Consider the following 72,089-nt stretch of genomic DNA (forward strand, 5'->3'; position numbering starts at 1 on the left):
CCTGCAGTCACGCTGTTCACCTGTGTCCTCGGAGGATTAGATTGATAGAGCGTCTGCCATATAAGCAGGAGATCCCGAGTTCGAGTCGCGGTCGGGGCACACATTTTCAGCTGTCCCCATCGAGGTAAATCAACAACACCTGTCAGCAGCTGAAGGTTTCAATTAATTATCATTTATTGATTGATAGAGTTATTGCATGTCCTCCTGAGGGATATCGTGCCAAATACTGTCCAATTAGTGGGTTAGATCTTCAAACTCCATGGCTGGTTGGAGGCCTTTGCCAACATTGCTGCAAAACTTGTGAATTGGGGAGAGATCTGGGGAAGTTACTGGCCAAAATAGGATTTTGCGAACATCAAGTCAAGCAGTGGGAACTCTCGCTCCGTGTGTGCAGGGATTATCTTGCTAAAATATAAGCCCAGAATGTCTTGCATGAAGGGCAACGAAACGGACGCAGAAAATGGTCGACGTACAGCTCTGATGTAGTGATGCCGCGGACGACAGCCAAAGGGATCCTGCTGTGAAATGCAATGGCACCCCAGAACGTTACTGCTGGTTGTCGGGCAGTATAGCGTGCAACAGTCAGGTTCGTATCCCACCTCCATCTTGGGCGTCTCCAGATAGAAATTCAGCCTGGAATCTCATTGCCTGGAGTAGAATTGACTTCAGTAATGAGTCGCGCTTCGAACTGAACTCCGATGACTAGCGAAGGCGCGTCTGGAGATGCCCTGGACTGTGATGGGATACCAACTTGGCAAACTGGACTACATTTCAGCAAGAGAATGCCCGCTTCGACATGGCGAGAGTTTTTACTGCTTGTCTTCGTGCATGCCAAACCCTGCTTTGGCCAGAGAGGTCACCGGATCTCTCCCCAATTGAAAACGTTTGGAGCATTATAAGCAGGGCCCTCCAACCACCCACGGGATTTTCGACGATCTAACGCGCCAATTGGACAGTAGCTGGCACGATAGCTCTCAGGAGGACATCCAACAACTCTATCCATCAATACCAAGCCGAATATCTGCTTTCGTAAGGGCCAGAGGAGGACCAAGGCGTTTTTGACGTGCTCAATTTGTGGAGCTACATCTCTTGAATAAATCATCCAATTTTTCTGAAATTTTTTTGTCTGTCCATCTGTACACAAACATCTACCGATTTCCTTCCCATTCGGATAATTCCTTCGTGGTTCGCCCGCCCTCTCCTGTAAGAGCTGTTTCTTCGCACTTATGTAAAATATGTTACATTTGTCATGTTGACAGTCAGCTCCACATCTACATACGTATTTCGCAAGCCACTGTATAGTATAGTGGACGGCAGGGGGTACCTTGCACCGCTGATAGTCACTTTCTCTCCTGTTCCAATCACGAATGGGGTGATGGAGAAACGATTCTCTATAAGCCTCTACATGAGCCCTAATTTTGAAAAATTGTTACAGTATCAGAATTGGCAGTTTCGAAAGCGATATTGGCCACAAATAACGCTCTTCCTGAATAAATCTATGTAGTAAGTTCCCTCGATTCCAAAGTTTATTTTCTTGTCAAGAGTCTGCCCGCGGGAGAGACACACACACACACACACACACACACACACACACACACAGAGAGAGAGAGAGAGAGAGAGAGAGAGAGAGATTAGGTTGTCGAGCGTTGTAGGAAACAGACATGTGTACTGATTCGGAGGCCTAACTTCGGAATGCCATCTCGGAAATTTGCAGTTTATGAGTCGCGTGCGTTAACTATGCAGAAAGTGGGATGTCATGTATAGGCAACATCTTCAGTTTTCCTTTGTAAATTTTTGTAGCTCGCACTTTTTTGCTTTCGTTATCACATAAATGCATGAACTCAGGGAATAACTGCATCGCTCTTCACCCCTTTTCATTTTTAAATGCTGAATATAACTTTAGTTTAAGGAAATAAATTTCATAAAGTTTCTGTCGAAGAGCTAATTTTGTAAATTTTTTGTACGGTTTCTGCTAAACGATACAAATTTGAAGCGAAATTAGTTTTGAAATTATTCGACAAAGAGCCTCCACGACCCAGCTGCTATTTAAAAATTGTAAAATAGACTACATCGGGCTCGCACTGCAGTTCGCGATATCCGCCAGTTAAATGCGTATCAAGCTGGTGAGAAGAAAACTTTTGCACTGCACTTGGCAAAAGTTGTTTAAAATTTTTTTCAGGTTGTAGCGATGGAATGCAATGACAGGGCAAAATTTAGTAATCCGGTATCGCAGAGGTAAGCAAATGGAATTATTAGGACCAAAGTTGAACACTGTTTACGCTCTTAGGGAACAGACATTGTGTTTTCAGTTTACATTCAAATTCTGAGATTTAGTTCAGTGGTTGTGTAATTGTTTTTCATTGCGAATATAAGCACTGAGATTGAGTAAAAAGTTTACGCAACAACGTAGTTATCACATACATACATACGTACATACATACATATGTTAATACATACTCGTTGCTCGAAATGTGTGCCATTACTGTGCCATTACTTTGTCAAACGGACTGCCTCTGACGTAAGAACTACCATCATCCTTCCATAATCTTCATGGCTATCACATCAAGCAGATATATTAATAAAATTAATCATTAACTGTACGGAAACGAAGTTCACAAACAATGCTACTTTATGTAGGAAAGTCACAACGCTATAAAACTGTAGGGAAATGCTGAAAGACCCGCAGAGAATCGACATTTGTTGCAGAACCTGATTATAGGAAGATGTTTAAGCAGCCAGAGTCATGTTGGCAAATTTGTTACCCACAGGTTCGATCAATGCGCATGTACCACGGAGATACTTCGTTAACTCAAATAGGAGACTCTTTTCGCGAAATTCTACTGGGAAAATTTAGAGAACCGGCATTTGCAGCTAGCTTTAGAACAATTCTACTGCTACCAGCGTACATTTCGCGCACGGACCATTAAGGCAAGATTAGAGATATTGTAAGCTACATGCTGGGACGAATACTCAGTCTAATCGTCTAAGAGTAATTTTTTTAAAGCAGAGCTTTTAGTTTTTCATCTCCTAAAACCGTTAGACATTAATCTGACTGTTTGCGTGGTGTAACTTAATTGTAACAAGTGGCTGTATGAAACCATTTCTTGTGGTACATACGAAACTTCTGTGTTTGAAGTACCTAAGTGCGCTACTATATACACTGTACGCAGCCTCACGAAAAATATGCTTTAAAAACATGGTGAAAATAATACATCACCTACATTTTGCCTCAGCACATGTCAGACATTAAAATCCTCCGACGTATATACATTTCATCTTTTTTTTTTCCTTCAATGTTATTTCATGCCCCCCTCACATATGGCCTGTGTGGGGCTGTCAGCGGATACAGTTTGCCGCTCTGCCGCTACATGAGAGTAAAATTTTATAAACACAATATAAAAGCTTGACATTCCGGTTGACAAAAACAAATTTTTTTACAAAACAAAGACAGATCAGTAGTTTCATAAATTAAAATTTAAAAGGTTCATTTAGTGATTAATTAAAACATAGAATGAATGGATAATGAGTGTTACACACGGACATACAAAAATTACTTTATTGCATAAGGTAAAATGGAAATGCCGATGTGTTAGACGAGCGAAGAGGTGTGAGTTGATGTGGACTGCCAGGGATAAGAGTGTCATGGGAACTTATCATGTGGAGGTAGTGTGCAGGAGAGGGTTTGTGTGGGTGCGTATCTGGATAGAGGGATAGTGAGAGAGTGTAATAGAATGGGGTTCTCAGCCAAGACTTAGGAAGTCAGTGGAGAGTGGTGGAGTGGAATTGAGCCTAGGTGGTCTCCTAGAGCTGGTATGATGGGTACGCAACAGGGTAGATTTCATGGTTAGGTAACAGAAGGTAATTAAAGTTCCTGTGGGAGAGGATGTAGAGAGTGTGGAAGTGTAAGTTGGGGGAATTTGATGGTAGAGGCACGACAGAGTGAGCAGGGGGTGGGGGGTGGGGGGTGGGAGGGGACTAAGGGATGCGGAGTGTCCAGTTTACGAGTAACTTAGGATATTCAGTGGTGTTCAAGATGGAAGAGTAAGCCGGGGAATTTTATAAGCTGGTGGAGGTTGCGGGTGGTGGAGAGTAAAGGGATTCGAAAGAATAGGCGCAGTACATGGCGTTCGAGGATCTGTTCGCCATCCGCAAGCTAGAGTGAGATGTGTTGAAGAGAGAACATACGTATTTTTAAGCTACTTTCTTATGAAGATATTTTCCTATCTTGTACCCTTGCACGTTGCCACTGTACCATCACCAACAAAGCTCTATGTCGTCGATAAAAAAAAGATGATGTGATATGGAGTTTACACTGTTATTGCTTGAATGTACTGTCTCTCACGAGTGAAAAGACAGCCTGAGTTGTGAATGTATTTTCGCTCCCGATGCCTTAGTTCACATACAAACAGTGTGTCACGATATCGAGTAGTGCCGCTTATGTGAAGGACGTTAACACTGGTAACATTTCAGGTAATGTGCATCATTTCAGGCTGTACAGAGCTTCACACTCGTTTAACGTTACTGTATTTCTGCAGAGAAAGGGCTTTTTCTGACGATGACATGCATACATGTCGGAGGGTTCCAGAAACTGACGTCTGCTGAAGCAAAAAGTTGGTCGATTGGTTGATTTGTTGGAGGGGGCCAAACAGAGAGGTCGTCAGTCCCATTGGATTGGAGAAGGATGTGGGAGGAAGTCGGCCGTTCCCTTTCAAAGGAACGATCCAGGAATTTGCCTGGAGCGGTTTGGGGAAATCACAGAAAACCTAAATCACGAAGGCCGGACGCGAGTTTGAATCATCCTCCTCTCGAATGCTGGTCCAGTGTTAACCACTGCGCCAGCTTGAGCGGTAAAGCAAAAACTAAGTGATTTATTGTTTTCACCATTTTTGTAATGTGCTACTCTCTACATGAGATGTTTGTATAGTTTTATGTACACTCTGTGCTTGACTTTCGAATTCTTTCAGATGTTCAGTAGGACCTCTTTAAAATCGTCCAAACACCGAAATTATTTCACCTGTGAAGTAAATAATTAAAAAATGGTTCAAATGGCTCTAAGCACTATGGGACTTACCAACTGAGGTCATCAGTCCCCTAGACTTAGAACTGTTTAAGCCTTACTAACCTATCTGCGGAAGGCGAAACGTCAAGGGACAGTCTTATGTATGGACCACGGCACCTCAGCCCGGAAATGTTAAGTGATGATAACCTAAGGACATCACACACATCCATGCCTGAGACAGGTTTCGAACCTGCGACCGTAGGAACAGAGCGGTTCCGGACTGTAGCGCTTAGAATCGCTCGGCCGCAAGGCCGGCGTAAATAATTCCTACAGTCAGCGTCGAAAATAATGTTTTTTAATAAAGCTCTAAGAATATTAGTGCGGCATGCTTGATTTTAAAAATGAACACGTAAAATAAACTTAGAGAACACTATCCGTGGAGTCCTGTGATCTGTTGGTACACTTTGGTTAATCGCAATAACATTTGTTTATTGTGACCGGCTGCGGCTTATGCTAAAGCCATCCTCACATTTTTTGTGCATATAGTTACTGTAGTTTATTCATTTACCGACATAACATTAATAAGAACCACGTGTTTGTCATTCACACTAGTGTTGCTAGATCACACCGCTTCTTCTCTCGTTCTGTAAGTTTGTTTATTTTATTTCAACATAAACGACTACTTGCCTGATGGTTTATAATGTTTTAACTTCTCATGTACTCATACTTGGACTATAGGAACTTACTTTACAAATTTCATACAGCAACGACATTACAATTGTTGTGAAGCGTTTGTCATTGGCTGTTGCTGACGTAATCCATCCACTAACCGGTGGTTCCACAGCCATCAGTCACAGTGAACGATCGTGGTATCACGTGAAAAACTAAGTAGCCGCTAGCACCAACCGTAGGGGTAAACGCTACAGAATTTCGCTATTTTCCTTTAAAGCCATGCGTAGTAGTACTGTTTGTAACTTTGCTATTCTTAGCCTTCCAGGGCCCAAACAATCTGAGGATGACTTCAACATAAGCCGAAATCGGTCATAATAAACAAATACCATTGCGATATCGATTGTTGTTTTAACCGAAACGAACACGTAAAACATGAGGAGGTGTGTAACAGTGGAACTGCGAAATTCGCACCGTGGTGTCTCCACCTGCCGCAGTGCGGCTCCTTGTAGCGAGACGGCGGTTTATTCGCACCTCTGGGTGGCGCTGAGCCGGCAGTATCTCATTTGTTTTACTACCTGCAGCCGGCGCCGGCAGCACGGATCCTGCGGGCACCTGTTGCGTGTGGAACAATGTTGCCGGCTGCGGCTCGCCCACCAAACACCTGCGTGGCTGGGGCTTCTATACCCGTGCGAACAACAGTAGTACTGTTCTGCTACAACTAACAGCACAGTTTCTACTGGAAGGATGCGGCGTAATTTCTAGCATGCTATGTCACACAACGCAGCGTGAACACTCCGGTATATATATAAAAAAAAATCTCAGTTTCGTACCTACACTGTAGTCATTGGAGACAGAACACTAACGCAAGTGGTCAAGCGGGGGGCTACTGACGATGGAAACGGTACCCATCAATTTCGCGAAATTATCTAGGCGTTGAAATGAAACGTTTCTGGTAACCATGCAGAATCTAGCTCTTGGTCACAGTAGATGTTCTTAATTCCACATCACCCAGAGTAATTTATAGATGAAGAACTTTCTCTGAAACTGGACGTTGTCTCTTGGAGCTCGAGACATACTTCATTACAATATGTATTAATAAAATTTGTTTGTTCACACTAAGTGTAATGAGATACTGGTTTCGACAGAATGCAGAAATAACAATATCTGGTAACTATTAATAAATATTAAATTTGTAACTGCGTAAATAAAACGACAGAAAGAATCGTAGTATCAAAACACAATTAATGTCGAGTAACGATATTTCGGGAATACCATATCTAGGTAACATATTTATGTGATTAACATTTCAATATCACTGGTTAATGAAAACACGACTTAAACCATTCCTAATTTGAAATGCTGGTACATTAATAGCCGGTATAACCGCCAGAACGTTGAATCCAAGCATGCGAATTTGCTTGCATTGTACTGTGCAGGTGCCGGATATCAGTTTGTGTAATGTAGTTCAGTGCCTTTTGAACTTGGTCAGTGAATACAGGAACCATTAATGCTGGTTGCGGATGACGCTAGAGTTGTTGTCCGAAGACGTCCCATATGTGCTCGATTGAAGATAGATGTAGTGATCAAGCAGACTAAGGTAACATGTCGACACTCTGCAGAACATGTTGGGTTGCAACAGCGGTACGTGGGGGAGCGTTATCCAGTTGGAAAACACATCCTGGGATGCTGTTTCTGAATTGCAGAACAACAGGACGAATCACCAGATTGACGTACAAATTTGCAGTTAAGGTGCCTGGGATAACCATGAGAGAGCTCCTGCTGTCTTATGAAATCGCACCCCAGACCATAACTTCAGGTGTAGGTCCAGTGAGTCTAGCACGCAGAGGGGTGGTCCCAGACCCTCAGGTGACCTCCTTCTAATCAACACCGGTCATACTGGCACCGAAGCAGAAGCACCTTTCATCGGGGAAAGCCCTTCAATCCAGTGAGCTCTTGCTTGACACCACTGAAGTCGCAAATGGTGGTGGTTTGGTCTAGTAGAACGTACGCTAAAGGGCGTCTGGTTAGGAGCTGTTCTTCAAGTAACCGATTTGTAACACTTCGTTCTGACGCTGTGGTGTCAAATACTCCTAAAATTTCAGTTGCAGATGGAATACAATGCGCTGAACACGATGGTCTGCCCTCTCAGTAATGCTGATGGTCCAGCGGCTGGTCATCTTGCGACCGTAAATTTTCGTGACCACTGCTGCCAGCAATTATGTACAGTAGCTACATTCCTGTCAAGTCTTTCTGCAGTATTGCAGAAGGAACATCAAGTTTCTCGTAGCCCTATTACACGACTTAGTTCAAACTCAGTGAGGTACTGATAATGGCGTCTTTGTCGCCATAAAGCATTCTTGACTAACATCAACTCACCACGTCCAATGTCAAAGGTAAACTAGCGCTCAAGTCCGTTACAGTGTGTATTTAATTAAAAGTTGATTTGCATCCTCATAGTGGTCCTGATAGCGCCGTTCTTATGCGACTGGCACGAAATTCGAATAGACATCGTGAGTCAGATGTAGGAACACGCCTACCAACTTTTTTTATGTCGCACAGCTCCTTCTCGGTGTTTCGATTTTTTTCCCGTCAAAGGGAGTATTATTAGAAGTCTCTTGCTTGCACTAAGTGTAATGAGAAACTCGTTTCGACAGAAAGCATGAAAGACAAGTATTTGGTAACTACACTGAAGCGTCAAAGAAACTGGTAAATAAATAAAATGTAAATGTCGTGTGACTAGGGCCTCCCGTCTGGTAGACCGTTCGCCGGGTGCAAGTCTTTCGATTTGATTCCACTTCGGCGACTTGCGAGTCCATGGGGATGAAATGATGATGATTAGGACAACACAACACCCAGTCCCTGCGCGCAGAAAATCTCTGACACAGCCAGGAATCAAACCCGTGCACTTAGGATTGATACTCCGTCGCGCTGACCATTCAGCTACCAGTGGCGGACAAAGGAACTGCTATAGGCACGCGTATTCCAATACAGAGACATGAAACAGGCAGAAAATGGTGCTCCAGTTCGCAACGGCTATGTAGGACAACAAGTGTCTGGCGCAGTTGTAAGATCGGTTATTGCTGCTAAAGTGCTGGGTTATCAAGATTTAAGTGAGGTGAAGAGGGGCAGTAGCCTTTTCAGGGGCAACAACCTGGATGATGTACTGAACTATCCTTGTAACATCAAGCAAAACAACATTTCTGTGCTGGTGCTGCGAACGGCTGAAAGCAAGGGGAAACTACAGTCCTAATGTTTCTCGAGGGCGTGCAGTTTTACTGTACCGATACATGATGATAGGCGTACTCTTGGGTAAAATATTCCGAAGGTAAAATTGTGCCCATTGTCTCCAACGGGGACTTTTCAGGACGATGTCGTTATCAGGAGAAACAAAACTGGCGTTCTACGGATCGGAGCGTGGAATGTCAGATCCCTTAATCGGGCAAGTAGGTTAGAAAATTTAAAAATCGAAATGCATAGGTTAAAGTTAGATATAGAGAGAATTAGTGAAGTTCGGTGGCAGGAGGAACAGTACTTCTGGTCAGGTGTATACAGGGTTATAAATACAAAATCAAAGAGAAGTACTGCAGGAGTAGGTTTAATAATAAATAAAAAAAACGGGAACGCGGATAAGCTACTACGAACCGCATAGCAAACGCATTATTGTTCTATAGTCTAACCTAGAAGTACCATCATTTTTGTGCAACAAGTCTCAGGCATGACAAACAGAAAAGCACAGTCATTTAAGAGAAAAAGTCACACTAGTGACACAGGGGGAAGTGTGGCATAATCAAAATATCATCTTGTATATAATTATATTATGGATACAAGGGGATCATGCATATACTAACATGCTAATATAGGATGTCTGCCCATATTCAAATTTTTTTTAACATGGCACTTGACAGTCAGAAATATATAATAAAATCATAATAGGGGTATCACCATACCTTATTCTGGTACCAATGTTAATTATTTATTATACTGAAATACTAATAAAGACTCATTTTAACATGGCACCAGTAAGGACTGGTTTCTTGTTAAAATGAGACCCATCCAGATAGATTGTCATGAGCTGAGGAACAACAGGGACAGGTAAAAATCATGTTGTTTTACAGAAGGAAAGGAAGCAGAATGGCTCAGATGCACATAAAATAACATGGTAAATTAACATAAACAAATGCACTATAAAGCCATAGATCACATGTGGAAGTATCTGTGAGAACCTTAGATAAAGCAAGTATAAAATTGTTCTTTTCCATGAGAGAGTTTCAACCCATACACAATTTCTATGGATAGGTGCAAATAACACTCTGCTATGAAAGATTATGCATACATAGGTGTGACCCTAGGTTGTTCTGTGCTTTTCCTACAACATCAAACGTGGAGCACATGTTACTGATGTCAAGTAGTCAGTAACAGGGATGCTTTGTTTAAGATTAGCCTATACGTTGCCAAAATATTTTTAAGAATAAAGTTCTCAGCAAAATGACAACTTCCGATGCAAAATATTTTTGCATAAGGTAGTCGCAGGAACACAAATAAAAGATAGCTAACTACAGGTATGCAGCTAAATGTAACAATATAGAACTCTCCTCATTAATGGGCAGAAAATCTTGGCACATTACAACAAAAATTGTTTACTTATTTAGGTTAAGAAGTCTCAACAGACCATTACACTGGGGGAAATGCAGGTTATTGGTAACAGAATAATACATACAACAATTTATGGATCACAGTAGGGTGGTGCATAATATAATTTGATGACATAGCTCATCTGAACTAATTTTTTTAACATACCATGACATACCATAACATACTAAGATGATAACAAAGATAAGAGCATACAGTACAATGGTAATCTAAGTTAAGTAGTTATTGTAATGAAGTACAAAGGAGGGATGGACTTCACGTTCAGCTGAAAATAACACTGACAGATTACTGTGAAGTATATGGACACAAATACAAACAGGGTGATAATGTGAAATGGAAAGAAAAAAGGGACACAGCATGCATAGAATGAAATAAGACATATTGTTGTTACATAAACCAATGCACTTAAGCCAACAAGTCACTTTTGGAAATATTTGTGACAACTTACCGTAACAAAAAGATTGCAGAGTACAGAATGGCATAGAAAAAATATACAATGTTTTCATTATGCTAATCATATGAGAGTTTGTCACATGAAATACATTAGCAAAAGCTACCAAGACAATGTGCGTATCATATTCCGTTTCACAAATTTTTTTTTTTGTAATATAACCCCAAAAATGGGCTGTATACACTTAATACAGAAAACACCTAGGATTCCACAAGCAGTTACAAATGTACTTGTGACAAAGTTTTAGAGATCTGTGTAGTGCAGATGTGAAACAACAGAGATACAGGTTGATAAATGCGTAGATGCAACTAGTAAACAGGGTAAAACTGCTTAGATATGTTTTGCTTCTTGCTGGTTCAAATAGCAGTAAGGTTTTACAGCATTTGTGAATTAGTTATGTGGACAACATCAAGAAATAACCTTTAGGTAAACTGGGCTCATATCAAACTCTTACGAAACAGTTACTGAAAATAAAGACACATTTTGTGGTAGTTGGTGGACAATGGAAACTCGATCAACCATTAAAGGTAAATATTAGCAAGTGGGTATGTGCAACATATTTTATAGCTGCAAGAAGTATTTAATATGATATACCTACATTACCTATTTTAAGTAATGTGCAAAATGTGTTAACCATGGATGTATTATATTGAAGTTCTAAAGCCTATATTTACGCTATAGCTTGTGTTTATGTACCATGTGACATAAATAAATTAAAAGACAAGGTTCTTCCTAGCATAAGGAAGAGGGTAGTGTAATCAATATGAAATGAGCAGAGGAAATATTATACAACACGAAATTCTGTGTTACAGTTAGCGTGCATAAAGATACACTCCTAGAAGATGGGTCGAATAGTTACAAAACATTATAAATGAAAATATAGAAACGTATACATCGCATTTTGTTGCTTTCTGAACTTGTTATAGAAATGTATAAATCTAGCACAAATATTATGATTTAGTAGACAACCAAAGCAACAAACTTCAGCATACAAGAAAATAAAATACTAATGTCTGATGCAGGAAAACATGTGACCTGCTGGTGCTAATGGGAAGTATTAGAGTCTATCGTCAGAGATGGGACAAATTTTTGTTCACAAATTCCAGCTGCTCTTTAAGAACGAGATGTTCTTGGCTTTCTTTTGCAACCTTTAGGGGCATGGTGTAAAATTTTCATATTATGCTGTATATTATCAGTTGTTGTTGTTGTTGTTGTGGTCTTCAGTCCTGAGACTGGTTTGATGCAGCTCTCCATGCTACTCTATCCTGTGCAAGCTTCTTCATCTCCCAGTACCCACTGCAACCTACATCCTTCTGAATCTGCTTAGTGTATTCATCTCTTGGTCTCCCTCTACGATTTTTACAATGTCATCGGCGAACCACAAAGTTTTTACTTCTTCTCCATGGATTTTAATACCTACTCCGAATTTTTCTTTTGTTTCCTTTACTGCTTGCTCAATATACAGATTGAATAACATCGGGGAGAGGCTACAACCCTGTCTCACTCCTTTCCCAACCACTGCTTCCCTTTCATGCCCCTCGACTCTAATAACTGCCATCTGGTTTCTGTACAAATTGTAAATAGCCTTTCGCTCCCTGTATTTTACCCCTGCCACTTTCAGAATTTGAAAGAGAGTATTCCAGTCAACGTTGTCAAAAGCTTTCTCTAAGTCTACAAATGCTAGAAACGTAGGTTTGCCTATTCTTAATCTTTTTTCTAAGATAAGTCGTAAGGTTAGTATTGCCTCACGTGTTCCAACATTTCTATGGAATCCAAACTGATCTACCCCGAGATCCGCTTCTACCAATTTTTCCATTCGTTTGTAAAGAATTCGCGTTAGTATTTTGCAGCTGTGACTTATTAAACTGATAGTTCGGTAACTTTCACATCTGTCAACACCTGCTTTCTTTGGGATTGGAATTATTATATTCTTCTTGAAGTCTGTGGGTATTTCGCCTGTCTCATACATCTTGCTCACCAGATGGTAGAGTTTTGTCAGGACTGGCTCTCCCGAGGCCATCAGTAGTTCTAATGGAATGATGTCTACTCCCGGGGTCTTGTTTCGACTCAGGTCTTTCAGTGCTCTGTCAAACTCTTCACGCAGTATCTTATCTGCATTTCATCTTTATCTACAGCCTCTTCCATTTCCATAATATTGTCCTCAAGTACATCACCCTTCTATAAACCCTCTATATACTCCTTCCACCTTTCTGCCTTCCCTTCTTTGCTTAGAACTGGGTTGCCATTTGAGCTCTTGATATTCATACAAGTGGTTCTCTTCTCTCCAAAGGTCTCTTTAATTTTCCTGTAGGCAGTATCTATCTTACCCCTAGTGAGACAAGCCTCTACATCCTTACATTTGTCCTCTAGCCATCCCTGCTTAGCCATTTTGCACTTCCTGTCAATCTCATTTTTGAGACGTTTGTATTCCTTTTTGCCTGCTTCATTTACTGCATTTTTATATTTTCTCCTTTCATCAATTCAAATCAATATTTCTTCTGTTACCCAAGGATTTCTATTAGCCCTCGTCTTTTTACCTACTTGATCCTCTGCTGCCTTCACTACTTCATCCCTCAGAGCTACCCATTCTTCTTCTACTGTATTTCTTTCCCCCATTCCTGTCAATTGTTCCCTTATGCTCTCCCTGAAACTCTCTACAACCTCTGGTTCTTTCAGTTTATCCAGTTCCCATCTCCTGCAATTCCAACCTTTTTGCAGTTTCTTCAGTTTCAATCTGCAGTTCATAACCAGTAGATTGTGGTCATAGTCCACATCTGCCCCTGGAAGTGTCTTACAATTTAAAACCTGGTTCCTAAATCTCTGTCTTACCATTATATAATCTATCTGATACCTTTTAGTATCTCCAGGATTCTTCCAGGTATACAACCTTCTTTTATGATTCTTGAACCAAGTGTTAGCTATGATTAAGTTATGCTCTGTGCAAAATTCTACAAGGCGGCTTCTTCTTTCATTTCTTCCCCCCAATCCATATTCACCTACTATGTTTCCTTCTCTCCCTTTTCCTACTGATGAATTCCAGTCACCCATGACTATTAAATTCTCGTCTCCCTTCACTACCTGAAAAATTTCTTTTATCTCGTCATACATTTCATCAATTTCTTCATCATCTGCAGATCTAGTTGGCATATAAACTTGCACTACTGTAGCAGGCATGGGCTTTGTGTCTATCTTGGCCACAATAATTCGTTCACTATGCTGTTTGTAGTAGCTTACCCGCACTCCTATTTTTTTATTCATTATTAAACCTACTCCTGCATTACCCCTATTTGATTTTGTATTTACAACCCTGTAATCACCTGACCAAAAGTCTTGTTCCTCCTGCCACCGAACTTCACTAATTCCCACTATATCTAACTTTAACCTATCCATTTCCCTTTTTAAATTTTCTAACCTACCTGCACGATTAAGGGATCTGACATTCCACGCTCCGATCCGTAGAATGCCAGTTTTTTTATTATCTGTACTGAATTTAAATTCTCTGAAGCATCCACCTGAGGTGTGGGCATTATGGTTTCTGGTATGCTCCCTAAGCCAGGTAAGAAATGAATAGCCTGTCTGACGAGTGTAAAGCCCTTTGCATTTACTGAATCCTAATGTATAAATAGCTGTGCAGTTATATTTATTCTCATTGTTTTCTACTTTATGCCTCAGTTTGAATCCTAATTAGCTAGAGACATTGAATGCAAATCAGATATTTCAGTTTCGAAAGTGTCTCAAAATGCTATCTGACACTCTTCCGTGGCATGTCATGGAGATAAACTTATTATTATTTTTGTCCTTTTGTTTGTGCCTTGGTTGCTTTGTTATGTACTCTCTTTTTTATTATCTGGTATAAGTTATCTACTAGTTTAGTTCAGTAACCATTTCTACGGCTATGTGCTTATGGTTAGTAGTTCTTTTTCCACACTACCTGCATCTAGTGGGAGTTTGGGAAATTTGGAAATTTGTGGTAAGGTCTTATGGGACCAAACTGCTGAGATCATCGGTCCATAAGCTTACACACTACTTTATCTAACTTAAACTGACTTATGTTAAGGATAAAACGCACACCCAACCCCAAGGGAGGATTCGAACCTCCGACGGCGGAAGCTGCGCGGACCATGACAATGTGCCTCAAACTGCAAGGCAGAAGTTTTAAGATTGTGCTTATCATAGAAACAAAACAGCATTCTTATATCTTACAGGGTGGTAAGAACTTTCATTTACTATCTTGTCTGTACAAGCAGGTTTCCTGTAAATTATAAACTTACGTTTCCCATTAACTTTTTTGATGGTTAGGTATAGATAGTTTCTACTATTACTTGTCTCCCTCCCAGCTTGCTTGGGTGTGTGTGTTGTCCCTAGCAATAGTTAGTTTACGTATTGTGTTAGTATGGGGACCGATGACCTCAGCAGTTTGGTTCCTTAGGTATTCACACACATCTGAACATTTTTCTCTCCTTTTCAACAGTAAATTTAGCTTTGTTATGCATTTTCTTAGGTGCTGACTTGTAATCTTGTATTATTTCCTCATCTCCTGACATAAGAGCTATGATATCAATATATCTTTTGCAGTACATTGTATTACTTTCAAGAGTTTTATTTTTAATAAAGAACATGTTTTTTGTATTATTAATAAATATTTGTGCCATGGTCCCAGCTAAGCAGTTTCCCGTAACTAGACCGTTGTGCTGGTAATAGATCTTGTTGCTGAATTGAAAATAGTTATATTAATTCAATAGCTTCAGTTTAATATCATTTCTGATATTAAAATAAATTACTCTTTAGCAATTCATGTAATTCTTTTATAGATATATTTGTGTATAAGTTCTTAATGTTGATTGACACTAAAGTAGATATGTTGGAAGTGTCAATGTTTTCTAGAGATGTTACCAGTTCATGATTGTTTTTTAAAGTGTAGCTATTTCCAAAAAGATAATTTTATTTCAATTTTTTATTTATGGATTCATTTTTCTTGTAGTCTATAGAATGTCTGTCATCTACAGTTGTCTGGATACTTTTTCCTTCTTTATGGGTCTTCGCCTTTGACGTATTGTGTGGATTTAAAAATTCATCTTTAAGAACATTTTCACTTTATTGTCTATGAGAAAATTACACTGATTAATTATCTCCTCAGATCATTATTAAATTTAGTAGTGGAATCTTTATGTGCAGTAACAACATTATTTTCAGTAAAATAGTTGCGTTTTAGCAGTGTAATCACAATCATTTATTATTACAATTGCCAGCATTAATCGCAAGTGCCTTATTGTCATTTAATTTTTTTACTAATTGTTTTAATGTTGAAAATTCATTATTGGAATAGGATGTTTACTTTGATCGTTATTCAATGTGTCTGATGTTTTTATGGTTGTTGCAATAACATCTCTTTTTGTGATAGAGGAAATGTTAAGTACAGTTTTGTATCAGCTATTACGTCTTTCACTTCCTTTCCATTCCATTTATTCTGTAAGTTGTGTTGTAAACCATTTATTCTTATTCGGTTTCTGTAAAATCAATTTATATTAGATTTTCTATCGCACTTGCAAATATTTGAACGTTTCCTATTTAAGCATCATAATGTTTAGGTTAACTTTATGTTTTAACTTTTTTCTATGCCTGGCAGTAACATGATGTGATAACTGTTTGACTTTGTTCTGCAATATCTGTAGGACTTCTTTAAATTGAATCTCAGTAAGTATGGTTTTTAACTATCTTCCAATATATCTTACTTCTTTATTCAATATGAATCCTTTTATGAAGATAGTTTACTTGTAATGTAACCAAAAGTAATTCTGGTGTACTTTTTACTTTCTTGCAATGTTATACGTATTTTTAATGTAAATTCTTGCATATTTAGGCGTTACGTTGTATTTAACACAGGCCTTGTTAAAAAGAATGTATAGGAGACACTTCTTTATTTTCTTTTCATATCCAGTAACGACTATGTTTTATTCATTGCCTGGCAGGGCACAATTTGATTGAATTTTCTCATTTTTAGAGTGCTGAAGGGCGATGTTTCAATTGCTCAAAACAATGAGACTTGAGTATTGGCTGCTCTTTCTGAAAACTTCACATAAATATTCTTGATACTGGAATATCACTGGAAAGTGTTCTAAAATTATTTCGTTGCAGATTTCACTTCTAACACCTTTCGATGCATCAGAATCTTCAGTATGATGATTTTCTTAATCATCTGATATCTGCTTAGTGATCTTATCAGGAAGTACAAAAAAATCCTGTTTGTTTGCCTTGTATTGTAATCATTGTCAGTCGACCCTCGAGCATCATGGTGTGGTCGATGGACACTAACGTCCTTTACAGGAAAATGGTAAACATGAATTTTTGTCAGTAGCTGACAATCAGCGTCAGTTAGCGTCTGGTGTGTGGTAATGGGCGGAAAATATGGTTTTGAGTTCAGTTTTGATGGACTAATGTACACAGAGTTTCTGGAGAGTGAATTATCAATCTTTTTTGAAGATCTTAGGCTTGAAGGGCGGGCAAATGTGTACTTCTGATACGATAGTTGCTCGTTTCAGTTCTCACGAAAGAAATAATGGTCTTTGGATGAAAGAGGAGGTAAATTAAATTGCCATGCTAGATAACCTGATCTTACATATATAGATTTCATTGCTGTGGTTTCTTAAAAACTGAAGTGCCAACAAATATGAAGAAATAGTGGAAATTTGATTTAACGAGTTACACACACTTACAAAGACAATGACGAGAGGTACTAATGCTTTTTCATGAATACTCCACAAGACAAATAAGTGTGTGATTCAAGTATCTAGGTTATCACTACAGATACGTATTGCAATACTGTAAGGCTTAAATAGTTTTTCGGCAGTTATCCCAGGTTTTGAAAAATAGAAAAAATGGTTCAAATGGCGCTGAGCACTATGGGACTCAACATCTGTGGTCATCAGTCCCCTAGAACTTAGAACTACTTAAACCTAACTAACCTAAGGACATCACACACATCCGTGCCCGAGGCAGGATTCGAACCTGCGACCGTAGCAGTCGCGCGGTTCCGGACTGAGCGCCTAGAACCGCTAGACCACCGCGGCCGGCTGAAAAATAGAGCTTTCTTACTAAAAAAATCATAAGAAAAATGTTTCGGTAGACAGCAACTCTTTTTTTCTTGTATAATATCATCCATACTTAAAAATGACGATTCCCGTCTTAAAAGAATTGTCTTTCACTCATTGTCACTGACAAGAGCGTAGGAAGTGGATTACGATCCCCTGGGAACTCCTCTCATTCAGGAGAATCTGGTCTATACTTCGTAATACAAAGCGATCGAGATATTTGCCCTGAGGAGGAGATAATAATCCATGCAGGATGTGTCTACACCTTAAGTAATAATTAGGTAGTCATTAGCCGCACTATCAGAGTTAGAGCTCTTCTTCAGCTAAGGAATTACAGGAAATAAGTGCAGAAAGTACCAATAATTGAAATAAATATATGTTGAACTTGCTGCTGTAGTTTAGGATGATGTACGTTAGGCTGAAAATTTGTTGCAGACTCTACGGAAAATTTTGCTGACAGTATTAGACCTACTTCTGTTTTAAAAGCTCCAAGGACAATTCAATCGAAACTCTCCTTTGTTCGGACCGCGTAAGCTACCATATAGTACAATAATCCCCGCCGGCCAAATTACCAGGGGCGGTTTATCTGCATAACAGATGTATTGTTTGCATAATACATCCAGCACAGAGCTTACAGTGTCGTATATTTCATCGGTTTATGTGACATTTCGACAGCTTCTCGAGGCGAATAAACATGACGGATATTTTTAATACATATTATTTGTTGAAACTGTTTCTAATTAACGACAGACACTGGAGGCCACGTTATCGGTGCATCCTAATTGTAGGACGCATATTATGCGGTGACGGTACAGTGCACGCTTTCGTAGCAGACATAATCAATGCATGTAACATGTGGTTCCGGAACTAACGCCCTCGGTGGTACTCGTCCACAGGGTCCTGAAGGGAGACAATTAAGATTCACAAAACCCGTTAACGGATTCAGTATCTTTCTTGTAACACGTTACTGATCGTTATTTAACATATATACGCACAGTAATGCAAATTGTGAGAGAAATATTGTAGACGATATCGGAAAGAAACCACTGTGGGTCGTGCAGTCGAGAAAACAGCAGTTTTAAGTATTCTTAAAATGCGTTCACGTTTTTCATTAATGTAGTTTCTGTTTATACAATTGTAGTTGTACTTGTTGTTGCGTAATCAAGGTATCAGTGTGTACGAGAAACTCACGCACTTTAGTGAGTTCTTCTGGAACTAAGATACTTAGAGATGCTTTACCTCTGGCAGATGTTCTTCTACTGCCATATTATCTACTAGTCTGACCTTTGCGCACAGTTTACTGATCATTGGAGGTATGAATTAAACAACGTCTTCAGTTACAGACTTTTTGTGTTTTATTAACTACACGATGCAATTCGGTTCCTGTGGGTCCATAGTCAGGTATACTTCATCTTAATACATGTTTTATTTCTTCTCCTGAATGAGGTGAAATGCATATTCCTGTCACGAAAAGGCTTAATGTTAGGTTATGAATTTCCTAAGTCGAACGCGGAAAATATGTGCAAAATAGTGGAAAATGAACATTGTAAACTTACCACATAATCCAAGGAAAGCATTTTCAACGTTTTAGTACCGGCAAATATTCTTTTTCTCCTCGTTTTAGCACATGTCACTTCATTCAGGATGTACATTTGCACACACATGTTTATAAACACTTCACAGATATTTTTGTACATGGTGTTGCCAAAGATGAATTTATTCGTAGTGCTAAAGATATAACTATAAACAGTTGACTTACGCAAGGAATAACTTTAGAATAGGTCTTTAAAATTACTGAAATAACTACGGCTTGCGAAATCTGTTTGTTCATTTAACATAGATTCTGTTTTTTTTTCTTTTTTTTCTGTGGAGGTATATCTCCTGTTGCTCTAACAGACTTAGGGTCTTACCATTGGGTTCGTATGTAGTATTACCAAATTGTTTTCTAGACTGTTGAGGACATGTTTAGTTTCCAACATATGCTGTGCAATGAGTGATTTTTCGACATTCTGGATCCTGAAAGCATTTACATGTTCTTGAAAACGGGTCTTGAAGTTTCTGCATGTTTTCCCTACATAGTAGGCAGGACAACTGGGGCATGTACACTCCGATGTTGTTGTATGTTTGTGTATTTGATTTTAAATTATGGATGAGTAAGTTTCCTTATTATTGGTTGAGAATACAACGGTTAAATATTTTTTTCTGAAAAGGTTGACGATTTTTTGTGATATGGGGCGCAGGTATGGGATACTGACGAATATTTTCTCTTCTTTCACAGTGTGCCCATTGGCTGTCTTGCTTTTGTGTATTTGCCTGCTTAAACTGTCAATGGTTTTGGCTGTGTAGCCATTGCTTATGGCAATGCTCTTTATTGTATTTATCTCATTCTTGACAGTGTTTTCTTCTAAATCAAGGGAGTGTACTCAGGAAAGGGCTAAAACACAATGTAAAATTTAATGTGTCATCGGTCCCTAGACTTACACATTACTTAAACTAACCTACGCTAAAAACACCACACACACACCCATGCTCGAGGGAGGACTGGAACCTCCGGCGGCAGGGCCCACGCGATCCGTGACACGGCGCCTTTAACCGCGCGGTCACTCCGCGCGTTAGTCGGTCATTCAAGAGAATTGTACCGAAAAGTAAGAGGCAGACAGCTGCAAAAATCTTTGCAGAACTGAATGTTATACTCGAGAACCTTTCACTACCAAAAGAACACGAGGAAAGTAAGCAGGGATTTGCAAGGCTACCTGGAATTCCAAAACCATTCATCAGTGATGCAAGTTCACGTACTGAGATAGATGGATCCTTTATTGTATGATTACCTGATAGCGGAACAAATACTGGTAGCAGTTACTTCTGCAAAATATCTGGGAATATGCGTACGGAACGATTTGAAGTGTAATGATCATATAAAATTAATTGTTGGTAAGGCAGGTGCCAAGTTGAGATTCATTGGCAGGGTCCTTAGAAAATGTAGTCCATCAACAAAGGAGGTGGCTTACAAAACACTCGTTCGATCTATACTTGAGTATTGCTCATCAGTGTGGGATCCGTACCAGGTCGGGTCGACGGAGGAGATACAGAAGATCCAAAGAAGAGCGGCGCGTTTCGTCACAGGGTTATTTGGTAACCGTGATAGCGTTACGGAGATGTTTAACAAACTCAAGTGGCAGACTCTGCAAGAGGGTCACTCTGTATCGCGGTGTAACTTGCTGTCCAGGTTTCGAGATGGTGCGTTTCTGGATGAGTTATCGAATATATTGCTTCCCCCTATTTACACCTCCCGAGGACATCACGAATGTAAAATTAGAGCGATTCGAGCGCGCACGGAGGCTTTGCGGCAGTCGTTCTTCCCGCGAACCATACGCGACTGGAACAGGAAAGAGAGGTAATGCAGTGGCACGTAAAGCGCCCTCCGCCAGACACCGTTGGGTGGCTTGCGGAGTATAAATGTAGATGTAGATGTAGAGAAAGCGTGGTGCAGAAAGCATAAAACCTGGACTATTGGAGATGGAGGAAAGTAATTTGGTCGGATGAGACTTGTTTCGCACTTCTTCCAACTTCTAGCCGAGTTTAACGTCACAAGAGTGAAACAAGGCGGAGATTCGGTGATTATTTGAGTGGTACTGCGTGGGAGCCATGGATAATCTGCAAGTTCGCATTACTGCCAAGGATTATGTGACCATTATGGCTGATCAGGTCCATCCCATGGTACAACGTTTTTTTCCCCAACGGTGATGCTGTTTTCCAGGACAAAGGATCCCTGCTCACATAGCTTACACAGTCCAGAATAGGTTTTATGAGCGCTGGGTTGAATTGTTGCATCTCCTCTGGCAATCACGGACACCAAATACCAATATTATCGAACCTTTGTGGTCTACTTTAGTGTGAAGGGTGCGTGATTGCTATCGTTCTCCATTATCGTTAGCTGAACTTGCCAGTATTTTGCAAGATGAGGTTCCCTTGAGAAAACATACAGGACTTTTATTTATCCATTCCGAGACGACTAGCCGGCCGCTGTGGTGGAGCTGTTCTAGGCGCTTCAGTCCGGAACCGCGAGACCGCTACGGTCGCAGGTTCGAATCCTGCCTCGGGCATGTATGTGTGTGATGTCCCTAGGTTAGTTGGGTTTAAGTAGTTCTAAGTCTATGGGATTGGTGACCTCGGATGTTAAGTTCAAATGGTTCAAATGGCTCTGAGCACTATGCGACTTAACTTCTGAGGTCATCAGTCGCCTAGAACTGAGAACTAATTAAACCTAACTAACCTAAGGACGTCACACACATCCATGCCTGAGGCAGGATTCGAACGTGCGACCGTAGCGATCGCTCGGTTCCAGACTGTAGCGCCTAGAACCGCACGGCCACTCCGGCCGGCAGATGTTAAGTCCCATAGTGCTCAGAGCCATTTGAACCATTTGAACCGAGACGACTGGAACCCGTTTTGAATGGCAGTGAGTTTCCTACATCGTATTAGGCATAGTAATGTGTTGAGTGTTTGGTGTTTCCATATTGTTGTCCAACCTCTGCGTGTTCATTTGCAAGGCAAAGAACGGTCTGTTTTAAAGAAAATAATAAGGTACTAATGAATATATTACAAATATCTGCGTTCTCGTGTGCAAAAGCCAGTTTCGTACTTTGCAAATGAAAACACTCTTTCTCCATCGAACTACACTGAGCTGACAAAAGTCACGGGACAGCGGTATGCACATTTACAGATGGTCGTAGTATCGCGCAGACGTGGTATAAAAGGGCAGTGTATTGGCGGAGTTGTCATTTGCACTCAGGTGATTCATGTGAAAAGGTTTCATACTTGATTGTGGCATTAACAGACTTTGGACACGGAATGTTAGTTGGAGCTAGATGCATGGGACAATCCATTTCGGAAATCGCTAGTGAATTCGGCATTCCGAGATCTACAGCGTCAAGGATGTTCCGAGAATATCAGCCCAATTTTCAGGCTTTACATCTCACCATGGACAACGCAGTGGCTGACGGCCTTTACTTAACGACGGAGAGCACCGGCCTTTGCACAGGGTCGTCGGTGGTAACAGACAAGTAACACTGCATGAAATAACCACAAAAATCAATGTGGAATGTACGACGAACGTATCCGTTTGGACAGTGGGGCGAAATTTGGCGTTAATGGGCTATGGCAGCAGATGACCGACACTAGTGCATTTGCTAACAGCACGACATCGCCTGCAGCGCCTCTCTTGGGCTCGTGACCATATCGACGACTGCAAAAGCGTGGCCTGGTCAGATAAATCACAGTTGCAGTTGGTAAGAACAGATGGCATAGTTAGAGAGCGACGCAGACCCAACAAATATATTTATCAAACTTGTCAAAAAGGAAACGCGCAAGATGGTAGTTGCTCCATGATATGGGCTGGTTGTATGCACCTACTTGGAGCCCATCTGCAGCCATTAATGGGCTTCATGCTCCACAACAACGTTGGAACTATTATAGATGACAATGCACCATATCCCCGAGCTACATTTTTTCGCGATCGAAGAACATTCTGGACGATTTAAGTGAAAAGTTCGGGCACCCGCATCACCCGATATGAATCGCATAGAACATTTGTGGGACATGATCGAGAGGTCAGTTGGTGCACAAGATCCTGCGCCTGCAACACTCAGGCAATTGTGGACAGTTATAGAAGCAGCATAGCTGAATATTTCTGCAGGGGGCTTCCAAAGATCTGTTGAGTCCACGCCACGTCGAGTTGCTTCACTACTTTGGGAAAAGGAGGACCAAAATGATGTTGGGAGGTATCCCATGGCTTTTGTCACCCCGGCGTATGCTGAGGTACAAAGACAATATAAAACGTGATACACTGATGGCAATCGAACGAAGATGTATAGCCTTCGCCGTAGCATCCACCCTTAGTTCTTTTTAGGAAGCTGGAGGCCGCGATTAAGGATTCGAGAATTGACGCTAACACAGCCAAGGGTCTCATTCTCAGAGTATCAGTCTCTCCTAGAATTTATGGAGTTCCAAAGATACATAAGGAAAGTTATCCTTTGAGGCCAATTGTGAATGGGATCAATTTGCCTACTTACAATTTTGCAAAGTATCTAGCCTGCAAATTAAGGCGTCTAGCTGGCAAGACAGACTCTTATGTGAAGAAATCTACACACTTTATACACTCCTGGAAATGGAAAAAAGAACACATTGACACCGGTGTGTCAGACCCACCATACTTGCTCCGGACACTGCGAGAGGGCTGTACAAGCAATGATCACACGCACGGCACAGCGGACACACCAGGAACCGCGGTGTTGGCCGTCGAATGGCGCTAGCTGCGCAGCATTTGTGCACCGCCGCCGTCAGTGTCAGCCAGTTTGCCGTGGCTTACGGAGCTCCATCGCAGTCTTTAACACTGGTAGCATGCCGCGACAGCGTGGACGTGAACCGTATGTGCAGTTGACGGACTTTGAGCGAGGGCGTATAGTGGGCATGCGGGAGGCCGGGTGGACGTACCGCCGAATTGCTCAACACGTGGGGCGTGAGGTCTCCACAGTACATCGATGTTGTCGCCAGTGGTCGGCGGAAGGTGCACGTGCCCGTCGACCTGGGACCGGACCGCAGCGACGCACGGATGCACGCCAAGACCGTAGGATCCTACGCAGTGCCATAGGGGACCGCACCGCCACTTCCCAGCAAATTAGGGACACTGTTGCTCCTGGGGTATCGGCGAGGACCATTCGCAACCGTCTCCATGAAGCTGGGCTACGGTCCCGCACACCGTTAGGCCGTCTTCCGCTCACGCCCCATCATCGTGCAGCCCGCCTCCAGTGGTGTCGCGACAGGCGTGAATGGAGGGACGAATGGAGACGTGTCGTCTTCAGCGATGAAAGTCGCTTCTGCCTTGGTGCCAATGATGGTCGTATGCGTGTTTGGCGCCGTGCAGGTGAGCGCCACAATCAGGTCTGCATACGATCGAGGCACACAGGGCCAACACCCGGCATCATGGTGTGGGGAGCGATCTCTTACACTGGCCGTACACCACTGGTGATCGTCGAGGGGACACTGAATAGTGCACGGCACATCCAAACCGTCATCGAACCCATCGTTCTACCATTCCTAGACCGGCAAGGGAACTTGCTGTTCCAACAGGACAATGCACGTCCGCATGTATCCCGTGCCACCCAACGTGCTCTAGAAGGTGTAAGTCAACTACCCTGGCCAGCAAGATCTCCGGATCTGTCCCCCATTGAGCATGTTTGGGACTGGATGAAGCGTCGTCTCACGCAGTCTGCACGTCCAGCACGAACGCTGGTCCAACTGAGGCGCCAGGTGGAAATGGCATGGCAAGCCGTTCCACAGGACTACATCCAGCATCTCTACGATCGTCTCCATGGGAGAATAGCAGCCTGCATTGCTGCGAAAGGTGGATATACACTGTACTAGTGCCGACATTGTGCATGCTCTGTTGCCTGTGTCTATGTGCCTGTGGTTCTGTCAGTGTGATCATGTGATGTATCTGACCCCAGGAATGTGTCAATAAAGTTTCCCCTTCCTGGGACAATGAATTCACGGTGTTCTTATTTCAATTTCCAGGAGTGTAGAACGCCTAAAGGGAGAAAAATTTTACCTACCGACATCATGGTGAGCTTTGAAGTGAAGTCACTATTCACGAACGTGCCAGTAGATGAAACTATCCGCATCCTTCAGGAGTAAGTCCCGCCAGACATATGCAACCTGGTTGAGTTGTGCCTGACTTCGGCGTACTTCTAATGGCAAGGAAAATACTACCAGCCGACAGACGGCGTAGCACTGGGGTCTCCTCTATCTCCGCTGGCAGCCGACATATTCATGGAAGCTTTTGAAGCCACGGCCCTCGGTTCAGCTCCTTTATGCCCACGTTGCTGGTTCAGATACGTGGACGACACGTACGCTACATCGCCTCATGGTGAATGGGAGCTACACAAGTTTCACGAATATTTGAACAACATGGACGGGAAGATACAGTTCACGCTCGCAGTAGAAAAGAATGGTGCAATTCCATTTCTAGACGTCGAAGTATACAGAAGAACGGAGGGCACACTAGGGCATAGAGTATATCGCAAGCTTACACATACAGACAGGTATCTGCACGCCCAATGCTACCACCACCCAGCGCAGCAATCCGTGCTCAAAACATTACACCTGAGCTTAAAAGGCTATGCACAACGTTTCTAGCCAATGGTTACTGCCAAACGTCGATTCACACAGCCTTGTCGACGGACAAAAGTAAGAAAGATAAGCAAGAAATAGACGAACTGCAGCCACCAGTACGCTTACCTTATGTGAAAAATTTTACTGACCGAAATGGCAAACACATTCGCCGCATTGGGGTGCAGCCTGTCTTCCATAGTGGTCGTAGGATCCAGGACGTGCTAGGCTCCACTAAGGGCAAGGTGGATGCATTACACACTGCAGGCGTTTACAAGGTGAAATGCGAATGTGGAGAGGCATACATCGGCGAGACTGGTAGGCCAATAACAACGCGATTTCGGGAACACGAGCGCTATATTCGTCTAGGACAAGATGACAAATCTGCAGTGGCGGAACATCTTCAAGACTGCGGAAAAGAAATAAAATTCAGCGAAGCCTGTGTGTTGGCCAAGCAGCCGGTTATGACGAAACGCAAAATCAGAGAGGCAATCGAAATACTTAAACGCCCTAATAACATGAACAGGTAGGATGGACGCAGGCTTGCCCCATCTTGGCTGTCAACAATAAGAGCCCAACAGACCGCACTGTCGACACGAGGCAGGAGCACTACCGGCGAGTAACTGCCGCGGCGCAGCCGACGTCCGGCAGTTGGTAAACAGCAGCCAACATCTCATTCGACGGTGACCACTAATCATGGCACATAACACAAGAGCCAATAGATAACAGAGGTTACGTTCTCCCTCCACCACAATAACCTATTAAAATGAAATTCCCTCTCCTTCTTCCTTAAGTGACCTTGAAACTAACTATTTTTTTAAAAATATGACGTAATAGCAGTGAACAGTAACAACAAAATACAAAGGACACTGCATAGCTAGAACGCACCATTAAACCCAGAAGCAGGCCGTTGCAACCTTGGATGAAACGTTGGTTTTTCTCAAGCAGCAGTAGTGTAATGCATTATGGCGCGGTACCATACATAGAAAACTTTTATGTCGACTTAAACAGACTTGTAAGCTCATGCAAATAACTCAGTTGTGGACTACACCAACACTCCCTGAAGGAAATGGAAGAGTTGAGCGAGTCGACAGAACAATTATTAAAATGCTTAGCCATTATGTGGGCAGCAAACATAACAATTGGGATGTCTGTTTACCGTACTTGGTAATTTGTTACAATGCCAAAATGCACAACTCAACTGGCCTAAGTCCATATGAGATCGCCTACGGAAGAAGAATGCATTCACCCTTGGACTTTCCACAATCGACTGCCGGAATCAGCAATGAACATGTAAGGGATCTAGCACGCAAGCAAAAGGAAGCATGGAGGGGAGTGAAACAGCGAAATCATCAATCCTTTCTTCAGCAAGCAAGACAACACGACCGCCAAGCAGCAGTGCCACAGTATCGAGTTGGATACCTTGTGTATCTGAGCAACGTGGTGATAAAGAAGAGTCAAGTAAAAAGGTTAAGAAGTTTCGGAAAGGACCATATCCAATCTTGGAGGTGTTGTAGCCAGTCACTCTTAAGTTCCAACTACCCTTCCGCTCGATTGTCGTTCAAGTCAATCGTGTAAAGCCATTTGTGGGTAGATTTCCTGTAGTATCGCAAGACGACGAGGACCGACCGAGAGGCAGACCTGCTGTTCTCAAACCTAGAAGCGAGAATCGCGAGGTTGCAGTCCAGACTTCGAGGACGAGGCATCGCCTCGTTCCGAGCGATCGTGTTCCAGACACCCCCACAATCTGCGTAAACGTGTGTAGTGTTTGAGAGTGCAAAGCGTGTGTTTATTTCAGCCTTGTGCTTATGTGAATGTGTTGTGAAAATTTAGTATTGAAGCTATTACACGAGAGCACAGGTGAAGCTAAACCTTTTATTCCACAGGTTACCAGAAGCAATTAATTTATTTTATGTCCATTATTAACTCTAGTCTTTAGAACAAATTGACCATGTTCATTTTCATTCTAATGTTTGCTATGATAGCGGATTCTACTAATGCCGTAGTAGTAGTACCACAGAGTACAAGTGTTTTGTTTGAACCACGATCAGACATGGTAGTTTCAACAGGTAATGGAAATCTTATACCCAAGTACAATCTGAGTGAAATCCAGCAACAGTTTAATTCTGTAAAGAAGCAAATTGATCTAATTCGTTTTGTTAAGGGTAATGGTATATCTCGGTATAATAACTGGATCACAGCCAAAATGCAGGTAGAGTCTACGTTTGTTAATTATGAACAAGAGATTTACTGGTTTTAAAGATTTTGCAACGCAAAACTTCAATTAGCCATAAACGTGCCTGGTTTGATTTTGGAGGGAGTATCCTTCGTACTGTATTTGGTACTTTAACTCGTCGAGATCTACTGGAAGTTAAAGGCAAAATATTAGCTCTTGAACAACAGTCCAGTACACATTCAACTAACCTCTCTAATGAAATTATCGTATTAAATAATATGCAAAGAACCATTAATAACCACACTGTTTTCATTGAATAGATTGGAAAGCAATTTAACTCACATTTCCACGTAATTCGTAATGAAACGAAAGCAGATATCCTAGAACTATTCCAAGGATTAAATGCTGTGAGCGCACACTTAGATTTAAACATTCTTTTTTTAAGGATTACTGATAATTAATCAAACGCTAGAACTGATGCATTTAACTTAAGAACAGCCTTAGGAAGTAGTTCCAATTATTGTTTGAGCAGCGTGCTACTACATCCAGGGCAATTTTTACAGATCCTACTATCAACTGAGCAAAACCTATATACAATCTGTACAATGATTTACCCAGTTAACTCTTACAATTTATACAATTCCCACAAGTTAACCACCACACACTCTTTAATGATTGAAGATGAATGATTGTAGATGAATTAACTCTTATTGTTTCTATACTCATTGCTATATCAAAGCATAATTTAGAAATGTATAGGATTTATACTTACCGTGTGAAATAGGCAATTATTCATGTAAATTACGTAATGAATGATTATCTACTGATCAACAAGGATCGAAGATATTTTGTGTCCCTAAATGAAAATGATTTGCATATGTGTAAACATAGTCATAAGTTAATTTGCTCTGAATTGGCAGTATTCTTAGATAGCAGAGTGTACAACTGTGAGAAAGAATTGTCTGTGATTCATCCCCAAAGAGATGATTGTCCTAGAATTTTAATGTATCTTTATCTTCCATTTCTTAAACGATGTTCTGAGGGTATAATTTTCCCATTTAGCGGCACCCTTGATGTCACATTTAACATGTAAAAATTATGATGCACCTGAGCTACCATTTACACTCAAATTGAATAATAGTGGATTAATCTTGACGGCCACACACTGTGATTTATCATGTGAACTATTTGATATGCCTAGTGTATTGCCGACTACATTTCATGAAACTGGAAATTTGCCATTAACGAGAATTTTATCTGTTTATTACAATGATTCATACATATCAGCATATGGAAAGCATTCCTTATCAAGTTTTTCTGAAGAAAATGATTTAATTAAGGATATCCATGAAAATTTAATTTGTTCCAATTGTGAATTAAACTTCATTGAAGCAGCAAATAGAATTAAGTCCTTCGATTCATCCAGTAATGTTAACGCATACTTGATTGTCAGTATTGTGTTTTCATTGCTTGTATTAATTTGTCTTTTGTCAACAGCATTTGTCATGTATGAATTTGTCATCTTGAAGGCACGCTTCTCTGTACAGAACGTTACTGTGTCTGAAAATGAAATACATGTTGCAATGCCTTCTGAGGCAGCAACTGGCGAAATACATTTATAACGCCCAAGAGATCGTTTTGACCCACCTATGGGTGCTCTTATTCTCTGGGGAGAATGATGTAAGGGTCTACGGGTTGCACTCAGCCGCACAGTACATAGCACGCTCTCGCCAGCCGGCCTGTCTGGAGTGCTGACAATTGCTTGGTCAGTAGTCGTGCGTCCGGCCGCAGTGCGGTGCAGGGAGAAACCGACTGGCCGCCGTCCGCAGCGTGCCGTATAACTAGAGCGGCATCGGGTGCGAATATGTCTCTTTTTCTTAACTCACCATGGAGCCTTTCGATACGACTGTAATTAGCCGCTGTTAGGATGTCAGACACAGTGATGATGGGCGCGCATAGCGTGCGTGTTTTATAATCAGCCTTTTGTTAATAAAACTGTTTAAACTTACTTCTCGGTGTTCGCGTATTGCCGTACCTCAAGGACCCACAGCTTACAAATCCTAACAAATATTTCATGTAATTATCATCCGGGGTCATAACACAAACAACCCTCTTACAGTAGCACAATTCCTTAACGTCATCTACTTCGTAATCACCAATCCTCATGTTAACTTCCTCGCTTTTCTCATTTCTGCCACTTCCCATTACGTTCATCTTTCTTCGAGTTGCGCTCAGTCCATATTATGTACTCGCCAGACTGTTCTTTACTCTCAGCAAACTTGTAATTCCTCTCTTTCAGTCAGGATACCAATGTCATCAGCGAATCTTATCGCTGATATCCTTTCACCTTGATTTTTAATTCCGCTCTTGAATCTTTCTTTCTTGTCTGTTATTACTTCTTTGACATACAGATTGAGCAGTAGGGGTACAGTAAGTATTCACATACTTCTTCTCACTCGGTAAATGGGATAATGCAGCTACTTTTGTTAAAAGCTGTGTTTTCTCTCTTGTCTTTTATATAATTCTGAAAGACACATGCTTAATTAGAACATGTACCTACCATTTCTAGTCGATATTTCCGTGTGTTATTTCTCGTTGATTTTCCATCGCTGATTTTCCTACCTACCCTGTTTACTTCAATTTCTGTTCATCATTTGTGATCTGGAGCTCAACCACAATTATAGCGTGTTTTGGTAAAGTGCAAAGTGCTTTTACGATCTTATTTGTGAAAATACGTTTTATATTTACGTGTGCTTCACTACACCTCACCATGATGCTGAGAATAAAAGGGCTTGCCACAGAAAAATATGACAAGCTACCTGTAATAAATAATGCACAAGTGACCCTGTAAAACAATGCAAACCGAGTGTAAAGATTAAATAGAACAGAAACCCACTGATGATGGCACAGAGGTGCTGAAACAAGTTTGAGAACTCAGAAGAAAACCATGTTTTGCATAACTTGCGGACCTTACATCCAACCATTTAAATTTCCCTGTTTAGTAGTTAGTTTCTGTCACGTGTTTAAAATCAAGTGGAAATTTAGGGGCGTAGTGTGTGCGATCGAAAGCGGGCACAGTGCTTCACTAGATGCTATAGTATACATATTGGAAGCGATACCATTGACTGTTCCAGGTCTTCTACAAGTAGGGTATGCTGTGTAACGCCAACGTTTCAATATGCTGCATATATGGTTACAAGTATATGTTATTCTTTTCCGGAATTGTACCGCTGCAGCTGTCTGTTGCTACTAAAATGGGACCACGATTGGAATTTAGGGTGTGAAGAGCATTTTCAGTAATGAGAGTCAGAACGTTTTATAGAATTCAATAGTGATAACGTCTAATAATAATGCCCTGTTCTTGGGATGACAAGTGGGTTCATTTGGTGAGAGACACTTAAATTGGATTTATAATAAGTGAACGGCATGTTAGCGCTTGGGGTAGTAGTTCAAAATGGCTCTGAGCACTATGGGACTCAACATCTTAGGTCATAAGTCCCCTAGAACTTAGAACTACTTAAACCTAACTAACCTAAGGACATCACACACACCCATGCCCGAGGCAGGATTCGAACCTGCGACCGTAGCAGTCCCGCGGTTCCGGACTGCAGCGCCAGAACCGCTAGACCACCGCGGCCGGCGGGGTAGTAGTCCTTCAGTTCGGTGTGAGATGTTTAGAATTTGAATCAGTCACAATTATTTCTGTTTTTTAGAGCATTTATATCTTGGTTCATCAGGACATTACCTGTATTAACCACTATGTTTCATTTTTGAGGTAGCTGATAGACTATTGTCGCATTTGTCCACAGATCTTTCTACGATGTTCCTTCTGGATTAGCTTTGTGTGGCGAAATACCTTCCCAGTACTTTAGACCTTGCAGGACGTGAGTAGTAATACTGCCACTTCTTCTAAGCTGCGCCATTTCATTTCAATCATGGTGCCTTGAAATGAATTTCACTCAGTAAGAAACCATTATGTATGACTTCTATAATTAAAAGTCGTAGTTCATTTACGTTCTTCTGTTTTTATATATCGTTTTCTAGAATATCACTAAGGTTCTCTACTGCTACCATATTCACATTTTATGGATTATTTGTTAACAGTTGTAATAAAATACTGACGTACTAGTATTTTGTGGTGCGTTTATGTCGAGTGTTAGATCTCTCTGGATTTCATTTGGATTTCCTATCATGCTTAATTTAGTATCCACTTTGATAAATAAATCAAAACTGGGCTTAAAGCAGACGCATAAGGACAATTTGGAAAACAGTACAAATGAAAAATTTTTACTTGAATTTTAATTTGGCCAGAACTATTTCCGTTCAGGTTGCTTTAATTTACTTTATATTATATTTAGATTACAAGAATGAGCTTTGACTCTGATTAGTATTACGGGGCAGACAATTAACTTATTGCAGCATCATTAATAATTACTTTCTGTTATACCTTCGACAATAACAAACAATAAAATTAGTGTACGTTCATTTAGCTTTAAACATCGACACTCAGGTGCAACAGCAAAGACGTGGACACTATATATTTGATAATGGCATTGGATGATGGCTAGACTGAGGCTCTAAAGTTCTGACACTTAACACCATCGAACGAAAAGCTTACTCAAAGTCACTGGATGATACCTCACAATGTTCCAAACGTGAACGAAAATAAAACCATCTTACACACCTTCACTGTCGTCGACTATGCTCCTATTGCTCCATATATTAGGGTGGCACTTTGATTAGCAATGAGCAATTATGCGGACAGGATCTAAATGTTTATAGAGCCTCGTACATCTGTCTGCGCTTGTCATGCCTTCGTACCACGCATCATCGCATTTAACAACACGGCCTTACAAAGGCCTAACTTTTCACTGTACACGATAGGTCTGTATCCTCTCACTCTTGTGTTGCACACCGCTTCGGTATTTGTACGGAGCATTCGCTCTAATGACACTCAACTCGCGCTTTCAGAGAAGCGTTAGCATTTTAACTTCACTCCTTGATGAAAGGGTTAACCGTTTCCCTAAACTTCCCTATCGGCATTGACCTAGTAACGAATACAGTATCTTACAAAAATAATTTACGAGTGCAAAAATGTCAGAGTATTTGCACGGATTACAAAAGACTTGCGACTTACACCTGACATTTTAAAATTTGCAAAAAAATAAATAATGTTTATGGTGTGTCGAGACAATGCACCAACTCAGACAACAGCCATCACGGAAGTGTTATGCGAAAACATCTCATCTGATGACAGTCAAGGAATGGCCCCGCTCTGCTACGCCACCAGGCAGCAAACCAAATGATTCCAGAGGTCACTGTCCCCGCGGACCCTTCTCCTCCGCGTACCTCATCACCGAATGTAGTATCTGCAGTACCCCGGCGCCTGGACCGTCTTTAGGCCAGCGCCCTGACTGCGCTTGATAGTTCGCTCCGTATGAGTTTTCTGATCCAGACCCCAATTGCGAAATCATTCCGATTGTCAGGATCTCACGCTTGTGCCGCCATTACGAAGACATCGCCTTCCACATCGACCTTTCCCTCCAGAAACTGCCAGCTAGGGACCTACACCATTCGTGGACTCTACACCGAAGAGCCGTGGCCTCCGAGATCGTGAGCTGCACTTCAACTTTCTAATATTTACCTTTGTTTTTCATCGTCAATATGCCAGACTTAAATCTTTCTGTATCGCTTCGGGACTTCCACCTTTGCTCTTCCTCTCTCGGCTTTAACTTTTGCTTGTCCTTTCCGGGCTTTGACTGAAGGCACGCTTAGTGTGTAAACATTGGATTTTGAAACTTTCAGTTTACTGTGACACTGTAAGACCTTCAGCCTTCGTATATTGTTATTTTTCTTTCAATATTCAAGAAGTGACATTTTTCAAGTACCGTGTTCTAAACTAACGACTGACAAATTGTTTTCATTTTATAACTGAATAATTTTTTTCTGCGCCATCTTCGGTGTGCACATCAGCGCTAATTGCTTTTTTTCCGAGTTCGTGTTGAGGCGTCGCAGCTAGGGCGCGATCACCAATTTGTCTATTAACGCTTTCTTGTATGAATGTATGTGGGCTCCAGTGTAAGCAGTCAGAATCTTATACGATCTGCAACGAGCGAGCTGTGTCCTGCAGACGTGCGTCTTGGCCAAATGGCGTGACTCCAGTGTGTGAAAGTAGCGGAGACGTGCTTACAGATTAATTACATTCTCTGGAACTATAAAAAATAATAACTGATGTAGAAATAGCCTGAGGAACTTCATATTAGGTACATAACCTTCTGTTGTGTAAAGGAACAATCTGTCAAAATCTGAAGCCAATAACTCTCATAATTTGGAAGTTACAAAAAAATGAAAAGTCAGTAAAAACGTAATTATCTGACACTTAAAAAACTAAATCAATATATACACACACACACACACACACACACACACACACATATATATATATATATATATATATATATATATATATATATATATGTTAATAGTTCACAAACTGTGACTACTTGAAAAGATATGGCAACACATTCAGTGTTTAAATTCAAATTTGATAAGTTCTCATTTTAGAAAACATTTCGTAATTTTGCTGTAGTAATAACTTTAAGAATTTCAAGTAAATATTTATGTTTTGTGTTAGGGGGAGTATGAAAGAGAGTACTTGTGTCAGTGTATGTGGGACATTCGCCAATATTAAATTTTCAGTTTGTAATTCTCTATAGGAACTTGCAAGTGTTCCAGATTTGTATCGTGGGAACGAATCCACCGGTGGTTCCCCTACGAGTGGATGACGGATGTCCTAGCGTGTTTGAATATTTAGGAGACAGCCAAAACGTTCGCGACAATATAGTTACATCCAGACGTAAAGTATAGCTTAAAGTTTATTTCATTTTATTTGTTTAACAAGAGAGTTTTGAGTTGCTTATTTTAATGACGTCAATGAGCTGAGAGCAGTGGTTGGTTCTTGCTAGATTTTGGCGCGAGCCGCGCCCTGAAATTCAGTTCTGATTGCCGTAATTCTGTACAGCCAATAAGAAGTGAGACGGTTTGCCACCTAACGCATGACATAGAGGTGCTTGGAGAGGCATAGAGAAGAAGGAAGTGGTGGACTAGCTTTCGAAGGAGCCGGTCATGCTGGAAGTGTCCGAGCGCATTATGTGTAAAATGAAGTGATTTGTGACTTCCGCGTTTCGGTACAGTGATAAAGGTAGCTGATGTTTACCATAAACTATTTGCGAAATTTTAAGAGTAAAGAGATATTTTGTTCTGGAGATAATCGCGTGTGTAAACCTTGAACTGAAAGCGTGGCGGTACTAGTAATTTTTTTTACTGAGTATTTATGGCGAGGAAAAACTGTATTTAAAGGCAACCACTGAATGCCGAGTGCAAAAGTAAATAGCAGTTTATTGACTGTTTTACTCTCGTAAATGATTTCGGAATTGGATAGGAAAAGTTTTGGCTGTTTGAATGTGACGAGGACTGTGCACAGGAACTTTAATGATTTGAACTCATGTGGGCTGGTGATCTCGCTTAATAGCAATAAAAAAATCCTAACGCAAGTTTAAAAGGACCTTTGAACTTAGAAATTTGAACAGCAACCCATTTCCGATTTATTCTTTACAGTTCACAAGACAATTTTTAGCTTTTTGTACTTATAGCGGCCTCCGACGTGTGGTTATGAAATTTCAGTTTCTTCAACACTGCTTTCCTGAGATGTCTTAAGTAGCTGCAGTCAGGAGTTACGTGTGCAGATCGGCAGCGGTATCGAGGTGGGTGGACAATTTATGTTGCAGAACCGCCGTCAATGTGCGAAAGAGCGCGTTACGTCATAGTGTCTCAAGCGCGTGCTGCGACAGAGGGAGATAGCGTTCTGGCCACTTTCAAGTACGCTTAGTGACCTGTTACTTCCAGCATAATGGAACTATGATGGAACCGGTAGATGTCTCTGTCCAGATGTGACTACTGCTGCAACAGTTGCAGCGCACCCACAAAACTCCTGATCAAGTGGCTGGTAGCCATCTGCATGTCGCCACTGGAGCTCTCCGACCGCGCTCCTGGATCGACTACATGGTCAAGTGATTTCAGATGGCACCCCCGCAGTTCCAACAGTTAGGCAAGAAGTTGAGCCGTGGGTGAACAGTGTCGCGTGGAATAGCTGCTGCCTTAACGCTTGACCTATCGTCTTGTTTCTTCTTCTTGTCAGTGTTTTCCACATATTCCTTTCCTCGCATTTTCTGCGCAGAACCTCTTCATTCCTTACCTTCTCAGTCCACGTAATTTTCAACACTCTTCTGTAGCACCACATCTCAAATGCTTCTAATATCTTCTGATCTGGTTTTCCCACAGTCACTACCATACAATGCTCTGCTGCAAACGTACATTCTCAGAAACTCCTCCTCAAGGCCTATACTAGATACTTGTGGACTTCTCTTGCCTATGAATGCTCTTTACGCCAGTCTGCTTTTGATGTCCCTGCTCCGTCCTACATGTGTTATTTTGCTGCCTAGGGAGAAGAATTCCTTTAAATCGTTTGCTTTGTTAAACCACAGTTCTGATGTTAAGTTTCTCACTGTTATCACTTCTGCTACTTCTCATTAGTTTCGTCTTTTTTCGATGTACGTACAATCCATATTCTGTACTCATTAGACTGTTCGTTCCATTCAACATATTCTATAATTCTTCTTCACTTTCACTCAGGATATCAATGAAAAGAGGTCAAAAGATAAACAAATGTTTTCAGCAGTCACTTACGTAGTAGTACGTGCCGAACGATTCCATTCCTTAGTTTCACAATGTTCTGTATTACACATTTTCTCGTCGACTCACTGCAGGACGTCTTACTTCCTTACCCGATCAATCTATCCCACCAACAGTCTCCTGTAACGCAACATTTCAAATACTTCTAAGTCGTTCATTTTTATCTTCCGCATTGTTCACGATTAACACCCAGGCAGAACTTTACTGCGGCCATTCATGATTTTTTTTTTAATCAAAGGATTTATATTTTAAGACATTAGCAGCTGTTTCTTTTTGCAGAAATTCGTTTTTGCCTTGTCCAAGCTTTTATGTGTTCCTTGCCTTATTTATAAAGCTTCTCTGAAGATAATCACAAAGTATTGCAGTCTTTACCAATTACGTATGACAACAGACATCAAACAAACTCGGAGACACGATGTTAATATCGTAGAAGGTCGGTATCGCTCATTTGGAAGTGTGGCAGAAATTCTCGGGAAACCGCCACTCACTTGCATGGCATATACATAGATGTAGAAGTAGCTTATCTATTCCATTCACACGACAGGAATTCTTGTATCTGTTCAATATTTTCTTGCCCCAGTTTAACATTTAGCCATCCATGAAGTTCACCTAGTGCACATGTCATTAGTTTAAATTTCTTTTAATTTATTAGTATGCCGTAACTAAAGTTTCCACACATTGCATTTCATTAAGCACCTACTTATTGCCTTTTCACGTTCGGCGATAACTACTGTGTCATCGTCGATGCGTGTCATGCTGGTTTTCGGTCCCTCACAAACAACTGCCGTATCCAGATTGTCCTTTACTCCTCGCGTTGCGCGTCTGTATACAAACTAAATATCAATTGTTTCAATGAGCAGCACTGCGTAGCTTCTTTCGTGATTTTGGCAGTTGTATCATTCCGTCAATGCTGACCAACCTGTTTCGCATAAAGCGGCCTGTATTTTGTATCACTGTCTAAGAAAGGGCAACAGTCCACTCCCTTACACAGTATCAAACGACTTCTCCTAACCATCAAATGCAAAATCTGTTTCCCTGTTTTTGTTTTAATCATCTTGATACAGTTACAAAGTAACTACACTCCTGGAAATGGAAAAAAGAACACATTGACACCGGTGTGTCAGACCCACCATACTTGCTCCGGACACTGCGAGAGGGCTGTACAAGCAGTGATCACACGCACGGCACAACGGACACACCAGGAACCGCGGTGTTGGCCGTCGAATGGCGCTAGCTGCGCAGCATTTGTGCACCGCCGCCGTCAGTGTCAGCCAGTTTGCCGTGGCATACGGAGCTCCATCGCGGTCTTTAACACTGGTAGCATGCCGCGACAGCGTGGACGTGAACCGTATGTGCAGTTGACGGACTTTGAGCGAGGGCGTATAGTGGGCATGCGGGAGGCCGGGTGGACGTACCGCCGAATTGCTCAACACGTGGGGCGTGAGGTCTCCACAGTACATCGATGTTGTCGCCAGTGGTCGGCGGAAGGTGCACGTGCCCGTCGACCTGGGACCGGACCGCAGCGACGCACGGATGCACGCCAAGACCGTAGGATCCTACGCAGTGCCGTAGGGGACCGCACCGCCACTTCCCAGCAAATTAGGGACACTGTTGCTCCTGGGGTATCGGCGAGGACCATTCGCAACCGTCTCCATGAAGCTGGGCTACGGTCCCGCACACCATTAGGCCGTCTTCCGCTCACGCCCCAACATCGTGCAGCCCGCCTCCAGTGGTGTCGCGACAGGCGTGAATGGAGGGACGAATGGAGACGTGTCGTCTTCAGCGATGAGAGTCGCTTCTGCCTTGGTGCCAATGATGGTCGTATGCGTGTTTGGCGCCGTGCAGGTGAGCGCCACAATCAGGACTGCATACGACCGAGGCACACAGGGCCAACACCCGGCATCATGGTGTGGGGAGCGATCTCCTACACTGGCCGTACACCACTGGTGATCGTCGAGGGGACACTGAATAGTGCACGGAACATCCAAACCGTCATCGAACCCATCGTTCTACCATTCCTAGACCGGCAAGGGAACTTGCTGTTCCAACAGGACAATGCACGTCCGCATGTATCCCGTGCCACCCAACGTGCTCTAGAAGGTGTAAGTCAACTACCCTGGCCAGCAAGATCTCCGGATCTGTCCCCCATTGAGCATGTTTGGGACTGGATGAAGCGTCGTCTCACGCGGTCTGCACGTCCAGCACGAACGCTGGTCCAACTGAGGCGCCAGGTGGAAATGGCATGGCAAGCCGTTCCACAGGACTACATCCAGCATCTCTACGATCGTCTCCATGGGAGAATAGCAGCCTGCATTGCTGCGAAAGGTGGATATACACTGTACTAGTGCCGACATTGTGCATGCTCTGTTGCCTGTGTCTATGTGCCTGTGGTTCTGTCAGTGTGATCATGTGATGTATCTGACCCCAGGAATGTGTCAATAAAGTTTCCCCTTCCTGGGACAATGAATTCACGGTGTTCTTATTTCAATTTCCAGGAGTGTAGAACATACATCAATCACTAAAACATAAGTAACGATTTGTTAATTAACTATCAGTTGCTCCCGTTGTATTCCTGATACTTTCAAATATTTGTCCTCGGAAAACCTTTTCAGAATTGTCCAGCCCTTGAGCGCATGTTCACGTCCTCTTGTCATATCACGTACAGAGGTATTGCCAGACTTTCGAATCAATTTCTGTTTACAGATAGAATAAAATTCTCTTTGAAACATTCTGTCAGTTACTGACGTGCCAAGAGAAACTCGGATGTTTGCAGTGAACAATGGTAACAATGTTGTATTTGGGACTTCTGTATTTCAAATTTTTCCCAGTGTTCGGGGTCGTTTGCGCTGACAAAGCTGGCTCCGAACTTCTCCGCAAAAAAACGCTGGCAGGCTACTGGAAGCGAGGGTTACCGCGCCCGCTGTTTAAAATACTGTATCGGCTTTATTTACATACATACGAGTGTCATTAATCTACGAGCGCGCTCTCCGCTTGCATGTTTTATTACGTCATCGCGCGCACGCATGTATATTGCCTTTAATAAAAGCCAGTCGCAGTGGCTAGCACATTTTTTGCTCTACCGTAAAACATTGCCCTAATGAAGTTGCCTCTGTCCCCCTTCCAACTTACGCAGAAGTGAAACGCATGTGATTAGGGATCTATCTATCCCTCATAATGATTCACTGTCGCTTCATGGTGCTAAGCCAGGAAAAGTAAACAGATGGTGCGTAAGTATGTAAATGAGCTGCGAAAACCTGCTGCAAAACACCAGTGTCCCATTAAAAACACATTGTTCGTAACGAGTCGAGCTCTCAGCGAACCTTGTATATGCACAGGCAAGGCTGTGGAGTCTCGAGGGAGTGTCTCTGCATTTCAGAGAGGGGTTTTGTGGGCTGCAGACCATATCTGAAAAGGGTGTGAATTGCAAGTACCTTGTTGCTGTTTCTGACCACTTTAACTGTTAGGATAAAATAAAAAATGAATACAAATAAAGACTAATAACGAAATGTGTTGTGTCGCGGTAAAAGAAGGTGAGTCTGAAAAGTTCGTCTAATGGCCTCAGAAAATAAATGAAATAAGAGCTACAAACAAAATACCTTTATTGGTCTTCAAAGTAATCACCGTTAGTTACAACAGACTTCTGACATCGGTTTTCAAGCTGGTGGAAACTGTCAACTGTCGCACCTCGTGGAATCGCCTTATCATGTCCTTGCTGTCGAAAACGGCGATCAACTTTATGCCACTGCTCCTTACTGCTACGGATATCGCTTCGTCTGCCACCACCAGCAGCCATAACACCTAAGAATAGCCTGAAGATGATCTGACGAAAGGGTCAAAACCAGTTGCTAACGAATAAAAACCCCCCATGAACCATGGACCTTGCCGTTGGTGGGGAGGCTTGCGTGCCTCAGCGATACAGATGGCCGTACCGTAGGGGTGCAACCACAACGGAGGGGTATCTGTTGAGAGGCCAGACAAACGTGTGGTTCCTAAAGAGGGGCAGCAGCCTTTTCAGTAGTTGCAGGGGCAACAGTCTGGATGATTGACTGATCTGGCCTTGTAACATTAACCAAAACGGCCTTGCTGTGCTGGAACTGCGAACGGCTGAAAGCAAGGGGAAACTACAGCCGTAATTTTTCCCGAGGACATGCAGCTTTACTGTATGATTAAATGATGATGGCGCCCTCTTGGGTAAAATATTCCGGAGGTAAAATAGTGCCCCATTCGGATCTCCGGGCGGGGACTACTCAAGAGGACGTCGTTATCAGGAGAAAGAAAACTGGCGTTCTACGGATCGCAGCGTGGAATGTCAGATCCCTTAATCGGGCAGGTAGATTAGAAAATCTAAAAAGGGAAATGGATAGGTTAAAGTTAGATATAGTGGGAATTAGTGAAGTTCGGTGGCAGGAGGAACAAGACTTTTGGTCAGGTGATTACAGGGTTATAAATACAAAATCAAATAGGGGTAATGCAGGAGTAGGTTTAATAATGAATAAAAAAATAGGAGTGTGGGTTAGCTACTACAAACAGCATAGTGAACGCATTATTGTCGCCAAGATAGACACAAAGCCCATACCTACTACAGTAGTACAAGTTTATATGCCAACTAGCTCTGCAGATGATGAAGAAATTAATGAAATGTATGACGAGATAAAAGAAATTATTCAGGTAGTGGAAGGAGATGAAAATTTAATAGTCATGGGTGACTGGAATTCGTCAGTAGGAAAAGGGAGAGAAGGAAACATAGTAGGTGAATATGGATTGGGGGGAAGAAATTAAAGAGGAAGCCGCCTTGTAGAATTTTGCACAGAGCATAACTTAATCATAGCTAACACTTGGTTTAAGAATGCTGCACAGCATAAGGGAACAATTGACAGGAATGGGGGAAAGAAATACAGTAGAAGAAGAATGGATAGCTCTGAGGGATGAAGTAGTGAAGGCAGCTGACGATCAAGTAGGTAAAAAGACGAGGGATAATAGAAATCCTTCCGTAACAGAAGAAATATTGAATTTAATTGATGAAAGGAGAAAATATAAAAATGCAGTAAATGAAGCAGGCAAAAAGGAATACAAACGTCTCAAAAATGAGATCGACAGGAAGTGCAAAATGGCTAAGCAGGGATGGCTAGAGGACAAATGTAAGGATGTAGAGGCCTGTTTCACTAGGGGTAAGATAGATACTGCCAACAGGAAAATTAAAGAGACCTTTGGAGAGAAGAGAACCACTCGTATGAATATCAAGAGCTCAGATGGGAACCCAGTTCTAAGCAAAGAAGGGAAGGCAGAAAGGTGGAAGGAGTATATTGAGGGTTCATAGAAGGGTGATGTACTTGAGGACAATATTATGGAAATGGAAGAGGATGTAGATGAAACGAAATGGGGGATAAGATACTGCGTGAAGAGTTTGACGGAGCTCTGAAAGACCTGAGTCGAAACAAGGCCCCGGGAGTAGACAACATTCCATTAGAACTACTGATGGCCTTGGGAGAGCCAGTCATGACAAAACTCTACCATCTGGTGAGCAAGATGTATGAGACAGGCGAAATACCCTCAGACTTCAAGAAGAATATAATAATTCCAATCCCAAAGAAAGCAGGTGTTGACAGATGTGAAAATTACCGAACTATCAGTTTAATAAGTCACAGTTGCAAAATACTAACGCGAATTCTTTACAGACGAATGGAAAAACTGGTAGAAGCGGACCTCGGGGAATATCAGTTTGGATTCCGTAGAAATGTTGGAACACGTGAGGCAACACTAACCTTACGACTTATCTTAGAAGAAAGATTAAGAAAAGGCAAACCTACGTTTGTAGCATTTGTAGACTTAGAGAAAGCTTTTGACAATGTTAACTGGAATACTCTCTTTCAAATTCTGAAGGTGGCAGGGGTAAAATACAGGAAGCGGAAGGCTATTTACAATTTGTACAGAAACCAGATGGCAGTTATAAGAGTCGAGGGGCATGAAAGGGAAGCAGTGGTTGGGAAAGGAGTGAGACAGGGTTGTAGCCTATCCCCGATGTTATTCAATCTGTATATTGAGCAAGCAGTAAAGGAAACAAAAGAAAAATTCGGAGTAGGTATTAAAATTCATGAAGAAGAAGTAAAACCTTTGAGATTTGCCGATGACATTGTAATTCTATCAGAGACAGCAAAAGACTTGGAAGAGCAGTTGAACGGAATGGACAGTGTCTTGAAAGGAGGATATAAGATGAACATCAACAAAAGCAAAACAAGGATAATGGAATGTAGTCAAATTAAATCTGGTGATGCTGAGGGAATTAGATTAGGAAATGAGACACTTAAAGTAGTAAAGGAGTTTTGCTATTTAGGGAGTAAAATAACTGATGATGGTCGAAGTAGAGAGGATATAAAATGTATACTGGCAATGGCAAGGAAATCGTTTCTGAAGAAGAGAAATTTGTTAACATCGAGTATAGATTTAAGTGTCAGGAAGTCGTTTCTGAAAGTATTTGTATGGAGTGTAGCCATGTATGGAAGTGAAACATGAACGATAACTAGTTTGGACAAGAAGAGAATAGAAGCTTTCGAAGTGTGGTGCTACAGAAGAATGCTGAAAATAAGGTGGGTAGATCACGTAACTAATGAGGAGGTACTGAATAGGATTGGGGAGAAGAGAAGTTTGTGGCACAACTTGACTAGAAGAAGGGATCGGTTGGTAGGACATGTTTTGAGGCATCAAGGAATCACAAATTTAGCACTGGAGGGCAGCGTGGAGGGTAAAAATCGTAGAGGGAGACCAAGAGATGAATACACTAAGCAGATTCAGAAGGATGTAGGTTGCAGTAGGTACTGGGAGATGAAGAAGCTTGCACATGATAGAGTAGCATAGAGAGCTGCATCAAACCAGTCTCAGGACTGAAGACCACAACAACAACGAATAAAAATCTGAAAATGTGATCGAGGCTGTTTTCATTTGATTTTTACCGTTTTATACCGATCGCTGCTTTGCTGTAATTACAGGATGCTTTCTAAAATTTTAAATGAATACTCGTGTTTATGTTCTGAAATCTTTGGACGCCACTTCTACTCTTTCACCCCCCAGCAGCGTGTAGAATTTACCATACAAACTACATCAAGAGCATATATGGATATGGTGTCTGTTCTTTCGGACATGTCCGATGGAAGATGGATAGAGCGTCTGCCATGTAAGCAGGAGATTCCGGGTTCGAGTCCCGGTCAGGGCACACATTTTCACCTGTCCCGTTGATATATACCAATGCCCGTCAGCAGCTGAAGGTATTAATATAATTCCAATTACGTCAAGTACATGTTTCGAATACTATTTTGATCGCTAATAAACTCCACTACCATTCCTACTTCTTTCAGAAGTATCTGTTATGGTCCATTGAATACATTTATCTCGATAGGTCCGTATATTTCGAATTTTTATAGGACGATATCTCATAACCTGTCTTTCACCGTTGATTTCGTATCTAAGGATGTGACTTACACTAATGAGGCAAAACATTATGACCATCTGCTTAATAGCTTGTTTGTCGATCTCTGGAGCGAAATACATCCTTGATTCTGCGTATCAGTGACACGGCAATTTGTTGGAAGCTTTGTGGAGGTATTGTAAGTAGGCTGTTTATGTTATCTTTATGTAAGTAGGCTGTTGAGGTTCTTATGTAAGTAGGCTGTTTAGGATTTCTTATTGGTAACGCCACCTCTGTATGAAAATCACTGGCTGTGCTGTGTGCAGTCTGTGGCTGCTTTGCATTGTTGTAATACTCGCCATTGTAGTGTTAGGCAGCGGGCTGTGAACAGCGCGTAGCGTTGCGCAGTTGGAGGTGAGCCGCCAGCAGTGGTGGATGTGTGGAGAGAGATGGCGGAGTTTTGTAATTTTTCATGAACTGGTATATTTATATATGATGATATCAAGGTAAATACATTGTTTGTTCTCTATTAATATCTTTCATTTGCTAACTATCCCTATCAGCAGTTAGTGCCTTCAGTAGTTTGAATCTTTTATTTAGCTGGCAGTAGTGGCGCTCGCTGTATTGCAGTAGCTTGAGCAGCGAAGATTTTGTGAGGTAAGTGATTTGTGAAAGGTATAGTTTAATGCTAGTCAGGGCCATTCTTTTGTAGGGAATTTTGAAAGTCAGATTGCGTATTCCACTGATGTATATGTTAGTTCGATTCTTTTGTAAAGCCTGTACTACAAATGTTATCTGTATTATTATGTTCTTTAATGATGTATTTTGTACCTTTGTAATTGTATTCTTATGTTATAAATTTGTAATTGTCACCAGTTCATGATATTATTAACTTGTAAGTTCCATTTCACTGCACACGTTTCTGTTGGTCATAGTATATGGACAATATGTGAGAAGTAGGGACTGTTAGTGTTTGCACGTGTGTTAATAATTCAGCAAGGGACTGGATAACAGCATTGCTGGTTCTAAGGACAATTCCAAAAACTTTGTGAGTGCACAAGTGGTGGTTTATGGACTTGCTATATTATCCGCAAGACTCTTCAGTGGTGATTGTGCACCTGCACAGTCACAACAGATGGCTGCTGGCCATCTCTTCAAGGACTACAGTGGGTCTACATCTTTGATGATCCATCAATACCATTATTTCTACAAGGACTGCAGTGGGTCTGCACCTCTGGTGGCCCACCAGTATCGTAATCTCTACAAGGACTACAGTGGGTCTGTTCTGTGATGACCTACCTACCAATACTCTTCAAAATTTCCACTGACTCTGCTGTGGGTTTGCTCTGTTGTGGCCCATTACCTGTCAGCATGTCAAGAGTCAGCACTGTCTTTCCGTTGGAAGGACAACACTGCTTCTTCAAGACTCCATGGAAATCCACTACTTCCGTGTGCATTTTCTTTTACTGCTCAGACTTTGAGAAAAACACTGAAATTTTACAGTGATGAACAATCTGGACTGTCTTTATGGACTGTGAAAAAAATTTTAGCTTTTGACCAGCATTGTATAAATAAGTGTGTGCATTTGATATCTTTGTTATTGTAATTATGAAAAATTTTTTTCAAATCATTATTGGCCACTGCCCAAAAATATTTTGTAAAATTTTTGTGGGGAGCATGGGGGCTATGTAAGTAGGCTGTTTATGTTATCTTTATGTAAGTAGGCTGTTGAGGTTCTTATGTAAGTAGGCTGTTTAGGATTTCTTATTGGTAACGCCACCTCTGTATGAAAATCACTGGCTGTGCTGTGTGCAGTCTGTGGCTGCTTTGCATTGTTGTAATACTCGCCATTGTAGTGTTAGGCAGCGGGCTGTGAACAGCGCGTAGCGTTGCGCAGTTGGAGGTGAGCCGCCAGCAGTGGTGGATGTGTGGAGAGAGATGGCGGAGTTTTGTAATTTTTCATGAACTGGTATATTTATATATGATGATATCAAGGTAAATACATTGTTTGTTCTCTATTAATATCTTTCATTTGCTAACTATCCCTATCAGCAGTTAGTGCCTTCAGTAGTTTGAATCTTTTATTTAGCTGGCAGTAGTGGCGCTCGCTGTATTGCAGTAGCTTGAGCAGCGAAGATTTTGTGAGGTAAGTGATTTGTGAAAGGTATAGTTTAATGCTAGTCAGGGCCATTCTTTTGTAGGGAATTTTGAAAGTCAGATTGCGTTGCGCTAAAAATATTGTATGTCAGTTTAAGGTCAGTCCTGTATAAATTGTTCAAAGGGGACGTTTCAGTATGAGGCATTAGATGTCTACTCACATGTCATATAATTCACGTACATAACGTGTCGATGATTTGCGGACTCGGTGATGGCGCCCACAGCTGTCAGTATGTCTTCGACTGCTACCACAGGTCCTTTGCAAGTGCAGGACAATGTCTCCTATAGCATAATACTGCTCCCACCAGCCTGCATCTGTAACGCGCTTCACGTTTGGAGCCGCAGTTCACCTCGATGACGGCGTTTGTGGAGACGACCATCGACCTAGCGCAGCAAAAATGTGATTCACCCGAAGGGCAGACAGGTTTCCCTTGATCGACGGTCAAATCCCAATGGTCCCGTGCCTACGGCAAACGTAACTGACAATGTCGTTGGGTCAACGTGTGAACACGAATAGCTGGTCTACTGTGGAACTCCATGTTCAACAATGTAAAATAAACGGTGTGCTCCGAAACTCTTGTGCGGGCACCAGCATTGTACTCTTTCGGCAGAGACGCCACAGATCATCATCTACCCTATTTTACAGGGCAGACAAGCCGCCAAACCGCACATTCTGTAAAGAGTGGTGAACATCCAACCATTTAGGCCTCAGTGATAGTTTCCCGTCCTTCTACCTCATTCCGTTGATGCCCAGAAAGGTAGCACGTAAACATTCGACCAGCTTGGCCGTTCTCGAGACACTTATTCATAGGCTCCGCGTAGTAATAATCTGTCCTTTGGCGTTTATCTCAATGTATTTCCCCATTTGCCGTCCGTATCACTGCTAGGGCGAACCCCCGTTCATGTCTGCTCCGCTTGCATACTGTTGTTACCGCGTCACATGCGCGCAGCGTCACCAGGCAGCATCCAAAGTCGTAGTGAGCAGTAGTCATAATGTTTTGGCTGAGCAGTGTGTATGCATGCTAACGTTGACCTCCAAGGTAAATCAACCTTAACTCTGACTCTGCAATTATCTCTATAAACAGTGCACCAGTTTCACTCAAATAGCAATAACTCGAAAACTGAACGAAATAATGTAAGAGATGGGATACAAAGAGGAAATAGCAACGATCCAAAGAAGAGCAGCTCTTTTCGTTATAAGATCACGGAGATCCGCAGTCAACTCCAATGGCAGACTCTACAAAAGAGGTGTCCTCAGTCACCGTGTGGTTTACGGCTGAAATTCCGAGGGCTTACGTTCTTAGAAAAGTTAACGAATCTATTGCTTCCTCGCGAAAAGATCTTGAAGTTAAAACCACAGAGATTCGAAATTAGACGCAGGTTTATCACCGGGCTTGCTGTTGATCGTGCGCGATTGTAACATGAAAGGTGAGAAGTCGCAGTGTTACGTACACACAATATCCTCCTCCACAAACATGAGGTAGGCTGTGAGTACAGACGTAAATACAGTGTTAAGTGCCACAAAGTGCCTATCCAGGAAGCTATGACAGATACCGAGGCGCTGATTTTTTTAACAGACCTTACTCGTTTTTATTTATTTTATTTACACGTAAAGTTCCGTAGCACTAAACTGAGAAGCAAATCTCCAAGGTCATGGAACGTGTCAGTACATGAAATTACAGCATAAAAGTAATAACAGCTAAAAATAAAATGAACCCGAAAAAAGTTAAGCCATAAGTTTAAGTAAACGCCATCAACAATACAACAAGAATCAGCTTAATTTTTCAAGGAACTCCTCGACAGAATAGAAGGAGCGACCCATGAGGAAACTCTTCAGTTTCGATTTGAAAGCGCGTGGATTACTGCTAAGATTTTTGAATTCGAGTGGCAGCTTATTGATGGTTCAAATGGCTCTGAGCACTATGCGACTTGACTTCTGAGGTCATCAGTCGCCTAGAACTTAGAACTAATTAAACCTAACTAACCTAAGGACATCACACACATCAATGCCCGAGGCAGGATTCGAACCTGCGACCGGTAGCTTATTGAAAATGGACGCAGCAGTGTACTGCACACCTTTCTGCACAATAGTTAAGGAAGTCCGATCCAAATGCAGGTTTGATTTCTGCCGAGTATTAACTGAGTGACAGCTGCTTATTCTTGCGAATAAGCTAATATTGTTAACAAGAAATGACAGTAAGGAATATATATATTGAGAGGCCAATGTCAAAATACCCAGTCTCGTGAACAGAGCCCGACGACAGGTTCGTGAATGTACACCACTTATTGCCCGAACTGCCCGTTTCTGAGCCAAAAATATACTTTTAGAATGGGACGAGTTACCCAAAAATATAGTACCATACGACATAAGCGAACGCAAACAAACAAAGTAGACTAATTTTCGTGTCGAATGATCACTCACTTCAGGTACCATTTGAACAGTAAAAATGGCAGCATTAAGTCTTTGAACAAGATCCTGAACGTGGGCTTTCCACGACAGTTTGCTATCTATCTGAACACTTAGAAATTTCAACTGTTCAGTTTCACTAATCATATGCCCATTCTGTTAAATTAAAACGTCAGGTTTTCTTGAACTGTGTGTTACAAACTGTAAAAACTGAGTCTTACTGTGATTTAGCGTTAGTTTATTTTCTAAAAGCCATGAATTTTGGTCATGAACTGCACTATTCTAAACCGAGCCACACTTGTAGACAACATTCTTTACTACCTAGCTAGTGCCATCAGCAAACAGAAATATTTTAGAGCTACCCGTAATACTAGAGGCGTACATTTATATAAGTAAGGAACAGGAGTTGCCCCAACACTGATCCCTGGGGCACCCCCCACTTGATAGTACCCCACTCAAACCCCACGTCACAGCCACTCTCAACACTTTGAATAATGACCTTTTGCTGCATGTTGCTAAAGTAAGAAGTGAACCAATTGTGAGCTACTCCCTGTATTCTGTAATGGTCCAACATCTGGAGCACTATCTTGTGATAAACACAATCAAACGCCTTAGTTAAATCAAAAAATATGCCTAGCGTTTGAAACCTTTTGCTTAACCTATCTAGTATCTCACAGATCAAAGAGGATGTAGCATTTTGTTAAACGACTTCTAAAGCCGAACTGTACTTTTGATAGCAAATCGTGTGATATAAAATAATCAGTTATCCTCACATACACAACCTTTTCAATAACTTTAGCAAACAATGATGGTATGGAAATAGGTCTAAAATAGTTTACATTATCCCTTTCACGCTTTTTATAAAGCTGCTTCACTACTGAGTACCTTAATCGTTCATGAAACTGACCATTCCGAAAGGAAAAATTACAAGTATGGCTAAATTCAGGGCAAACATGTGCGCCACAGTATTTTAATATTCTGCTAGGCGCTCCATCATATCCATGAGAGTCCTTAGTCTTCACTGATTTAATTATTGACTCAATCTCCCCCTTGTCTGTATCACAGAGCAGTGTTTCAGACATCAATCTCGCAAAGGCATTTGCCAAGAGAGTTATATGATTCCCTGTAGAAACAAAATTTTTATTTAATTCACCAGCAGTGCTCAGAAAATGATTGTTAAGTACTGTACATACATCTGATTTATCAGTAACAGAAATACTTTTAATACGAGCTGACATTATACCGTTAACCTTGTGCTGCTAAACAGACAATTCCTTCATAACTAACCATATGGCTTTAATTTTATCCTGTGAATTAGCTGGTCTGTTTGGTCACCATATACTCATTGCCTTCCTAATAAGATTTTTAAGCACATTACAGTACTGTCTGTAATGGGCTACTGTATCTTACATTACACTTACTGCCATGTCAGAATGTTTTATCAACAGTCTTCTGACTGATTTGATGTGACTCGCTACGGATACGTCTCCTGTGCCACCAACGTCTTCTCATAATAGCACTTTCCCCTGGGATTCTCAATTATTTTTTGTTTGCATTCCAATCACTGTCCTCTCCACGGTTTTTACCCTCTACAACCCCGTATAGGACCATGGAAGTTATTCTCTGTTGTCTTAAAACACGCCCTATTATGTCAGCGTTTTATAAATGTGCCTTTCTTCACCGAATTTGAGGGGAACTTCCTCATTCCTTTATCACTCTACCAAATTTTCAACATTCTACTGTATCATCGCATCTCAAATGCTTCAGATCTCTTCCATTCTAGTTTTACAACAGTCCATTCACTACAATTGGGTGATGTGCTCCAGGTTTACATTCTCAGAAATTTCTTCCTCAAATTAAAACCATCTCAGATTCTAGTCTACTTCTCTTGGTCAGGAATGCCTTTTTTTCCCTTTCATAGTCTCCTATTATGTTCTTGTCTCGTCCATCATCGCTCATTTTGTTAAAGAGATAGTAGAGTTCCAATTTCTATGTTAAGTTCCTCGCTATTGTTATTTCTCCTACTTGTCATTACTTTCTCTTTCTTCGGTTTACTCTCAATTTGTATTCTGTACTCATTAAACTGTTTATTCCATTCAGGAGATTGGTGTATTACTTCCCCAGCTTCAACTGTGGTTAGCAAAGTCTTAACCGAATTTTATCATTGATGTCGTTTCACCCTGAACTGTATTACCATCCTTAAATGTTCCTCTTATTTCCGTCATTTCTTGTGATTTCCGATAAATCGCTCCAGGCAAATGCCGGGGTGGTTCCCCGTCCTTCCCTAATCCGATGAGACCGATGACCTCGCTGTCTGGTCTCCTCCCCTAAACAATCCAATCCAATCCGTCATTTCTTCTTCGATGTATGCACTGAATAATAGGGGCGAAAGACTGCATCCCCGTCTTACACCCTCATTAATCCGAGCTCTTCGTCTTGGTTTTCGGATCTTCTTGTTCCCGTTTGATTGTTGTACATAGCGTGTATTACCCGTCTTTCCCTACAGTTTACCCCTATTTTTCTGGAGGTTACAAAAATCTGACGTTTATATCGTCGAACAGTTTTCCCATTTCAACAAATGCCACGAACGTACCTTGTTTTTGCTTCAGTCTTGCTTCCATTATCAGGTGCATTGTCAGGACTGCCTGTTCCGTGCCTTTGCGTTTCCTAAATCCAAAATGTTCTTCATCTAACAGCTCCTATATTTTCTTTTCCATTCTTCTATACATTATTCTTTGCACCAATTTGGATGCGTATGGATAGTGTTTTCCCGAAAGTCTGACGGTATGTCACCAGTCTCTTAATTCTGCAGACCTACTTGATTAATCGCTTGGTTGCCACTTTTCCCAATGATTTTAAAAATTCTGACGGAATTTTCTCCATCCCTTCTGCTTTGTTTGATCTTAGTCTTTCATAGCACCTTCAAGTTCTGACTCCAATCTCTTTCAGTACCATACTAATGTCATGTCATCAGCCAATTCCTCCGCCTCATAGAGGCTTTCTACCTACCCGCTCTCTTCTCTGCGTTCCTTCAAATTTCTCCTTCATCCGTTTCGCCTTGGCTTCCCTGCAATCCCTGTTCATTCGACTCCTAATTGATATATACGGCATGTTCCATGAGGAATTTCAGTATTCGCAGCCACGACGGCATCGATGGTACGAAGCAAAAAGTCTACTAAACAAAGGGTCTAAAATGCAAACGTTAAGAGCTGTGAGCAGTTCTTCATCTTCGATACTGTGAAACAAATTTCTTCTACTGTAATCTCTTTGCTTTCCATATTCTGAGAGGTAGTAGTATGGACCAAAAAAAAAAAGAAAATGTCCAGTAATCATAGGCTCTAAAGGGCATAACCTAAGAGCTATGAGCACTTGTTCATCGTCGCCACTGTGAAACACATCTTTTCTACTGACAAGTGCTCAGACCCCTTAACGTATGCCTTTAAGAGCCCATGTTTACTAGATACTTTTTTCTTGTTTTTGTCCAGACTACCTCCTTCAAAAATGTAGTAAGCAAAGAGGTTGCAGCAGAAGAGATTTGTTTCACATTATCGAAGATGAAGTGCTCACTGCTCTTAAGGTATGCTTTTTAGTACCGATGTGTGCAAGAGTATTTTTTTTCGAATGCTCGTTCTTTTCACATCATTAAATACTGACCGTTCTTCCTGGTGCAACTGTATGTCTGCATTCCTATCTTTCCCTGACCATATTTGTACTTCCTTTTTTTTATGGATCAATTGAATTTCTTCCTCTGTTATCCAAGGCTTTTCCGTAGTTACCTTTCTAAAAGCTGCGGTTGTCTTTCCAACGTCTGTGCTTGCTCTTTATAGAGGTATCCATTCCTCTTCAATTGAACTGCTTACTGTGTTATTCCTTACCGTGGTATCCACATCTTTAATGGAGTTTAAAAGCGTTTGATCCTTCCTCAGCAGTTCACTATCCCACGTCGTTTCACACTGATTCTTCCGAAATATTCCCTTAAATTTCAGTTTACTCTTCATCATTAATAAATTGTGATCCGATTCTGTATCTGCTCCTGACTACATCTTACAATCCAATACCCGATTTCGGAATCTCTGACCATGTTCTAATCCAGCTGGAATTTTCCCGTGTCTCCGGGTCTTTTGCACGAATACCTTCTCCTCTCGTGATTCTTGAATAGAGTAGTTGTTATTACTTGCTGAAATGTATTGCAGAAGTCAGTCAGTCCATCTCCTCTCTCTTTCCTACTACTAAGCGTATGTTTTACCTTAACATTTTTTTCTACTCCTTCCCCTACTAACTCAATCCAATAGCCCATGGATATTAGATTTTCACCTCTCTTTACACACTCAGTTACCTGGTCAGTGTCTTCACATACTTTATTTCCTGAACTTCTGCTTGCGACTTCAGCATTTACACCTGTCGGTATTGGTTTGCTGTCAATTCTGATGAGTAATAACTGTACTGAACTGCTCGCAGTAACTCACTCTGCTCTACCCTCCTTTTCATAACGAATCCTACTTCCGTTACAGTATTTTCTGGTGCCGTTGATATTACCCCATCACACATTACATGTCTTTCATGAGGTGGTTTCCATTGCCCTCTGCATCCTCATGCAGTTGATCAGGGCTGATTCATCCGCCTTTTAGAGGCATTTCCTCCGCTCCCAACAGCAAGGGTGTGCCCTGGACCTCCGTCCGCTCCTCTGCCCTCTTTGAAAAGACCATTGGCAGAACGAGGATGACTCCTTACGCCAAAGTTGCCGGCCGCCATTGTCGATGATTTTTATTCAGAATATAAGCACTGTCGAGGTTCGAAGCCGTGATCCAGCACGCTAACATTACTAGCCAAAGACACTACACCGAGACCATGGGTCAGACAGGAATAGCATACTGCAGCCGATACTTCTTCTTCAAATACATACTAAGTTCTACTAACGAGACTAAATTTACCCCGTTCGATATATTTTGTCAAAGACAAAAATTCTTGATAGATCCTGATATAGAATCAAAGACTCCATACAAAGAAATATGGTGATCGTTCATGTATGAATGTGTACAAGGGTCACACATAAACAGAGTCCAAATATAAATTTCCACTTCATAAAGGGATTCGACCTCTTTTTTATCAATACAGACCTTATATTGTCTTTTCGTGTGTAGTTACCCATATAGATATTCTTACTACTCTACTGTTAATAACAAGGTGTAGGTTATATATCATGCAGTTTCATGTACTACTCCACAGCGGACCGAAAGAAAAATCGCTATATGTGTCCGTACGCCATCTAATCTCTCGTATCCAGTCCTTTTTTTGCAATTTCGTGAGATATGGGAAGTGGGGGAACAATTAAGGGGGGACGGAAAGTAATAGAATCGCTTCACAATGAATATAAAATATTGTTTGCTTGTAGTTTGCTCTGTTGTTTTCATGAAAAGTACTTCGTTCCTCGTACGAAGGTCACGTAAGTGTGACTCAGTTTGTCTATTACAAACGTTGGAAAACTATATAATCGGCATACTGTTTCAGAAGTATGCTGCTACATATGCTTCTGAAATTGTATGCCGATTACTTAGCTTTCCAACGTGATCTGCATCTCCTTAAATTCCCACCTTTTTGCATCAATCACGAATCCTAACAAACACGCCACAATTATCTAGCACGGAACATAATTTTACCAGTTTCTGATACGTTCGCAGCTTAGTGTTAGATGCTGCTCTGCTCAAAAATTACTAGTTCTTTAGGGATAGTTGACTGCATACTTCCTCTACACTTAGTGTTTTCTGGACGACAAATACCACTATCGGTTTGGATTCCTCTAGTTCCATTCCTGCGTAATATTTTTCGTTGTTGTCTTTCCATCTTATCCGTAGCCTGTTCGGTCTCTTGATGGCATCTATTGTTATCGTGGAATATTACTAGGCATTTGCTTTTCGTATCTTAATTTTATGTTCTACTCAACTAGTGGCATTTGTGATGTCTTACTCACAGGGCTGTGTATTAAGTGCCAATCTATTAATTTCTCGCCTTTCAATAGTCTCCCGCCTTTCGCGTTTCATTGGCTCTTAGTGCAGGAAATACTTTCAAAAGCTACTATTCTAACGCTGGCAGTTTTCGTCCGTTTATCTTCCTGTCTGCTAGTGGTACACATGAATGTTGGCCACAAGACTGAGATATAATGTTAAATTTTGTCCCAGTGATTTATTTCTCGCTGTGGGTAGCAGATTGAAACATGCTCTACTGCGGGAACTATCCATTAATTTCAAATTCATAATAGAGACTACCCATAAATTAATGTTGTTTCTTCTCATTTACATAAACGTCAGTGACATTTTTTAGTGATGACAGATGAGTTTCCCTTCACCATATCACATCACATTATGGTCTGCCTCAGCAGTCAGTGCATATGTTACCTTGTAAAGGACACGCATTCAGTCACCAGTACTGTAAGGGATATTTCCTAGTTAAGAGGACAGGAACGGGGCGCACTCAGTCTGAAGCGGCCGTCTGAAGAGCTACTTGAAAGATAAGTATTAACTCCAAGGCCACACCGTCCGAGAGAACGGTGTGCTGGCACCACACTCCTCCATGTTGTTGTTGTTGTTGTTATTGTTGTCTTCAGACCAGAGACTGGTTTGACGCAGCTCTCCGTGCTACTCTACCCTGTGCAAGCTTCTTCATCTTGAAGTACCTACTGCAACCTACATCCTTCTGAATCTGCTTAGTGTATTCATCTCTTGGTCTCCTTCTACGATTTTTAATCTCCACACTGCTCTCCAGTACTAAATTAGAGATCCCTCGATGCCTCAGAACATGTCTTATCAGCCGATCCCTCGTTCTAGTGAAGTTGTGCCACATATTTCTCTTCTCCCCAACTCTATTCAGTACCTTCTCATTAGTTACGTGATCTACCCATCCAATCTTTAGCATTCTCCTGTAGTACCACATTTCGAAAGCTTCTCTTCCCTTCTTGTCTAAACTACTTATCGTCCATGTTTAACTTCCAAAGTGGACTACACTCCATACAGATACTTCCACAAAACACTTCCTGACACTTAAATCTATACTCAATGTTAACAAATTTCTCTTCTTCAGAAATGCTTTCCTTGCCATTCCCAGTCTACATTTTATATATTCTCTACTTCGAACATCATCAGTTATTTTGCTCTCCAAATAGCAAAATTCATCTACCACTTTAAGTGTCTCATTTCCTAAGCTAATTCCCTCACCATCACCTGCTTTAAGTCGACTACATTCCGTTATCCTCGTTTTGCTTTTGTTGATGTTCATCTTATACTCTCCTTTCAAGACACAGTCCATTCCGTTCATCTGCTCTTCCAAGTCCCTTGCTGTCTCTGACAGAATTACAATGTCACCGGTAAACCTCAAAGTTTTGATTTCTTCTGCATGGATTTTAATTCCTACTCCAAATTTTTCTTTCGTTTCCTTTAATGCTTGCTCAATATGCAGATTGAATGACAGCGGGGACAGGCTACAACCCTGATTTGTTTGGGGTTGGAATTATTATATTCTTTTTGAGGTCTGAAGGTAGTTCTCCAGCCTCATACATCTTGCTCAGCAGCTTCAACAGTTTTGTTATGGTTTCTCAAGGTTATCAGTAGCTCTAATGGAAAGTTGCCTACTCCTGGGGCCTTTTTTCGACTTAGGTCTTTCACTGCTCTATCAAATTCTGCACGCAATATTATATCTTCCATTTCGTTTTCATCTACGACCTCTTCTATTTCCAAAATATTGCCCTCAAGTACATCGCCTTCCACCTTTCTGTTTTCCCTTCTTTGGTTAGAACGGGTTTTCCATCTGAGCTCTTGTTACTCATACAAGTTGTTGTCTTGTCTCCAAGGTCTGTTTAATTTTCCTGTAGACAGTCTGTCTTACCCCTAGTGATACGAGATGCCTCTAAATATTTACATTTGTCCTCAAGCCATCCCTGCTCAGCCATTTTGCATTTCCTGTCGATCTCATTTCTGACACGTTTGTATTCCTTTTTGCCTGCTTCGTTTACTGCAAATTTATATTTTCTCCTTTCATTAATTCAGTATCTGTTCTGTTTCCCAAGGATTTCTACTAGCCCTCGTCATTTACCCACATGATCCTCTGCTGACTTCACTATTTCATCTCTCAAAGTTACCCATTATTCTTCTGCTGTATTTCTTTCACCCGTATTTGTCAATCGTTCCCTAAAGCTCTCTCTGAACCTCTGTACAACCTCTGGTTTTTCAGTTTATCCAGGTCCCATTTCCTTAAACTCCCACCTTTTTGCAGTTTCTTCAGTTTTAATCTACAGTTCATGATCAACACGTTGTTGTCAGTGTCCACATCTGCCCCTGGAAATGTCTTACAATTTAAAACCTGGTTCCTAAATCTCTATCTTACTATTATTTAATCTATCTGAAATCTTCCAGTGTCTCCAGGCCTTTTCCACGTACATAACCTTCTTTCATGATTCTTAAACCAAGTGCTAGTTATGATTAAGTTATGCTCTGTGCATAATTCTACCAGCCGGCTCCTTCTTTCATTCGTTACGCCCATACCATATTCACCTACTACGTTTCCTTCTCTTCCTTTCCATACTATCGAATTCCAGTCCCCCATGACTATTAAATTTTCGTCTCCCTTGAGTATCCGAATAATTTCTTTTGTTTCATCATACATTTCTTCAATCTCTTCATGAACTGCGGAGCTAGTTGGCATATAAACTTATACTACTGCGGTAGGCGCGGGCTTTATCTTGGCTACAGTAATGAGTTCATTATGATGTTCGTAGTATCTTACCCGCGTTTCCATCTTTTTATTCATTATTACACCTACTCCTGCAGTTCCCCTATTTAATTTTGTATTCACCTGACCAGAAGTCTTGTTGCTCCTGCCACCGAACTTCACTAATTCCCATTATATCTCGTTTTATCCTATCCATTTCCCTTTTCAAATTTTCTAACCTACCTGCCCGATTAAGGGATCTGACATTCCACGCTTCGATCCGTAGAACGCGAGCTTTCTTTCTCCTGATAACAACGTCCTCCCGAGTAATCCCCGCCGGGAGATCCGAATGGGAGACTATTTTACCTCCGGAATATTTTACCCAAGGGTACGCCATCATCATTTATCCATACAGTAAAGCTGCTTGCCCTCGGCTGTAGTTTCCTTTTGCTTTCAGCCGTTCATAGTACCAGCACAGCAAGGCGGGTTTGGTTAATGTTACAAGGCCAGGCTGTTGCACCTGAAACTACTGAAAAGGCTTCAGGAACCATACGTTTGTCTGGTCTCTCAACAGATAGGGCCTACCCCTCCGTTGTGGTTGCACTTACGGCACGGCTATCTGTATCGCTGAGGCACACAAGTCTGCCCACCAACGGGAAGGTCCATGGTTCATGGGGGCACTTCTCCACATCGCACCCGACTAACGCCGTGTGCCAGTGCATGGCGCAGAGTCCCGCTAGCTCCATGTAGTCCCTGGGCTTTATCGCCGAGTTGAATGTTTCTTTTACGTTACAAAAGCGTGGGTGCCGTTTTTGAGGGCCACGCATTACCGACCGACAGCTGCATTATCTTTCATCAACGGCATCATCCGGATGCGGTGTGAAGGGTGTGCTCTCAGAACAGTGCCTTTCCGGCCGTTTTCACCTGCTCTCAGCTAGGAAACACTACTTCTCACTCAAGTAGTTCCCATCTGTCACCACGAGACTGGGTACACACCATTCTACTCTTTCCACTTAAGAAAAATCCCTAGTACTACGATAATTGAATTCAGATCCTCAGTATCGTAGTCAGACACACTGACCGGGCTACTTTCATAATGCTAACTATAATAATATACTCTGACTTTCCTTAACGACTTCATTACAGGAGCCGATCGTAAATGCTCAGTGGCATCAATACCCGAAGTGTCTCAAACACCTCAATAACAGGAGAGTGTGGTACTAGGAGGACCGTGTCTCCAGCAACATGTGATATTTCCTGGTTTCCTGGACGTCGTTGCAATCTAGTGACTGATTTCCTTTTTTTCTGTGTAGTGATGAATTTTCTGTCTGGTCTGATGCGGCCTGCTACGAATTTCTCCTGCGCCACTCTCTTCATCTCAGACCCTCATTGCACCCTATGTCGTCATATATTTGCTGGTTGTATTATAATATCTGTCTTCCTCTACAGTTTTTGCCTTCTATAGCTCCCTCTAGTACCGTGGAGGTTGTTCCCTGATATCATAACACATGCCCATCATTCTGCCCCTTCTTCTTGTCAGTGTTTTCCGAATATTCCTTTCCTCATTGATTCTGTGGCGACATCCTCATTATTTAGCACTCCATCTAATTTTCAACATTCTTCTGTAGCACCACATCTCAAACGTTTCCATTCTCTTCTGTTCCGGTTTTCCCAATGGTCATTATTCACTACCATGCTCCAATCGTACATTCTCAGGAATTTATTCCTCAAAGTAGTTGTATGCTTGACACCAGTATATTTCTCTTGGCAAAGAATGCCCTCTTTACCGGTACTGTCCCCTTTTCATGTTTTCCTTGCTGCAGCCACCATCACTTACTTTGCTTCCGAGGTAACATAATTCTTTAACGTAGTCCACTCCTGCTTCTCATTACTAGTTCGCCCCGATAATAGCCAGCACGGTAGCTCAACGTGTTCGGTCAGCGGGTAAGCTACTCTCTGTAATAAAAAAACTGAGTAAAGGAATCAACGAACAACCTGAACGGATGTCTTGTGACGTCCGCCTAGACCAGGGCTTCCCAACGTGTGGTCCGCGTACCACTTAGGGGTCAGCGAGCTCTTTCTAGGGGGTCCGCGGTCACCCTTCACTAAATCGGGTAAAATAATGAGTAAAATGAATGAATAAAAATGTGAAAATCAAATTCATCACTTTTTTTTCGTGTGAAAAACATGTGTACTTTTACTTCAGGTCGCATTCCCAAGCGACCCTTGCAGTTCCTGAGTGAGAAGGCATACACAGTTTAGTGCCGGAGAATGCGGCTTCTCTGATCAACTGTTTCGCAACAATACTGGGGTCGTTTGTGCGCCGGCTCATGGTGGTAGACGTGCTGAAACTTTTTACGCATGCGCGGAGCGAGCTTTGTCGAGCAATCAGAGTGCTCGCTGGTACGTATGCGGCCCCAGGCATCATTAAATGTTAAACTTGCTTTGTCAGTGCACTACCTATTTCATAAGTCGATTTTTGACCTTCAGGTTGTTTTCTCATTCATCTCTAAACCAAAGACTATTGATACTTGGCGGGGAGGGGGGGGGGGGGTCATTGGGAACATGGAATTTGCATTAAGAAGCTTTCAGTTCCCATGGGTTTCGCTATAAAATTAAATTTACTGTGCTCTTGACTGACTAGGGGTCCGCCAAGGATTTTCGACTGAAGAAGGGGTCCACCAGCTGAAATGCTTGGGAAGCCCTGGCCTAGACCAAGAAGAAAAAAAGTAGCTGAGTGGTCAGCGTGACGGATTGTCGTCCTACGAGCCCGGTTTCGATTCCCCGCTGGATCAGGTATTTTCTCCGCTCGGGGACTCGGTGTTGTGCTGTTCTTATCATCAGTTTTCCATCCCCATCCGGCGTGCAGTTCGCCCAATGTGGCGTCGAATGCAATAAGACCTGCACCAAAGCGGCCGGACCTGCCTCGCAATTGGCCTCCTGGCCAATGACGTCAAACGCTCATTTCATTTTTTCTCATCACTTTCGTCTTTATCCCATTTACTTTCATTCTGTATTCCGCATTCATTAGACTATTCACCTCATTCAACAGATTCAGTAATTCTTCACCACTTTCGTTGAGTATACCAATGTCATTACCGAATCTTATCGATGATATTCTTTCATTCTGAATGTTAATCCCAGCCATCAACCTTCTTTTTATTTCCGCCATGTTTCTTCAGTGTATAGACTGAACAGTAGAGGCGAAAGGCTGCAGCCCTGTCTTGCACCTTTTTTAATCCGAGCACTCGTTCTTGCTCATCCACTCTTATTGTTCCTTCTTGGTTCTCATACATACCGTATTTTACTCGTGTTTCTCTATAGCTTACTGTTATGTTTTTCATAATTTCTAACATCTTGCACCATTCTACATTTTCGAAAGCTGATTTTAGAATCATGGCCGGCCAGAGTGGCCAAGCAGTTCTAGGCGCTACAGTCTGGAACCGCGCGACCGCTACGGTCGCAGGTTCGAATCCTGCCTCGAGCATGGATGTGTGTAATATCCTTAGGTTAGTTAGGTTTAAGTAGTTCTAAGTTCTAGGGGACTGATGACCTCAGAAGTTAAGTCCCATAGTGCTCACAGCCATTTGAACCATTTTTTTAGAATCATGTTAGAGAATGCGCACTAGAAATCGCCAGGAGCAGTTTCTGGCATTTTCTGCTATTTTTGTTCTTGTCAGACATGAGACTGTGTTTCGAGCAGCGTATGTTATTCTTACGAATTCTGCATTGTTAAGTGCCGTTTAACATATTAAAACTATTTGGAGGACATTGTTAATATTTCAGTTACAGAGTTTTATGGAGAATAAAATTCAGTACATTTTTAAAATTAGTTACCTAACGTGTCGCCGGTGATGCCATGCTTCGTCAGTCGTGCACCGCCTTGTACCTTGAATCGAAGGAAGGTCTTGTATCAGAGAACACATGATATCTGCAAATGAGATGAATTTCTTTAATGTCTTAACAATTATCCCTGTCTTTGAAACGAACATTTATGTTAGTAGCCAAATCCCTTGTATCACAGAATGTTTATAACCTGTAACATGTTTTGTAAAATACTTCTTCTTAATTTGATTTCACTTACAGATTATTGGTGTGTAGTTATTAGTAATGTAACAGACTATTTAACACAATATTGAAAAAAATTTTCTCTACAGCATCCGTCTTAGTCTGAACAGAATATTTGTTCCTAAGTGTAAGAGCGTGTTTTGTCTTGGAACAGTTTGTCACATTTGGAAGAAAGTTACTTTTCCGGAATTGTATTTGTAATTTAAGATCAAGACTGCATCACACAAATTGTTTGTTATTATTTTAAAATCGAACAGTAAAATACATTAAACTTCTATTTTACGCCTGGGTAGAGGCGAAAGATTGAAAAATATTCGAAGGCTGAGTGAGAAGATGTCAGTAAAACAAACAGCTTTCGGTACAGCGCGGCAGTTCCCATGTGTGGTCGCATGAGGTCGCTTTTACAGGGCCCCTGTGTCCCTGTGAGGCCATATATAGCTCTGCGGCAGGGGCGACAGCGACAATCTTTTTTTAATATTTTTTTTGCTCTCGAGGCTGTGAGCAGTCAGCGCTCCATTGCCCTTTTTTGTGGGCGCTAAGCTGCAAGCGAACTCACTTGTGATTAGTTTCCGAAGAGAGCGTCGGCCGTTTCCAGGAATTCAATTAAACCTGCAGCCTGTCCCCAACTAGGTCCGAGGCCGACTGTCACAGAGGCTGACCACGGCGCCCCTGCACGACACAGATTTTTTCTAAGGGCAACATTGCTGCTCCTGCAGTGCCAGACTGATCTCTTTAAATGAATGAAAATAGAGATATGGCATTCGTAGCTGTCGGACATTGACGTCCGCAGAAATTTATCCACGAAAGGGCAAGTATACGACGTTGCCATTTTCAATATAGCTGATTTTGTCAATATGAGAAAATGTCGTAGTTCGGAGTTAAATTCGACAGGAACTCCACAAAACGCACTGTACATCAAACAGGTCTAAAAGATGCGGATACCTCATTGGTATTTGCAAAGCACATCTTTTTGTATTATTGATGATGTCATTCTCAATGGAGAGAAGTCTTCCGAAGTAACAGTGATTTCAGGTGTACCACAGGGGTGTGTCGTAGGACCGTTGCTATTCACAATATATATAAATGACCTTGTGGATAACACGTGAAGTACACTGCGGCTTTTTGCGGATGATGCTATGGTATATCGAGAGATTGTAACAATGGAAAATTGTACTGAAGTGCAGGAGGATCTGCAACGAATTGACGCATGGTGCAGGGAATGGCAATTGAATCTCAATGTAGACAAGTGAAATGTGCTGCGATTAGATAGAAAGAAAGATCCTCTATCACTTAGCTACAATACAGCAGGTCAGCAACTGGAAGCAGTTAATTCCATAAATTATCTGGGAGTAGGCATTAGGAGCGATTTAGAATGGAATGATCATATAAAATCAATCGTCGGTAAAGCAGATGCCAGACTCAGATTCATTGGAAGAATCCTAAGGAAATGCAGTCCGAAAACAAAGGAAGTAGGTTACAGTGCACTTGTTCACCCACCGTTTGAACACTGCCCACCGGTGTGGGATCCATACCAGATAGGGTTGATAGAAGAGATAGAGAAGATCCAACGGCGAGCAGCGCACTTCGTTACAAGATCATTTAATAATTGCGAAAGCGTTACGGAGATGATAGATAAACTCCAGTGGAAGACTCTGCAAGAGAGACGCTCAGTAGCTCGGTACGGGCTTTTGTTGAAGTTTCGGGAACATACTTTCACCGAGGAGTCAAGCAGTATATTTCTTCCTCCTACGTATATCTCGCGAAGAGACCATGAGGATAAAATCAGAGAGATTAGAACCCACACAGAGGAATACGGACAATCTTTCTTTCCACAAACAATACGAGACTGGAATAGAAGGGAGGCCCGATAGAGGTACTCAAGGTGTCCTCCGCCAAACACCGTCACGTGGCTTGCGGAATATGGATGTAGATGTAGATGTAGATGTGGATATGCGTGTTACCTCTTTCATTTAACGAACTGAAATTGTACCATCATACTATTAATTACAGTATATCCGACTGCTTAGGAAATGAAGCCAGAAATGACTTCATTTCCTTACAAATTGTTTATCTGATCATATTAATGGATTTAATTCGAAATTTTCATACCTCACATTCTTTTGAGTTGACTGACGTAATCAAAGTATAATTAAAAGTGTCTTGAAGGTTACAGTTGTGGGTAGCTGAAGTAAAGTGTAACTCGAGCCAGCATTCAGCGAGATGAATATGGGTCACCTCTCAAAAAAACTTAAAACTTTCTGACACAACCAGCGCTTAAGAGCCTGACACTGAACCAAGTTGTCTCTTTTCCCCGCGGTTTGCAACATTACAATGGAGCCATGTGCACTGGACCGCTGAATTCGTTAGTCTATGCGTGTTGCTCCACACAGTTTTTTAGAACGTCTCAATTTGTGGGGCGTAAATCTTTTCGATCCTGGAATTTCACACATTTTTTGCTCTCTTCTATAGCAGAAAATAGTGTTGTCTCTTTTCGATTAATGAGTTTAGATCCACATGTGAAGCACAGAGGATCGCATCTACGTTATAGCGAGATCATTTTCTTCTATTTCTTAGGAGTCCACTACAACAGCTCTGCCACTGTAAAACTGCATGAGGTCTCAGGAAACCTTTTTTCTTCATCGTCATCCTTCTGAATGGTCTGACACGGCCCGCCACCAATTCCTTACCTGTGCCAGCCTCTTCATTTCTGAGTAGCACTTACTACCTACATCCTCAGTTATCTCCTGGATGTATTCAAGTCTCTGCCATCCACTACAGTTTTTATTCTCTACAGCTTCCTGTAGTAGCATGGAGGGTATTCCCTGAAATCTTAACCAATGTCGTATCATCCTGTCTCCTCTTCTTGTCAATGTTCTCCATATATCCCTTTCCTCGCGAAGAATCTCCTCTTTCCATACCGTGTCAGTCGACTTCATCTTCAACCTTCGTCTGTAGCCCCACGTCTCAAATGCTTCAATTCTCTTCTATTCTGGTTTCTCTGCAGTCCATCCTTCACTACCATATAATGCAGTGTTCCAAATGTAAATTCTCAGAAATTCCTTTGTGAATATAAGACATCCTCAGTTGTCTTGTCTTGTCAAATGAGCCTAAAATCTCAAAATTCTGACGAAATCCTTGATCGTCTTCGACCGGAAATTTAGCGTAGCTGTTGTTCTGAGGGCCTTTTGTAGTTAGCTCTTAGACGGGTAGAGACTGGTCTATGTATGTCATCTTTACGTCATGCTACCAGAGATTTTCTCCATGCTTTTACTAGTGGTGCCAGCGCCTTAATGGTAACGTAAGACATTCAGGGCATTTCTCTGTATCCTCTAGGCACCGAGAGCTCGCTTCCATGCATCAGTAAGATTATAGCCGCTGTCATAGTTGGAGATGTTGTGACATAACGAACTACTATTGTGACGAAACGGTACAGCACGAGGAGGAGTCCATGCGTAAATTGGGGAAGGATGTTGAAATGGTTGATGGACTGTGCGGATGGTCCCGGCGGAGGTTCGAGTCATCCCTCGGGCTTGGGTCTGTGTGTTTGTCCTTAGGATAATTTAGGTTAAGTAGTGTGTACGCTTAGGGACTGATGACCTTAGCAGTTAAGTCCAATAAGATTTCACACACATTTGAATTTGAAACATTTGTTGAAAAGGTTGAAGGTACAGTGGGAACAGACACAAGAATCGGCGCGCTAGTGTGTTGAAATGGACGTATCTGCAGCTTGATAAGGGCTGTAAGAGAAAGGAACGAAGATTAGATGGGGACTCTATCCTGCAAGTGTTATGTAAACTCTCACACACGACACTACTGCAAGACACAGCGTAAACCAAAAAGCATAATACCCCATAAACAGCCTGACAGCTGTCGAAATCCAGGTTGATTATTGACGGCTAAAGCCTCAATATTTCCCTTCGTGCTCGGCGCTGTTAGTTCTATGGTTCATTATGCATACAAACTTATCTAAGAAACGTGTCAACATTCTGTAACGAACAAGAGGTTTGTAACACCGATTCAGCGAAGGAGTCAAGCCCTTCATGGTGCCTATGGGTAGGTATCTAGTTTCAAAAGATGGTAAAATCATTATTTCCTCTATTACAATGGTACAGCTCGGGTCATTTGCTGCCTCAAGTGTCTTACATTTCCGCATAATAAGTTAATTTATGCGTATAGTTTTATTTGATATGATTTTTTTCATCAATCTTCTGACTGAATTGCTCTCCTGCGCAAGCCTCTTCATCTCACAGTGGTGCTTGCACCCGACGTCCTAGATTATTTGTTAAATGCATTCCAATCTCTATCTTTCCCAACAATTTTTACTCCCTTTAGTTTCTTCCATACAACGGAAGTTATCTCCTGCTGACTTAAAATATATCCCAACATCCCATCCCTTCTTATTGTCAGTTTTTCCACATGTTCCTTCCTTCGCCGATTATAACTCATTATCTTTTCTGTCCAACCAAATTTAAACATTGTTCTGTGGCACCACAGACTCAAACGCTCCGACTTTCTTTATTTTCAGTGTTCACAAAGTCCATGATTCACTAATGTACAATATTGCGCTGCAAACGTAGCTTCTCCTAGATTTTTTCCTCGCATTAGGGTCTCTGTTTGATACTAGGAACTTCTTTTGGTCAGGAATGTAATCTCTGCCTGTGCTAGTTTGCTTTTAATGTCTTCTTTACTTCGTCTGTCATTGTGTATTGTGTATTTTACCTAGAAACGACGGAGAGGCTTCGTCCCACCGTAGCCCTCAGTGGTTCACACCCCACAACAGGCCACAGCAGTCCACCCACCCCACAGCTGCTCCACACCAAACCCAGGTTTATTGTGCGGTTCGACCCCACTGGATCCCCTCCCACCCGGGCAATGTCTCATACCAGAATACCAGGCAAGTGTAGCCCCAAATGTTTGCGTGGTAGAGTAATTATGGTGTACGCGTGCGTGCAGACAGTATTTGCGGTGCAATCGCCGATATAGTGTAACTGAGGTGGAATAAAGGGAACCAGCCCGCATTCACCGATTTAGATGGGAAACCGCCCGAGAAACCATGCACGGGCTAGCCGGCACACCGGACCTCGACACTAATCCGACGGCCGGCCGGAGTGGCCGAGTGGTTCTAGGTGCTACAGTCTGGAACCGCGCAGGTTCGAATCCTGCCTTGGGCATGGGTGTGTGTGATGTCCTTAGGTTAGTTAGGCTTAAGTAGTTTTAAGTTCTAGGGGACTGGTGACCTCAGCAGTTAAGTCCCATAGTGCTCAGTGCCATTTGAATTAATCCGCCTGGCGTATTCTTGCTGGTGACCGGCAAGCCTTCCCGCTCTGGAAGTAGCGCGTTAAACCGGGCGGCTAGCTGGGCAGGCTTCGTCTGTCATATGTTATTTTGCTTCAGAGGTAGCAGATTTGCTTAAGTCCGTTTGTTTCGTGATCGCCAATTTTGATGTTAAGTTTATCACTAACCTGATTTCTGATACGCTTCATTACGTTCATCTTGTAACCTCCCCACAAGAAATTTGAAATGTCAATATTAACTGAATAATAAAATGAGCCAAGCCATTATTAAGAATAATAATGGCCCAAATGTAAACTCCCCACAAACATTAACTAATGAAGACTGCTCATTAAACCCACAATAAAATTAATTAAATAATGAAGCATAAACTATGTGTAACATCTGAACACAAATAATTAAACCTGACAAATTTTATACGGGCAGCGGCGCTGACCTTCGGCCCTGTGCAATGATTAAACCTGAACACAAAAACCAAAATTCTTAGATCAGTAACCTCCATTAATATCTGCTCTTACTTTTCGGCACAGCTCCGTGCAATGCTGGCCCATGTTTAATTTTAATTCTTGGAGGGAATGCATAGGAAGTATTACTTGACTTGAAATGAATCTTTTTGTTTAAAACAGTTACTTTATAAGAAAATTATTATTGGGGCAATTCTTGAACAAATTAATTACAGTTGACATATGTCATTAGCTGAGCGCAATGCTGCTTCATTACCTTCTAAACCAATATACCTCGTCCTGAATCGTGACCAGAGATGGAAGGAGAGCACGCCGCCGACGCATGCCGACGCCCGCTCAGTACAACCGTCCATTCGCTACAACTACTGCCGACTGAGTGCAACTCGCAACTGCTCCTGCCAACTCGCTACACACAACTGAACTCTCGCGCGGTCAAGCGCAGACTAGCAACGATAAATAACTCTCTGGTCAGAGATTCTCTCATGCCTCGCCATCGCTGTTAATGAATACATACGTGTTTCATAACCCTCCACTGGGGGGGGGCAAAAATTTGGCAGCGATGGTGAGTCATTTGGACTAGCCATGAGCAACAAATTTTTCTTAATAATTGACTTTACAAACAGAGAATATACAGATGTAGAACATGAAGTAAATATAGTGCACATGCACCGAGTACGAAACATATTAGGCAATAACAAAATGTGAGTACAAAATATATTAACAAATGACATAAGTGCACATGCACTGAAAAATTCTTCAAAGTTTTCGCAACAAATAGACATAATGAGTACAAATCTCATTGTCATATGACATAAGTGCACATGTACTGAAGTAGTGTACATATCAGCAAATCAAAAAAAATGTACATACAATGAGAAGAAATCATGTTAGAAATATGACAAAAGTGCACACGCACTATAATTCAGAATATATCAGCAAATCAAAAAAAAAGTATTGGTCATGAATACAAATCATATTAGCAAAAAAAATGATTTTCACTATGTTACAAGAATTAGGATAGGAAAGGGAAGGATTGCATCATGGTTGTAGCCCTTTAGGTTGCACGCAGCTGCACTGAAAGTCCATATCTTTCTACTGGAGCACAACACCAAGTGAAACAATCTGAAGTTCTTTTCCCAGAAGTATTTATCAGCGTAGCCAAGACACTGAAATGTCGTAGTAATATTCCATGTTATCATTTTGGCAGTACATTAGGTACACCAAACAGTGGGACCATAATAACATCTCCCTCGCTTACAGTGGTGGACAGCATGTCATGTCAACACCACGTTCTTGTAAGGTACACCAACGTAGAATTAGTGCAAAAACCAAATATAGTGCTCCATGATCAAGAGGATATACAGGACAAACGGATATTGCAGTAATTCAAGGTAGTTAGGTCAGATGGTGAAGGACATTAAGTCACATACTAGTCTTCACTGAGAATTACATTAGTAATTTGCGGCATTAATTGCAAAGTTATTGAACATTTCTGTACCATGTATGTAGTATTACAGAATAATGTTCATAGATTGGCGTTTTACAGAGAACATTGGCACTCATTGCCTAATTATATTACATAATAACATTCACGTGGCATATTACAGAGAACATTTGCACTCATTGCCTAATTATAAATCATCAGAAGTCATTACATAATTATATTCATGTGGTGTTTTACAGAGAACATTGGCACTCATTTCCTAATTACAAATCATCAGAAGTCATTACTGAAAACAGGAGGTAGTCAATAACATAGTATTACAGAATAATGTCCATAATTAATCATTGGTCATCTCAATACAGTAATCACTAGCATTCATTTCCCAGTTACAAAACATAAAACAGGAGGTAGTCAATAACATAGTATTACAGAATAATGTTCATAATTAATCATTGGTCATCTCAATACGGTAATCAGTAGCATTCATTTCCCAATTACAAAGCATAAAACAGGAGGTAGTCAATAACATAGTATTACAGAATAATGTTCATAATTAATCGATGGTCATCTCAATACAGTAATCAGTAGTATTCATTTCCCAGTTACAAAGCATAAAACAGGAGGTAGTCAATAACATAGTATTACAGAATAATGTTCATAATTAATCATTGGTCATCTCAATACAGTAATCAGTAGCATTCATTTCCCAGTTACAAAGCATAAAACAGGAGGTAGTCAATAACATAGTATTACAGAATAATGTTCATAATTAATCATTGGTCATCTCAATACAGTAATCAGTAGCATTCATTTCCCAGTTACAAAGCATTATTATTATACTGTAACCATTACTCAAAGTCTGTGGTTGGAAAACATCATTTAGTATTACTCATAACTCTTTTAAAGTGGTAGCATTATTTGGGACTGGTAATACTTTCCTTTTTTCGTTTTAGCAATGCATTGCGTTGGGTAATTACAGGGGAAAGAAAACAAATTGCTTTTGGGTTATTGCTGTAAATGAGAATGTGTAACGTCCTTCGTCATGAGTCAGCTGTAGCAAGATTATGAAACAAGTAGAGTATATGTAATCACCGTCATAAATGACATAGACTTAATGAACAACTGCTTATAGAACATTAATTTCATAAATAATTTCTTCTGCAAAATATACAAAAATGGATTATTAAACTGAAAGAAGAAACGCATTTTATGCTGAAAAGTAGTGAACTTCGAATTAACAGGTAATGAAATGTGTATAAAATTGTGTTCCATAGCTGTCCCTTCCAGAACCTTCAGTCATCATACTATGCAATATAATACCTACTGTCAAAACGAACTGCAACAAATACTTAAATAATTACATAGCATAAATACATAACTTCAACAATATCCTCATCTGTAAAGAAAAACTTCATTATCTATATTATCATAACTCCATTATTATCATCACCTGCAAAGAAAAACTTCATTATCCATAGTAGCATATTCTTCATCATTATTCATCAGCATTCATTATCATCTGCAAAAAATCACTTCATTACTCATTATACAACTGTTCCTTATTTATATCATATTTCAGCACTAAAACTAAGATGTGTAGTTCTGTCTGACAGCCTGCATCAATCGCCTCGTATTCTGAAAGAAAAAATTAGTTAAGACTGCTATTCTACGATGTGTATAGTATATTCTTGTTAATACTTGTTAATTCTGATCCATTTACTCTTCATCACGAAGTATTGCATTCTCTTTCGTTCATTCCGAAGGTGAAAATCCCATTTTGTTTAAATTATTTCTTTCACGCATCATTTCTTTCTGAAATTGATGAACAAAGATTAATGTCTTGCATTTACATCATATATCCATTAAATAAAAACTGGTTTATAGTAACATAATTGAGCATACAGCATACCATGACAGGAAACGTAATATGCCAAAAAACATAGACAGTGTTCAGATGCAAAAATGTACACAGAATATCACACAGCAGCAGCAAAAAATGTAAAACAGTCACGGTGTTAAGATATCATAGGGCAAAAATGTCAAAGTCAACTGGTGTGTGTTATATCTTAACTATTTCACAGTGCATACAAACAAAACATGAAAACAATCATACATACAAAAAAGATGGAAAATATGCACGGTCTGATGTGTAACGACAAGAAAAGCGACCTGCTAACCTCACCTTGCCGGGCACTTGCCAAGAAAAATACGACAATCATCAGTAAGTGTTCATGTGAATATAATTGCATAAGTGGTCATAAAAAATTAGGAAATGGCATTACAGTGTGATAAATCATAAAGCATCTTCATTCAATAAAAGGTTTGACGTTCGACACGTGATGGTTTCCTTTTGTTTTTCTGGTTCTCAAAGTTTCGACGTGTAGAGCATTAGGGTGAGGAATGCTGCGAATTCTGTATGGACCTGCGTATAGAAGCTCAAATTTACTGCATCTACTCTTTCCTCTGTTGGATAAATAGTGTGTACGTACTAATATCTTCTGACAAATGTGAAAGTCACGGCGTGTACAAACCTGTTTTGCTGTCTTCTCCGGCGCTCTGCGGCACGTTTGATGTTGTTCAGCGCAATGTCAATTATTTCATGGTGTCGTAGTCGACGAGATGTAGGAAATGTTACTAATTCTTTAATTTTGTTAGGTGGTTCAGCATTTTTCAGTATAACAGACGGAGATAGCATAGTAGATTCATTTGGTATGGAATTAATTACATCCTGGAATGAGTGTATGTGTGTGTCCCAATGAATATGTCTTTTGTGGCAGTATACTCTACACAGTTTACCAATTTCTTTCATTAATCGTTCACAAGGGTTCGAAGAAGCATGGTACCTGGATATATAGATCGGAGAAATGTTTCTAGCTCGTAACATACGTGTCCAAATAGCAGATCGAAATTGTGAACCATTGTCGGAAATTACTTTCATCACATGCCCTACATGAAATAAAAAATGTTTCACAAATGCTTTCGAAACAGTTTTAGCAGTAGCTTTGCGTAACGGAGTGAAGGTAACAAATTTTGAAGCGAGTTCAACAGCGACAAAGATGTAGCAAAAACCTCTATTAGTTCTGGGAATCGGACCAAAAATGTCTACAGCGGCCATGTGTCTTAATTTAACAGGTACAGTGGGATATAATGGAGGAATATGTGAAGTCGTGTCTGACTTAGCTTTCTGGCAGATTTTACATGACGCTAA

Source organism: Schistocerca piceifrons, chromosome 1 (genome assembly GCF_021461385.2).
Source record: "Schistocerca piceifrons isolate TAMUIC-IGC-003096 chromosome 1, iqSchPice1.1, whole genome shotgun sequence".
Lineage (NCBI taxonomy): Eukaryota > Metazoa > Arthropoda > Insecta > Orthoptera > Acrididae > Schistocerca > Schistocerca piceifrons.